The 72089-nt window shown below is 42.6% G+C and overlaps 1 long non-coding RNA gene across 4 annotated transcripts; it reads right to left on the bottom strand.

Annotated features, from left to right (window-relative positions):
- Positions 1 to 37783: 37783 nt before the first annotated feature.
- On the bottom strand, positions 37784 to 60310 carry LOC131415015 (uncharacterized). 4 transcript variants are annotated; one of them, XR_009222297.1, is made up of 8 exons: positions 58951 to 60310; positions 56380 to 56691; positions 56205 to 56289; positions 54990 to 55058; positions 50083 to 50173; positions 47675 to 47743; positions 42678 to 42770; positions 37784 to 40749 (listed from the first exon to the last, which is right to left on the bottom strand). It is a non-coding gene; the product is annotated as an uncharacterized LOC131415015 (long non-coding RNA). The 4 variants fall into 4 exon arrangements; XR_009222298.1 differs by having other exon boundaries at positions 59928 to 60310; XR_009222296.1 differs by lacking the exon at positions 58951 to 60310 and having other exon boundaries at positions 56380 to 57472.
- Between the last annotated feature and the right edge of the window lie 11779 nt (positions 60311 to 72089).

The raw sequence follows: 72089 nt of genomic DNA, 5'->3' as shown, positions 1-72089 counted from the left end.
AGGGCACAGTCTTCTCTCTGTAGACTTCTCCCTGTGGTTTTTGCTGCTTCTCTGGCCCACACCAACGAGCTGTTGGTCTCCTCTTCTACGTGATGGGATCCAAACGCTGGGCTCTCCTGGGGCACATGTGTGGATTCTTTAAAGGGCTCCATGAGGACCTGTGTCCTGAGTGGTTGCCTGACATGAGATTTAATCTGCCTGGACTTCTTCCACCCTGCCTCAGTGTCTCCACAGAACATGACCTTCCCCCAGAGGATGGCACTTTTGTGGGAGTACCATCAAGAAGGCGCAAGTACTGCTACCCTCTATGATGTCCCCTCAACTCATGTGACCAAAAGTGGTGTATTTATCATGCCACATGGTGGGAATGCCGGCTGCCTCTTTCTCTACACCCTGGCATCATTAGGCACTCTGCGAGTCCAAGCTCCCAATTTCCATAAGAGAGGACCACCAGACTCTGACTTAATTTAAATATGGAAGGGAAGGAGAATGATTCTGATAGATGCCCAGAAAACCTTTATCATTGATTGTCTTTGTTCTTCCTTCCTTGGCTTTCATGGTGGATATTGTGGAAGTGTGAAGAGAGAGAACATTCTATCTTTGTGAACTTGGCATTCTCCAAAAGACCCCCCACTGCCTGTTCTCCCCTTAGCTTGACTGGGGTGGGGGACAGTTAGAGAAACGACCTATTCTCAGCATTGGTGCCTCTCAATACGCCTCCCTGGGAGGTAGCTGGTCACAACTGCTATGACATCATAGCATGTGGGGACTTAACATCTTTCGTCCTCAGCTTTAGGCTTTAGCCACAATTCTGATACAATAGGAAAAATAAAATAGAACATGTGTGTGGCAGACCACCCATCAATTTACTCCTAAGTATGTATACTAGAGAAGTTCTTACAGATGTGCATGAAGAGACAGCTACAATAATATTTTTAGCAGTATTGTTTATAATAGTGAAAAATTGAAAACAATCTAAGTTTCACAAAAATGGAACGGGTAAATAAAATGTAGAAGCTGGTTGGGTATTCATCCAGGTGTGCACAGGTACACTTACGTATGCACAGGTGCCCAGAGGTGCTGTTGTTTATCATGAGCACTCATGTGTGTTGGTTGGGGGCCACAGCCATGCCAGTTGTTAAATATTTTGAATATCATTCCCTGATCATTTGATTGAATATAATCACTGCAGTGAAAATGAATGAACCAGGTGAGTATGGGGCAGCAGGGATAGATCTCAAATGTGGGCTCAAAGGAAAAAGTGCACTAAGAAAAAGGATACCTTTTATATACAATTTTAAAAGCATACACAAGAATGCTATTTATTGTACATATATATATGGTATAAAATATGGATAGGAAAGGAACACCAAATTCATGATAGTGGTAGCCTATGGGGAGGGAGGGAAACTGGCTTGGGGAAGAGTAGAGAGATGGCAGTTATATTCTATTTCTTACCTTAAAAAAGATCTGGACACCGAAAGTAAGAGCAACAAAAGAAAAATAGGTAAAGTAGGCTTCATCAAAATTAAAAGCTCTTGTACTTTAAAGAACATTATCAAGAAAGTGGAGGGGCCAGCCCAGTGGCACAAGCAGTTAAGTGTGTGCCACACTTAACTGCCTCGGGTTCGCAGGTTTGGATCCCGGGCACGCACCGATGCACTGCTTGTCAAGCCATGCTGTGGCAGCATCCCAAATAAAGTAGAGGAAGATGGGCATAGATGTTAGCTCAGGGCCCATCTTCCTCAGCAAAAAAAAAAAAAAAAAAAAAAAAAAAAGGTGAAAAAAAAATCCATCTAGAGAATGAGAGAAAATACTTGGAAATCATATATCTGATAAAGGTTTAACATTCAGAATATATAAATAACTCCCACAACACAACAATAAAAAGACAAACAACCCAATTTTAAAAAGGCAAAGACCTTGAATAAACATTTCTCCAAAGAAGACATACAAATGGCCAATAAGCACATGAAAAGATGCTCAACATCATTAGTGATTAGGGAAAAGCAAATCAAGACCACAAGGAGATATTTCACTTCACACCTACTAGAAAGGCTATTTTAAATAAAAGGAAAATGACAAGTGTTGGTGACAATGTGGAGAAATTTGAACTCTCACACATTTCTGGTGGGAATGTAAAATGGTATATCTACTATTGAAAATGGTTTGGCAGTTCCTCAAAAAGCTAAACATGGAATTATGATATGACTCAGCAATTCCATTCCTAGTCATATACTCAAAAGAACTGAAAGCCGGGACTTGCATAGATACTGGCATGTCAATGTTTGTTAACAGTGTTAGTCACAACAGCAAAAGTTGGAAACACTCTAAGTGTCCATCAACAGATGAATGGATTAAAAAAATGTGGTATATACATAAATGGAAATATTATTTAGCCATTAAAAGGAATGAAGTTCTGATACATGCTATAACATGGATGAAACTTGAAAACACTTTCCTAAGTGAAATAAGCCAGACATAAAAGAACAAATATTGTATGATTCCATTTGTATGAAATATCCAGAATAGGCAAATTCACAGAGACAGAAAGTAGATTAGAAGTGACTAGGGTCTGGAGACCGGGGAAATGAAAGTCATTGTTCAATGCTTACAGAGTTCCTTTTTGGGGCGATGGTGGTGATAATTGCACAACATTGTGAATGTAATTAATGCTACTGAATTGTACACTTAAAAATGGTTAAAATGGCAAATTTTGTGTTAAATATTTTACCACAATTTTTAAAAATTAATAATGTAATATACCCAAAACCATTGAATTGCACACTTTAAATGGGTGAATTATATGGTATGTGAATTACAGCTCAGTTAAACTTTTAAAGAAAGATCTGAAGAAAATATGGCAAAATGTTTACTAATCCTTGGAAACGGGTATAAGAAGCGTTTGTTTTAGTCTTCTGTGTACTCGTATAAATGTGCAACGCCTTTCTCTAAATCAAGACACAGAAGGCAAGAAGCAAGCAGGTGGAGACTGACATCGGAAAGCGGATGCAGATAGACATTCAGGAAGAGGGAAGTGAAACAAGCAGCATTTTCCCCTCGCCGCATTGGAAACGCGTGCGCGTCCTGAAGCAAACCATTCGCTTACCCGATAGTTATCTTAAAATGGCGAGAGAAGAAAATATTGACCAAGAAAGGATTTATTTCTCCTCAACTTTTCCCTTGAACTATAGAGGTGCTAAGCGGCGAGGGTCTATTTTTCTGGAGCTCCTTATCTGACAGGGTTTGCTATGGAGGGAGTGGAAGTCATTCTCAGCTGGTGGGAGAGGGGGAAGCGGATCAGAAGCACCTGGAGAGTGTTGGCACGTTCACAAGTTCACTCACCCCCCAGGATTCCGAGGTACCCCACAAATGCTCTTCCTGGGAACTCCAACATCCCCACTCCCACCTCTGCCCCACTGGGTGTCCCCGACCCAGAGCAGCGCTTCAGTGGTCCTCAGCTCAGAACAAAGGCTGGTCCACAGACTGCTGGAGAAGAGGTCAGAACTGCCCGCCCTCCTGAGGGAAATATTGGGTGTGTAGCAAAAAAATGGTGCTACAGGAGGAGCTGTCTGGAAAGAGATACTGTCTGGTCAAATGTGCGGTTGGCAGAGAGTCCATGGTGCATGTAAGGATGAGCTGGGTTTGGGGACTAGAGATTAAAAGTTCTGTACCTCCAGGGTTCTGGTAGGACCTTCAGGAAACTCCTTTTGTGGAACCTGAGATTCTCCAAGCAAGTGCCACTCTGTTCTAAGACTTTCTTTTTTGGTAACTTGCCTAAAGCCACTGAAACTTACGGACCTGAAATATATAACTTGCTGATACAACCTGATTATAAAACACAAGTTTGAAGCTAGTTGCCATGTCTGAAAAGTTAGTTTATGATTAGCTCTTTCTATAAGCTTTTGAAGGACTGGGATTTATTTTGGCCTAAGAATCCTGGGTCCCTCTGAGCCTCGCTGGTGGGAAAAGAAGAACCTGGTTTTCTTGGAGGTCATGAAGCTACCAAAAGAGCTCCCCCTACTGCCCTCCTACACCATCAGCAGGCCTGTCCCCTGCCCAGGTGGAGACGAAGCACATCTCCAAGAGTCATTTGGTGCCAGGGTGTCCTCTTCTGTCTCCACTGGCACTGAGAACCCTGGGGGTCTGGGTTCCTTGTACCATGTATGATCCACTCATTTAGAGGAAAAACAACTGCCTGTAGCAGGAACTCCTGGAGCAAGAAACTTGGTCTTCTTTGTCAAGATCAAATGTTCTGAATGTAATCAAACTTCACAACGTGAATGATAATACCAAAAAGGTCCACATTAAGTTTATTATTTTATGTACAGCTGCTTTCAAATAAACTAATATCGTGCATAGGAGCAGAAGCCTTAACTGGACATTAAATGTTTATATATGCCTTAGGAAACGAGAACTAAATCTTTAGGGAGAGGCAGTACATACTGAAAACAGAATATCTGACATCTGAAAGTAAAAGTAGCTTTCCCTGGATCTGCTATTTGTCCTAGGAACTCAATGTGTATCGGGGTTAATGACAGTAACAAACATCTTTATAGGCCTCATCAAAGATGGAAAATTCAATTAGCCTAGCTGGCATATTTCAAATATTTAACTGATTTATGCATAACTTCACATCACTTTGCTGACATCAGGGACACCCTATGATAGGCCAGGAATCGCCTGCAGTCTATGGGGTCTTTGTTATTTCAAGTACTGAAAACAGCTCAGTGTGTTACAGCATGGTCTCCCACTTAGGGACACGAGGCTGTAACATTTATTCCTGTAGAGCCTAGACTGAAGGAGAAGAAATCAAGTTTGCAGAGTCATGTGCACAGTGATCTCGCAAGTGTTGGGAAAAGCATCTGGGCCCTGGCTTCAGGCCTGGGTTTGAATCCACCCCCACCACTTACTAACAAGATGATTGTGGGCAAGTTTCTTGTATGAAATAGAGGCAATATCATAGTACCCACGTGTATTCATTTCCTAGGGCTGCTGTAAGAAAGTACCACAAACTGGGTAGCTTGAAACAACGGAAACTCATTCTCTCACCATTCAGGAAGCCAAGAGTCCAAAATCAAAGTGTTGGCAGAGGTGGTGCCTTCTGGATGCTCTGAGGGATACTCTGCTCCATGCCATTCTTCCCAGCTTCGGTGGGTGCTGGGAATCTTTGGCGTTCCTTGGCTTGTAGCTATATCACCCTACTCTGCCTCTGTCATCACAGGACCTTCTTCCCTGTGTGTATCTTTGGTTTCTCCATATGCAACCTCCCTCTCCCTTTTCTCATGAGGACACCAGTCATTGGATTCGGGGCCCAGCCTAATCCAGTGTGGCTTCACCTTTACTTGAGCACGTCTGCAAAGATTCCATTTCCAAACAAGGTCATACTCACAGCCATGGAGGGGTTAGCACCTGAATACATCTCTCAGGAGGCACACAATTCAACCCACTACACCATGCCATGGACTTGTAATTAGTGTTTTATTTGATGATTTAGGGAAGCATTGAACACAGTGCCTGGCTCATAGCAGGTTCAATAAACACTACTTCCTTCCCCTGATAATGTGAATTTTTAAAAATGTGCTTCTTTGATCTGTTCAGTAATCAGCATAACCATCAGATTGTGTTTCCAAATCATGAGCATAAAACTATTATTTGATTGGAAATCTATGGATTTCCAAAGTATTTTTTCATCCTATTTAGGGATGTAATGGAAACACTACACTAAGATTTAAAGAAATATCTGAGACTCAGCTATTCCTTCTAGTGGAAGTGAAATTGCTTTCAACCTGAAAAAGCAATGTGCTACAAATGTTTATCACACAACCGTCTCTGTTGTGGGAACAAATCTGGCCTTTCATGTCTGCCTACTTATGGGTAAATATTGAATGGCAGTTAGTCAATGAGACCAATGGTGCCTTAATAATAGTCACAAAAACCTATGGAGGAGAAATCACAGAAAAAGTAAGTTTTTAAATGTTTATAAAGGGTTAAGAGATATAGCAGAAGTATAAAAATGTAATAATCACACTTGATATTGGAAAAACATAGGCATCTTTTCTTAAAATTTCAATTGGATTAATTCAAAACCTTACCCAGAATAAGAACAGAGCAATATGCCAGATTCTTTGGCTAAATCCTTCATTGTCAAAATCTTGAATTATTGCAAAGACCTCAACATTTCAGAATAATGATGATATAGAGCAGTAACTTTCTATCATTGCACAAAACGTACAGAGCTATAAATCTTAATATAATATAACATAGAGTTCTAGAAATGCTTAAAAGTTCTTTTAAATACCAACTCAGCTAGTTGGTAAAAGGTAGCATCTGCAATTTACAGGTAGAAAAACTACAGTGAGCAACCTCACTCTAATCACGCAGAGGGCAGAGTGGATTTCCTTAGCTAATTACAACAACCGAGTGGGTCTACAACCACGTCTGTAATGTTTATTTTTAATGAAATATACCAAAAGTTTGCAAACATCTTGTCTGCCTTGTAAGTGTTTCCCCCAGGACTATTTAAAGATCAAAAAAGAAAATTGCAAACATACAATCTGGAAAAAAAAAAGCAAGCAAATAAACAACAAAAAAAGTGCTCTGTCTTACAGTAGGCAAACCACCAGCTAATATACTCTTACTCTGCACTCTCCAACTTGTTCCTTCCTTCATAGGTCCAGTTATTCAAGTCATACCACGAAATTGTGGGCCTGGAAGAGTTCACCTGCCCCTTCCCCCTTTTTCCAGGCTCATGAGCTACCTCCATTTAACACAATCATTTACAAAGTTTCCAAACTACCCAGGCCCTTTGCTTTCTGATCCTCAGCTGTTCCCCAGCTGTCCAGCGCCAGGTAGGCACAGGATCAATGCTATCTATCAATCCTGATGATCTCTGACTCTCTCTGTTTGTCTCTTTCTCTTGCTGGGAATACCACTTCAGGATACAGCTCATCCAGGGGAAATTTATTCAGCCTCTCTCCTTGCCTTGCTCTTGACACAGACCAGCTAAAATCAATTTAAGAATAATGGTAAGTTTACCAAGAATTCTAAGACAATGGCTTTCTGAGAGCCGACCTGTTGAAAAATCCTGGAACATAGGAAATATAGCCAATGCAAGAAGTTTGTCCGTGTCATGGTTTACCCCGATGCTCCCATCCTCGTCTTTAAGGATTGAATGCAATGGCAGAAAGGAAGTTCTGCAGGAAAAGGCCCATGTGGGCTTTTTCAAGGTGCTGATCTGTGATTCTGCCTGGTACATACTCCTCTGGGATTTCAGTTCATAAAGACAACATCAACAACAACAAAACAAAAGAACATACCATATCCACTACCACAAAAAAATGTGAGACGCACAGAAGCGTCACCTGACTTTGTACGTGCAGGAAAAAAGAGCCTCTTTTAGACAAGAGTGGAAATCCCAAACACCAGTGCAGCTTTGTCTAGCATCAGATGCTTGGTAACTGGTTGGGAGGGGGCTGCGCTTGATCAGCTGTCCCAGCTGTGACTGGAAACTGCCCTCCTTTGCATGTATGGCCCAGAACACTTCCAGCAGATACAGCCTTTCGGGTACAGTAACCTCAAACCCGAGCTGAAAGCAAGGTCATGACAAAGCTGAACCCTGAGATACTGGAGAACCGATGAGGATTAAGAACAGTATCAGATGACACTGAAGTCAAACTCCTGGCCAGAGAGAGTTGGTGTGAAGGAGTCAGTTTTAGGACTCTGGCCAAGGGCTTGGGGACACAGGGGATGGAAGGGCACTCCATAACTCCCTTGGTGGGAGTGCCCTCTTGTCCTGTCCCACTCCACGTGTTGAAAGGGAATGAGGTGATATTTGAAAATGGAGTAGACATGGGAAGGGGAATGATGCTGGGGATGTGAACCGCCGAGGCTTCCATCTCCATCTGCATGGTAAGGAGGGTGCACATAGCATTTAAGATTCTATTCCCCACTGAGAATGGTGGCAGAGAGAGACAAGCATTAGGAAACCAAAGAATTCTCTCAGTATATTCCTTTACAGAAGCCCTGCGGGCCAAGAATCCAGCAGCCCAGTGGGTGGGATTGTGCTCATGCGTATTTCACACCCAAATGCTTGACAGATGGAGAAGATGCTACCCTCCACTGTTGATAGACCATGTGTGTTGAGTTTTTGCCACAGATGGGGCAAGGAACCCTGATTATCCATTTGTACTCTCAATCCCAGTTCTTGATTCTGGTGCCTTCATTTTTAAAAAACGTCTGGTTGGCATAAATGCTAATGAAATAGATTGAAACAAATTGGTTTAATATTTACATTCAAACTATTCCTTTGAACTAGTTAAAGTATTCCAGCTAACTAAACTTATCAAACATGTAGGTTTATAAATGTCTTTGTGTCTGTGATATTTTCTAACACCAACCAGCTAATATCTGTGTTGAATTAATACAGTTTACTAATGTCTAGCCCTCCTTTACCAAGCTTAACTGTTCATTATTCCAAGGCAATTATTTATGGCTTGAAAGTGGGTTTGCTGAGCCTGGGCCCTCAGTGTTATGTGTTAGGATTTGTAAGAGGCAAATACACTTGCATAAAGGCAAATTAATTATTTAGGGAGGAAAGGCTTAATCAAGGCAGTGGGCCACTACGGTAATCAAACTTCAGGAAAGAAAGCTAACAGCAGCACAATCCATGATTATTTATTGCTCTACTTCCTTTTCAAATATCAGAAGCAGATTTCTAGCCCTGAAAATATACATAGAAATGCATAATGCTCATATAGCTGACAGGACCTGCTACTTGCCCTGTGCTGTGTCCTCTTCCATTATTAGAGCCGAAGGATTCAGAGAAACAGATCACTCACAGCATTTTGGAGCAAATAATCCACTTGGTCATTCCTCAAGGCTCCAAAAAATAGACCTTTGAACAATGACAGCTGGAAAATCCTGAGGCATCAGACATAGCTAATAGAGGATTCTTCCCCTGTTTTCAGGAGTCTTTGAAAACCAAAAGGCATAGTCCGCAGCCCAACATGTGACAAGGCATTTATTTTCATCTATTTGCTGTAAGCCGCTGAAATATCAAATTAGATCAAATATTTTAAAATAGGTTAAAATCGATCCTTTCCTTGCATTTTGGTTTCTGCTCAAACAGTCCTCCGACTGGGGCCTCCGCAGCATGAATATATATTTCATCATAAGAGGGAAAGAAAAGCCCCTAATGGTGATAATTACTGTCACCAAACTAGAAAGCTAATTGTCAGAGGAGCTCCGTCCTCTCTGTGCGGGAAATGCGTCCACTCTGAGGAAGGGCTGGGAGGAGCACCAGAGTCTTTGGGCAGAACCCTTTTTTCCTTTCAATTCTTTCAGGATGTTTAAAATCATCTCATCTATAGACACAGACTAATCAGATTAAAACACAGGGAGAATGTTCTCAAACAAAGGCTTTATTAGGTATTTTTGTTTTGTTTTGTCCCTGCCAACCCTCTTTGAGGAATGGAAAATGTGGAAACCCACAGGACACACAGGCCCCATGATGGCCGGTGTGTATTTATTCTATTTATTTGTATGACTCCAATCCAAGGGTAAGCAGTACCTTTCTTAAGGAAACTCCAGGCCCTTGACTGCCTTTCTCTCTTCATCAATCCTCAGAGAAGCAGAGGAAAGACAGCTCTCGGCACCCTCCTTCTGCGGCTGGAGAAGTTGAGGTTTGGGAAGGTTAAGTGACTTGCCCAAGGTTATTTAGCAAATTAGGAGAGGACACCTGGGAATAGAGCTCCGGTTCTCAGGCTCTGGGGCTACAGCCAGGAAACCCCAGCCACAAAGAGGCCCTTTTGTGCTTGATTTTGTTGACATACCTATTTGTGTAGAGAATAAGTAAATGTTTTAGCTCTTCTGCTCTGTCTTTATGCCACACCAACACACACACACACACACCCCACTATTAGCCTTGGGAGAAAGGACGGCCCTGATTAGAACTTGCAAATAAACTTACTGATTTGCTGCAATGGTCTCAATGTATTCTATTGTTAGAACAATTCTATTGTTTTGACCCTGTTGCTTGGCGGTGTCACTCCTTCCCGTCCTCACTCGGAGTACTGGGCTCATATACCTCACTGTGGCCATATTTAAAGAGTTGGTACAAGAACAACCACTCCATTGATATGAGCTTTCTTAAAAAAAAAAAAACTTTAAAGAAGATTTATTGCTGTCAGCATGGGGGAGAATAGAGGTGGTGTGTAATTCGTGGAGAAGAATGAACGTCCTACAAATCAAGGCGCTTTTGGGGGCTGCCTCGGATTAGCACTCAGGCATGGGACTTGAGGAGGCGATGCCTTGGGACTTAGCAGCAAGCTTCAAGGTAGGGGAAAGAAAGAAACCACATCTTAAGGAACACATTTTTCTACTCAGTCACAGGGCTAGGAATAGAATAACGACATGCTGGAAGTTTTAAAAGGTGAACTCTCCGGAGACACGGCCTACGGGGAGGAGTGAGCTGTCCTGAGGAAAGAGGGAGAGGCATACCAAAGTCTGGGAGGGAAGAAAAGAATACCACCTTCAGGACGCGCCGTGCCTTCTCGCCTGTGAAGCTGCAGGTTTGTAAGTACAACAGATGCCCTGGTAAAATGCCTGGACCTCAGGGACCTAGATTTCTTATTTTTGAATTGCAAGTCCTCCATCTAGTGGTCACTTCCTGAAACAACAAGCTCATGGTGTTACTGATGTCATCCTTCGGATGCAAATTTAGCTCAAGACTTTTTTTTTCAATGACTAATGCCTGCATCAATCATAGCAAGCTATTGAGAATTTAACTTCCGGCAGGCACAGTTGGCAGTGGCTTCCAAGAACTAAAAGTACCTGTATATTGGCAATTAAAATCATAGCATTTTTCCACCGTTGAGATCCACTTCCCTGATTCACTATTATCTAAAATTTAATTATCTTGACATTGTTTCTGGGGTGAAAAAGATAGTCCCTCAGAAAATTTACCAAAATTAATGCTTAAATTCAACATGTATTTTACTGTGAAAATGAGGGCGAGTCAGGCACTCCTCTAGCATCTGGTGACCAAATGAAATGTGCACGCAGCTCTTCAGCACAACGTCTTAGGAAGGCCTTGCTATGCACGAGAGGGAGGAGTCTGCTGACCTCGAAGGACACACAGGGACCTGGGGTGGCCGCACGGTGGACTGCAATGGTCTCAAAGGGTGAGAATACCCTACTGATTGTATTTGAGAGAAAATTCTCAATGATAACAAAGATGTATTAGATAACTTTGGAATCAGGTCCAGAATCCATGTTTGTTTAGTCCTACCAGGTCTCTAACACCTCTGAATCTTGCCAATTGTCCTTTATAATCGAAGAGAACAGGCTTCCAGCTTGTTTTCATCGTCCAGGCAACACTATCTAGTTAGAATTCCATATAATTATATTTCATGTTGTCTTTAGTTATAATTTTCTTTTTTTTTTTATAATTTTATTTATTTATTTTTTCCCCCAAAGCCCCAGTAGATAGCTGTATGTCATAGCTGCACATCCTTCCAGTTGCTGTATGTGGGACGCGGCCCCAGCATGGCTGGAGAAGCAGTGCATCAATGCGCTCCAGGACCGAACCCGGGCCGCCAGCAGCAGAGCGCGCGCACACAACCGCTAAGCCACAGGGCCGGCCGTTTTTTTTTTTTTATTTTAATAATTTTATTTATTTATTTATTTTCCCCCAAAGCCCCAGTAGATAGTTGTATGTCATAGCTGCGCATCCTTCTAGTTGCTGTACGTGGGACCCGGCCTCAGCATGGCCAGAGAAGCGGTGCATCGGTGCGCGCCTGGGATCCAACCGGGCCGCCAGCAGCGGAGCTCGCACACTTAACCACTAAGCCACGGGGCTGGCCCTATAATTTTCTACCAATGACAAGTGATACTGCTGTTTCATTAGGTAACGATATACAGTTTTCCTTCAAAATAAATTTATTTAAATAAAAATGTGGTCAATTTGAAGAAAACGTACGGAATAAATAATAGTACAGGAGGTATAGGGAGATAGGAAAAATCACAAAAGTGGACACGGATGCAGGTTGATTGGAACACAACGTGAGGACTGACGGTGTTCTGAGAACACTGGGCCTGTTGTCTCGTCTGGATCTGCCACCTGCCCTCTGTAGTTACCTGGATGTTACTGCATCTCTTTGACTTCCATTTTCCTCCCCTGTAGAGTGAAGGTTTGGGTTTAGATGAGCTCAAAAACACCAATCAAACTAGAGCTGCTGAGAGCAATTTTTAAAGTGGAATTATTCTTTGCCTGAATTCAGAAGATGGGTAGGCAGATAGAGAAGGAAACAGAACATCCTAAGAAAACCTTCACGAAGGAATGAGGGAGACACGCAGAAGAGCGGAGAGTACAGCGCGGTGGTGAATTACTTCTGACATCTGAGCTGTACTTAACCACAAGCCCCAAATTACAGCTATGTTCTCCAAAATCCTAGCTCGTGCACACTAAGGACAAATTGGATCAAAGAACTATCAAAATATATCATTTCTTATTATAGGGTATCAGGAAAAGAGCAATATCCTGCCCCTTCCAGCCGTGCGAGGGACCGTCCAGTGGAAATATCACGCACCTTCCAGCCCCCTTCAGACGGGCTTTCCGTGGTGCAGAGGGAGGCATGCTGGAAAGTGCTGGCTCTGGGGGGATCAGTTGGGTCCGAGCGCAGGGGCTTGAGGCCTGCACAGCAGAGAAGCAGCATGTGTGAGCAGGGCAGCGTCCAGTGTGGGTTCACAAGGGCTTCTGGGGCCTGAGACGGGGCTCCTTCTTGTCCCTTCACTGAGCTGCCAGTGGGCCGGGTCATCTTACTGGTCTGTGTCCACCGTCTTATCCAGTCCTGACACCAGCCCTGCAATGCAGGTATGCTAACAGAAGCAGAAACTGGGGCTCAGAACCAGTAAGTTCTTTGCCAGAGGTCACCTGGCTTCTAAGTGGCAACACCAAGTCTAAGTTCAGGTCTCTCTGTGATCCTGGGAATGCTGATTCCACCGCCAGCTGGGACAGGAGGCCTGGGCTCCACGCTGGGAAGCCATGCCTCCCCGTCCTCTCCACAGCAGACACAGGCACCGGGGCCCAGAGAGGTGGCCTTTCACGTCTCTGGGGGAACTACTGGTGAAGTCACTGAGTCCTGATTCAGCCCAATGGTCCTTTCATCAGCCCACGTCTCTAGTATTCCTGCTGTGACGCCCAGAGGTACAAACTCTAACCTTCTGTTTTCTTCTTCGTGACCCACCTCTGCCCGTTCACTCCCATTAGAAGGGTGGCAGTCCTGCCTAGGCTTGAGGAGCTGGAGCCACTCAATTATGTGCTGTCCTGGGTCACAGATGGACACACGGGGGACTGCCCCACAGCCCCTTCTGCCCCGTCTCTCTCGGGAACCTCCTCTGTTGACCTAGACCTGAGCTATGGAATATACAAACAAGCCACCAGGTGAGAACAGCCAAGGGCAAGACAGCACGATGAGCAACTGGATTCTTGCGCCCTCTGAAATGACGCCCTGCAGACTGAGTGGGTACTGTGCATAAGGCACTGCGCTGGCAGGATGGGGCAGAAAAGGATGAATAGCACACTCCTGCTGCTCTCAAGACCTACTAGGGAAGAAGCGAAATGGATACAACCTCCTATGATACAAGGTGGAGTAAGGTGTCATGTCACTGCTTTGCATCTTAGTCTTTTTCTTCTTGGTAAAATGGGGATAATAACACCACCTGCCTTGTAGGGTGGTTTTGAGGGTCAAACAGAAACTGCCACACACCTAACACACGACCTGGTACGTAATGATAAACATTATGCACCAACATCCTTCTCCTCACCATCATTTGGAAAATGAAAGTGTTAGACTCTGGGTGACATCTGGGGTGAGCTTTGATGGCTGGATTGGGCAAGCAGAGATTCATGGGGAGAGCAGGATGGCATTCCAGGTGAGGGAGCCAATCTGAAAAAAAAAGAAGGGAGCTGAGAAAGCTCAAAAGAGAAAGGGTCAGTTCAGGGAACTCTAAGAAATATGGCAGGGCAGGAGGGCAGGTCTGTGGAGGGAGTGTCAGCCCCTGGGTGGCAAGCCTGCGATTCTGAGCCAAAGAGTTTGATTGAACTGGTGAGCAGTGGAGACCCCCCTACTGATGCCTTCTGATGGGGGAAGATGAAGCTGGCCCTTGTGTAAGGAGGACAGAGAGGGGAAATCCAGTAAAAGGAGACTAGTCAGTTGGCAGTTATGACATTCAAATGACAGGTAAGCACCTGGATCTGGTGTGTCCTGAGCAAGGTGAGTGGGGAATACAGGCACCGTTCCTCTCTGTTCTTTCTTCTCTGAACTGTGGCTTCCACTGAAATGGAGCAATGGGAGTCTCCAGCATCAGAGGCTGGATTCACATGCCCATGGACCAAGGCTCCGTACAGGAGAAATTCTATGAAAACCCAAATCCATTCCCTCTAAGATTGTGGCTCCTAGTTCTTCCTACAGGCAGAGTTTGGAAGAAGGTTTGTAGAGCACCATTGACCTTTCCAAATGCAATGAGGATTGCCGTATAAACTGGGTCCTAGTCTGGGGGGCAGCCGGTCTCAGGAGACCCCCCTCTTCTCTCCTTTTACCAGGCTTGTGATGGGTGGGTGCAGCCTGAGACATGGCTGGTTGGACAGGCAGCCCTCCAACCCCATCAGGAGGAGATGGAGAGGGGCTTCAGGAGAGGCCAGTCCCAGAGCTGTCTTCCCTCCCAGTTGCCCAACCATCCTCTCCTCTGGACAGTCTACAGGTCTCTCCCTAACCCCAGTATGGCTATGAGATAGGGGATGAGTCTTTTGACAGGATCTGTTATGATGCTTACAGTGCTTGGGTAGATGCTCAATGATTCTAATTTGACTCAGGAATGGAGTCGGGGAGGAAACACCTAAAGCCAAAATATCCACCTTCACGTCATTTTCACTGGACAGAGTGTCAGTCCCCCTTTTAGAATGTTGGGATTCTAGGTCTAAAAAATGACAGTCAGTGATTACCTTAACTCCCTCCTCCCCTGGTTTCTGTCCAATAGGATCAAATAAGAGAAATGCAACACCACCTGGTGTAGCCACAGAGGTACCACTGGATGCAGAGCTGCGAGTAACGTGGTGTGCGCCCCTCCTCAAGCCATTTTGCCTCCCTAGTTCTCGCCTCCTCATCTGCATGATGATGGGGTCAGGAGGCCCTTTCAGTCTAAAATTCGATTCCTGTCTGAGAAAAAACAAGTGCCAGAATAGTGATAGAGTCCATTTTAGTTTTATTCCCAATCCTTTTCCCTCACTGACATCTTGGGAGAACAGACTTGGGACTGGGGGAAAGAAAATCATGAATCAAGAGACCGGGGTCGCTGGGAGCCAGGAGCTGCCCCTCAGCCCATCTGGGCTGCCACCTGCAGGCTTCTCCATGCGGAGCGGGAGAGGCTAACTCCCCCAGGGGCAGCTATTGGTCAGATGTCCTTTCTCTCTGCTTGGTCCCCAAACCACAGCAAAAATAAACCCTATGACTCTTTGGAAAATTGTTTTCAAGGACAATTATCACCATCATCAACATCTTTATTAAATAGACCATTTTTTTCAAATCTCTGTCTCATTAGACTCATATGAATACGTGGAGGGTGGTGCCAGGAGCTCTTTCTGGAGGCTGAGAACAGAGGCACCTGAGGCCCCGCACCCTTAGCTGGCCCCCTCTGAAGTGGTAGGAACCAGGTCTCAGTCTTAGAATCCTTAGGGAATTGCAGTGGACGCTTGGCCTGAGGGATGCTTTCTCAGAACACAGCATATTCCTGGACGTACATTTACGTACTGCCTGCCCTACACCTCAGCAGAGAAAACAAAGCATTGAGATGCGACGCTGGGCAGCCAGCTAGGCCCACTCACTAGCAAAGGAACTCATTCCTGCCTTTTAACGAGGGGGATTCAAATCCAGGCCTCATCAAAACAGCCACAGTCCTTCCACAGCCCACACAGTGCCCACCGAGGACCCGCTGCCCCGCCTGAGCCCACCGGGAAGCTGGCAGGGTGAACGGCATGCAGTCCTTCCCGCTGACTTGGCAGCAGCCCCTCGGTTTCCCGGCCACACTGTACTGGACACGCGGCCCGTGCTCTGAGCCCCCAGCAGGCCTAAGTGATGGACAGGGAAAGGCTTCTCAGGTGCCCTGCTGCTCCTTGCAGCACCGGAGTGGAAGAAGTACGAGCCCATGGGCTGGGACAGGCAGACGGGAGCCATGCAGCCTATCTGTGAGCAGCCTGGGCCCAGACAGTGCTGGAGGCTCCTGTTCCTCACGCTTCTTTGGGCTCTTGATCAGCTTCTGCAAATAAGCCTGTTTTCTGAGTATCAGATCTGAGAGGGTGCCAGGAAGATTAGGAGAGCTTCCTTTCCTTTTCCTTTCCCCCTCAAGGACGCCTTATGGAACAGAAAGCTGTCATCAGCCTTACCTGGATTACCCTCAAGAAGAAAGACATCTGGTACTATTTCCTCCTTCAGGATAAATATTTTACCTGACTTGCCAAAGCCAAAATCTTTGGCCCCTTAATCCCATGACTTTGAGCCAGCGTCTGTCCTTCGTGCAAACCTGATACTGGATTTAAAGTTCAGCACGGCTTCTTCTGTGGTGAGTTCACGGAGGTCTCAGCCAGGCGAGGGAGAGAGGCACAGGGGGACTCACTCCAATCCCCTAGGAGATGGCGCTGTCTCTACTCTCCAGAGAGTGATCACTATTGTTTTTACATTTGGAGACTTAATCAGACGCTCCGGCATCTTTCTTCTATTGCTCGTCCCCTTGTCATCCTTTACTGAGACTGCCATTGCATTAGATAATTACATTCACCCTCCCGGGCTCCCCCTTCACAAACCTTCTTGGAAGGCTGAGCTCATGACTCATCCTTCTCTGATATAAAGTGACTCTCTGAATTCATCAGTACCTGACACGGCTGCCCCTGTCCCCATTAGCCACAGCATCATTGACTGGTTGGTTCATTTCAGGATTTGGTTTAGGGTCATAGGAATGGTTGCAAAATTTTTTTCACATCAGGCTCTTTGAGCCCATCAGTTTATCCAGGATCCAGGAATAACCCTCAATATTAAGTACAGTCAGTCCTTGCAAATTCCTAGGTGAAGAGGAATGGCCTAGGAATGAGCCATGAACATGGCCACTGCTCCTCCAAACCACCATTCCTACCTCCTTTTCATAGGGTCAGGCGGCTGTATGTGCAGAGGCTGCTGTGAGTCTGTTGCCCCCTCTTTCCTTTCTGGAAATGTCTGTCCCTCCACTCTTAGCAGGAACAGCCACTGCCAGAGGGGTCCTCATCACTGTCTCAACTCTCTCTCCTTGTCTCTTCCCATGGAAAGCCACAGAATTCTGAAGATTACAGGTGAGAGCCCCAGGGCCTACACCAATGATGTCCTTCTTGTCATCAGCAGAACCTGGACATCAGGTCTGTGCTGTCCCCAGCCCTTCTCATTCCACAGATGCTGAGTCTGGAGTTCCCAGCATTCTCACCCATGTCCCCACTTTCCAAACCTTCACACCCTGGGGCCTCCAGCCCTACCTGTAGGAGCCTTTACCAGGTGAGGCCCCACTACCTCAGCTCTTCCCTGCAAGAATCCCTGGATGAGCCTGCCTTGTGGGATGAGACAGTCTTATTTTTACAGGGCAGATGTAAGGAACAAGTGGGCCTGCACTCAGGTCTCTCACAGAAGCAATGTTTTCAAAAGAATGTGTGGTGTTCATTAATATGAGGAATATAGTTCAGCTATATTATGGTATCTGTGGAATGGTCTAAACTGCAATCCATTAGTGGGCTGAAAGCAGTCTGTAATCCAATTGTGCACATGGGCCCAACATTCCTCCTGACTGAGCCAAGCCCCTGCCTTAGACTTGGTGCAAACAACCACTGGCTGTGTAGGGTTGTGGCGTCAGACATGCCCTCATTACCCGCAGCCGGGCTACAGCAGAGAAGATGCTGGGACTTGGGACCAGAAGTCCGGGTTCCACTGCTGGTTGGTCCACCTTGGACACTGCTGTCCTCTGGGAGACTCTGTTGTCCTCAAGTTCAGAAAGAGAATGGCTGTGAAAATCATTGGAAAGAACCCCATCATAGTAGGTATTCAAGAAGTGTTAGTTGAATATGAATTCTGAAAATAATAATAAGTGATGCTGTGAGCTCCAAAGGTTATTTATAGGCTGCACAACTCTGCAATTACTCTCTTTCCATTTCCAAAGACCGATATCTTTCCCTATTCAAAGCCTCACTCTTTGTGCCTTTAGACATTCCTAGCTCCTGCTCACATAACTGAGGAATGTTCCTGCTGCCTTAAGTCTTACACCCTAGACACTAGTGCACTGGAGACCAGAGTGGCTCTCCCCACACCCACCCCTCACTCAGGGGGGAGGCATAGAGAGTGTTGCCACAATTAGCAAACACAAATACAGGTCATCTAGTTCAATCTGAACTTCAGATGAACAACAAATAATTGCATGGGACATTCTTATAATTAAAAATGACTCATTGTTCACCTGAAATTCAGTCTTAACCCGATGCCATGTATTCCATGGTTCCCCTAGGCACACAGTGTGTCCACATCATGTAGGTGATGGGCCAGACGTTCTCAGGACAAAGACAGTGAGTGCCATGGCAGCCACTGAATGAAAAACTCTCCCCGACCCTGAGCAGATTTAGGGTTTGTCACAGATGTCTGGGGGCCTGGCTCATATCTCCTCTCTTATGCGTTCCTGGTCAGGACACGCCGGCCGCCAAGGGCTCCTCTTGGCCCGTGGCTCCTGTCAGGCAGGGAGTTGGTCCCCCCAGGAACAGCCCTCAGCCCGTGACGGGGTGGGGTAGGTGGAGGGTCAATACATCAGCTCTCTCATCCCGGGGTGGAGGAGGTGATGAGTCAGAGCCAGTGCGTTCTCCTCCACTCTGCCCCGGGTTCCGAGTGGGACCGAGCCCAAGCGCCCCCAGCGGTAACCGCGAACAACGCTCCTTTACGGGCTTCTCTCTCTTCTGCCTCGCTTTCCCACGCTCCTACCAGGGCCTCCTGGGCCACCTCCCAAATGAACTCTCTGCACTCAGATCTGTGACCCGGGGTCGGCTTCCGTGGGGCCCCTACCTAGAACAGAGCTGAATGTCCTTTCTCTCACTACAGTGTCTCCAGCCACCTCAGCCCCACAAACCACCAAAGGTTAAACATGGGGCACTTCCCAGAAGATGTGGAACCAGGAACCCAGGGACAAGGTCAGGAGTTTGCTGAGAGCTGAAAAGACCCAGAAGCAGAAAGAGAAAGCCCTTTGGAGCTGGGAGACCCTCCAGGGGGAAGTGGTCAGCATTACTTCCTATCACCAGTCCACAGACCAGGAGCCCTGACTGGAAGAGCCAAGGCCCTGTGATCATGGCGGAGGATGGAGGTCCACTTCCTGTCCCGTCCTTCTGGAAGGTAACCCTGCAGCCATTCACAGGCTATCACTGGCAAGTTGTCAGTGCTGACCTCCCTGCCCGGCCTTCCTGGCTCTCTGGATGCTGACCTCTGAGCAGCTGGATCCCAGGGTCTGTGGGGTTTCACCTGGCGTTAAGACACTGGGGAGGTAAGGGCTTTGAAGCCAGAGCAATCTGGTCTTAAATCCTGCTCTGCCTCTACCTACCTGTGTGATCCTGGATAGTCTGAGCCTCGGTTTCCTCATCTGTGAAGGGAGAGCGGTGATGCCTCCCAGGCTGTTGAGTGCGTTACGGGCCATCACGTGGGTTAGGGCCTGGCACTGTGTGTGGCAGTTACAGAGCACTCCACCAACGCCAATTCCCCTCCCCACTTGTAATGTGCCAGTAAAACCAAGGGACAAGGATGGGCCCCTGGCACAGTGCTGTCTGTGGGCTAGTAGCTTTCACAGCCCTGGCTCTCACTCAGGCTGTAAGTCGGGAGAGATCTTGTTAATTGATTCAGCAGCCTTGACCTGCTAAGCCCTTCCTCCCACTTTGCCTTTGTCTTGGTTATCAAGAAGGTTTTGCAAAGACTGCCATCAGCAAGGCCGTCCAGCCTTATTCTTGAGTGGATCACACCAGTAATTTGCTGTGATGGATAGCGTGCCTCCAACTGCCTGTGTAATTGTGGTGAGCAGGTAGGGCGGCGGAGCCACTGTGCTGAGGAAACTCAGATTTGCAGGGAACACGGTGCTGCCTCAGCCACAGTCATTCCAAAATTAGACCTTTCCTCTACTCCATCATTACACGGGTAAGCAGTCAGAACACTTCCTGAATGCGAACCACAGATCAGGAGTGATTTATAGAAACAGCCACATGTGTGGATGGTGGCAGAGGGAGGGAGGGAGCCTTGGGTTGGCCCCGACCTCTCCACCACTCTGTACATCTCTGCTCTGACCAGCACCGACCACCACGGCCACAGCTCCAGCAGAACGACAGCTGTCCCTCTATTGCAGGGACAGGGAAGGGCCACAGTCTACTGGGAAAAGGAAATGGGAAGTTCTCTCAGTTCACAGACTTGCCAGACCATAAGGCCCCCTGGTTGTGCATGTTAGCAATTCAGACACCCTAGATCCTGCCGTAAAGGGGCTGATTCAGAGGATCTAGCTTGGAGCCTGGGCACCTGCACTTTAACAGGTTCCTTTGGTCAACGGTTCTCATGGCATGCTGCATATTAGAGTCACCGGGGAGCTCGAAAGTATCTCGATGCCCAGGCCCCATCCCAGACCAAAGAGATCAGAATCACTGGGTGTGGGGGCCGGGCAACAGGGCTTCATAAAGAGCTCCAGGTGACGCCAAGCTGCAGTCAAGTTTGAGACCCAATGCCAGATAGTTTGTAAATCAGGCAAGTCTGGGAAATGCAGGTTCAAGGACAAAAGCCTAATTAGGAGAACCAAGTGCTTTATTTATTTATCATTAGCAAACTGGAATGCGGGGCCCCTGGAGGTTTAAGCAGATAAAATCGTGTTTTGGGGGCTGTTTTCAAGCAGTTCTTCTGAAACCTGCCTGATCATCAGAATCACCTCATGTATGTATTTTTCTAAGTTTCCCAGACCTCAACTTACACTCACTGAACCATATCTACATATTTTTTAAGGTCCCATGGGTCATTTGGAGACTCCTCAGGATCTGGGAACCAGTGATTTCAGAGAATTTATAAAGGTTGAGTCAAGTGATTTATAATTACGTAGGAGGCATGAAGGTTTGTGCTCTGCTACAAGGAGATTTAATGGTGACTGAGTATTTCTAGAGATATTTTTATGTTTCTAAGTTTTTGTTTAAAAAAGATGTTTGGTTGACGAGTGGAAATTATGATATAGATGTCATGCTCTAAATTCCCAGTCTGGGGTTCCCTTAACTCTGGAGGCCTCAAACAGAAGATGTGGTAAGATAACTCAATTCTTCAAGTTCATTTCCCCTTCTTGACGCCACTTCTAGCCAAAGCAAGACAAGGTTCACATCTTCCTTCCCTTCCCAATCACAACAGCGGAAAAAAAAAAAAAAAATCACCAAACCAGAAGTTCTGTGAGGTCGGAAACCATGCCCTGGGTACTGTTGCAGGCTGGCTGTTTCCAGTGGGGGCTCCCCCTGGTGACAGTACGTGGGATAATTTCTGATTAGAAAAAAATCAGGGGCCAGGAGGGCTTTGCACTGCTTCCTGCAGTGGTCCTTGTGTGCCAGGCCTGAGTTTATCTCAATCTCGGCTTCCCGGAGCCACGCAAGTCGCCCGAGTTTTATTTCCAATCCAGGCAACAGCAGATTCAATGGCTACACAAATGGGAAAATGCAGGAGGCTTGGAAACAGACGGTCGGCTGTGCTGGCTCAGTGACTTGCCAGGTGCTGGATCATGTTGCCATATGAATGAAAATCCCACCGCGGCTGGGTTTTTATTTCTCCAACCAACTGATGACAGCGGCTCCCTGGTCCCCCTGGCAGTCTGGCCCGGGGCAGTTACCTGCTATTTTTCGCCCTCTTCAAGGCTCAGCTCCTTGCCTCTCTGGATTTTCCTGGTTCCTTTCTCTGAAAGGGAGTGTCATTCTAGACTAATTTCCTGATGGTGTAAATGATTTAGCAGGGCTGATGAATATCAATAGAGCTGCAGATGGGTTTAAGGCTCTAATGAATGCTACAGTCACCAGTGCCAAATATTTTTGCAACTTGCATTTAGGGTGAAAACAAGCTTGAATAGTACCCACAAAGGTTACTTCTTTAACTATGCATTATAAATTTTAAAGTCAGTAGTCCAGTGTCAGCAAATTATGGCACAGATCAGAAACTGTGTACATGGTGGTGTGCCGAATGCACAGGAACCAGAGAGCCCTGGGTTTGAATCCCAGCTCTGCCACTAACAAGCTGTGTGAATTTTAATTGGTTATATAATTTCTCAAAGCTTGATTGTAAAAGGCAGATAATAATACTTGCCTTTGGGCATTTTTAAAATAATGAGCATTCATAATTCAACAAATAAGTATTATGTACTTACTACGTGGAAAGGGCAGCACTGGGTGCTGGGGATTCAGAGGATTCTGGAAACTCATAGGTGAAGGAAACAACTGGATCAATGGTATGCCAGGACGGGACAGAGAGAGCCCACTGGGCTTAGGCAATAGGGGGTGTGTTGTCTGTAGAAGATTTAAAAGCAATAATAAAACTGACTAAAAGTTGATTTGCTTTTTGTCATCAATATGTACCAACAATTCTTAACAATGTCAGTGATAAAATACTCTTTCCCCCAAAAAATCTCTTATTGGTCTAAGTTCTAGAGAACTATGATAGTTACTAGTGGGCTTTAATAATATGTATGTAAGCTTCATAGTATCTCATTTTTTAAATTATTCATCCTCTAATAAGCATTGTATTAATTGAAGTTAATCGAGGAACTCCCAGTTATACAATGGGCCTCCCTCCCCTCCGAGAACAAGTTTGCAGCCACTGGAAATCTTTGGAGCAGTTGGCTCCAGTGCAGGTACCTCCAGCCCTGGTGGTACCACCTCTTCCTGCATTTAAACAGTAGGTTAAAACAAACAAGAGTCCCACATCAGACTAAAAAGCTTCTGCAAGGCAAAAGAAACCAGGAACAAAATGAAAAGATAACCCACCAAGTGGGAGAAAATATTTGCAAATCATATGTCTGACAAGGGGTTAATCTCCAAAATATATAAAGAACTCATACAACTCAACAACAACACTACAAACAACCTGATCAAAAAATGGGCAGAGGATATGAACAGACATTTTTCCAAAGAAGATATACAGATGGCCAATAGGCACATGAAAAGATGTTCAACATCACTAATCATTAGGGAAACTCAAATCAAAACTACAATGAGATATCACCTCAAACCCATCAGAATGGCTATAATTTACAAGACAAAAAATAACAAATACTGGAGAGGATGTGGAGAAAAGGGAACCCTCACACGCTGTTGGTGCGAATGCAAACTGGTGCAGCCACTATGGAAAACAGTATGGAGATTTCTCAAAAAATTAAAAATAGAAATACCATACAACCCAGCTATCCCACTACTGGGTATTTATCAACAATTGAAATCAACAATTCAAAGAGACTTATGCAACCCTATGTTCATTGCAGCATTATTCACAATAGCCAAGATATGAAAGCAATACAAGTGCCCATTGACTGATGAATGGATAAAGATGTGGTATATATATATAATGCAATACTACTCAGCCATAAAAAAGAAAAAATTGTCCCATTTGCAACAACATGTATGGACCTTGAGGGTATTATGTTAAGTGAAATAAGCCAGACAGAAAGACAAACACCACATGATTTCACTCATGTGGAAGATAAACACATGGACGAAGAGAACAGATTAGTGGTTACCAGAGAGGAAGGGAGTTGGGGGGTGGGCACAGGGGCACATATATATGGTGACTGACAAATAATAATGTACACCTGAAATTTCACAATGTTATAAACTATTATGACCTCAATAAAATAACTAAAAATAAATAAATAAAAAATAAACAAGACTCCCTCGCTCAGTGATTGTAAAAACAAAGAAACAAAGATCTCGAATTACATCTTGAATTCTGTCATTTCTATGCAACCAGCTTGGAGGTTTTGTATTTCAAATTTAAAACAAGTTTGAAACTGAATTCCAGGGTATAATAGTTTTGTTTGGCAAGTGCACATTTTAGTTCATACATGAAATGTTTTATTGAATTTGAATATCTTTAAAGTTGCAATTTGCTCTTCTTTTTAAATTGTTAATTACTTGTTTTAAAACTAAAGAATGAATTGAGAAAATAATGATTATTACTGATTACTATGTGGTAATTACTGAAAATAATTTTATCACATAGAGGCGGGAATGTTAAAAAATGATCCACTCTAGGCTGGCCCAGTGGCGTAGTGGTTAAGTTCACGTGCTCCGCTTCAGTGGCCTGGGGTTCGTGGGTTTAGATCCCAGGTACGGACCTACATGCCGTTCATCAAGTCATGCTGTGGCAGCGGCCCACATACAAAATAGAGGTAGATTGGTACAGATGTTAGCTCAGCAACAATCTTCCTCAAGCAAAAAAAAAGGAAGATTGGCAACAGATGTTAGCTCAGGGCCAATCTGCCTCACCAAAAAAAAAAAAAAAAATGATCCACTCTAGATATTAAAAATTCAAGTTCAGTCACTGCAGTGGATTACACAGTGTGTTTTTTTAAACTGTGATTGTCATATAGAAGAACTGTCTATGGTCTTTCTGAAAATCTGATCTTGTGGCTTTAAAAAATAATAGTAACTGCTCTTACTGGGCCCTTCATGTTGTCGAAATAACTTTCTAGGCTCAAGATGGAGCCAATCCTGCTGGGGCTACCACATCAGCAAAACAAAGCTTACGTAACTTGCATGTTCCTGTAGATGCTCTGCTTGGCCAGAGCCGCAGTACATCCAGTCAGCCAACCCCCAACACCAAGCCAGCTCTGGGCTCTCTGCTTCCTTCCTTGTTCCTTCTCAGTCCAAACAAGGTCGACATATGGCTCCAACCAATTAGATATTTTCTATTTTTTCCTTTCTTGTTCTTTATTCTTTATCCCATAAAAGCTTCCTGCCTTCTGCCCCATTTTGCGGTTCTTGGAATGGAGACTGGCCCGCTTCATGAAGTGTTACAGTTTGTTTTATCACCTGAATTGTCTTCTTTAATAATTTTTAACAGTATACATCAGGCATGGAGTTGGCATCTTACAAACATTATTTAGTACTCTCAACAGTTCAACGACGTGGGTATTATTACCCCGATTTAAACGATGAACAAGCCGAGGATGGGAGAACTTTGCTGCAGGTCACACAGAGAGTGAGTGGCAGAGCTGGAGACAACATGGGATTACCTGGTTCTACAGCTTGTTCTTTTAATCACCGCGCCATCAAAAAAGGGATGCTGATGCTGACATTTCAATTCCTGACTAGATTATAGGAGACGCTAAAGGCCAGCGAGATTCTAGACTCGGCTTGTCTAAACAACCACACTATTAGATAAGACACTGACGCTCGCAAATCCAATCTGTCTCAGAGCTGAAATGCAGCAGAGGAATCACGGAGAACTTCTTCATCCACGGGGAATGAAGCAGAGGCCCCGAGGAACTGTTGCACCAACCATCACACAGCCGCTACTGCATCAAGAAACCAGGTCTCTATCCGCCGATACCGTGATGCCTCCGGGCCTAAATTCCACACAATAAACTGCTTTTCCCTTTCCAATTCTCCACTATCTTTATTTCCATGGGTTTGGGCTTGGAAAGGGGAGGTTCTGGTTGTGTGAAGCTTAAGCCTGGAAGCAGCGGGCTGCCAAGGTCCCTGATAAAAAGGAGAATTGCGCGGATCAGAGTTCACGCAGGTACCCCAGCCGGGATGATTCTGGAAATCCACTATCCTCCTTGGGCTACAATACTCAGCTTCCAGACACAGCTTAACATTGACTGTGCTAACCTGCCTACACCTGGGTAAAGGCTCCCTTTCACTGTTCCCTGAGAGGGGTGCATGCAGGACCATGCTCTTCCTCCTCCTCTTGAGCCATTCTGTCCCAAAAGGCCTTATGACTTTATTATAGCTCAGTTCATCTGCCTGCCTTTAGAGAATCTGCATTATTTGCCCACAAGTCTGTTTCCCCACGTAGAAAATGTGAGCCCTAGCTTACTCCTTCTAAAATTTTAACGCATGTGACTATTGCTAAATGCAGGTTCCTGGGCTTCACCCCCGATGTTGTGATTCAGTAGGTCTGGGTGGGGACCTTGAATCTGCATTTTCAATGAAGGCTTGTTGCAGGTGCTCTACAGACCCCACTTCGAGGTGCTCAGAAGCAATGACATATGTTCTTCAATTCTTCCCAGTTCCTTGTGAATGACAGCCCTGGCTAAGTGTCTGCTGGGGGAAAATTAAGGCCACCTCTATCCTTCTACTGCAAATATACTATTTGGAAATTTTCACGACTCCTTCAGGCTAGGCTTATTTTAATGATCACTGGCATTGATTCTTAATGCCATCTTTCTCAGATATTGTTGTCAGTTTTTTTTTTTAAGGATCCAAAAGTTGTGTGTTAAAGGAGATGTTGCTTAATCAGCAATCTGGCTTAGAAAATCATCAGCAACATTTCATAAACATTTTACATTAACTGTTAAGAAATAGATTGAAAGGTAGACTAAGAACAAATAATCCATTTGTATGTACTTATAACAACAACAAAAAATACAGCTTAAAAGAAAACACTGGATTTCTCTTTCCCGATAATATAGAGGCCTTTTATTATTTGCAATGTCAAAAAAGAATTGACTAGAAAGGAAATCCAACAGTCATTTTTGCAATAATGAGACCTCCCAAGTGTAATATAGGTAGCAGAAACTGGAATCTGATAGAGTCTGGGAAATCTAGGACATCTTCTTAAAATATAAAATAAAATCTCAAGGTTCTTCTGCCAGCTTTTGTGACAGTCGTTATTTTTACAATTACACCAAAGTTTTAAAATATGAGCAAAACAATAGGAAGCATATGTTTCTTCAACATCTGTCAACAGTTTGTGAGACAAAATAAATAAATAAATAACAGAGGACTTGGTGATTTGCTCTACTAGTCACTCCAGGGCATCAGACAAGGTATTTACCAATTACTATAGCATCTCCTGGCATTAGTGGACTACTGGAGGGTTTTCCCAATATTTGTGAGAAATTCCTCCTGGAAATCCATTTGTCATATGTGACTTCGTGATCAAATTGTACAACCCAAAACTGAACCACTTGGAAGTCTGGTGAGCAAAAGTAAATTTAACTATTTTTATAAAAATTTCATCTAAAATCCAGGCAAACCATTCTAAAGCAAACATCTGTGTAGTTCTAACTTCAAAATAAAAATAATTAAAAGTTAAAAACACTCAAAAGCCTTCCTTTTCATGCTCTTCCACCACGCCCTGTCTAAAGCTCTGTGAACTTCCCACTAAGTTCCTGGAAGGTGCTGCTGTCCCCTGAGACGTCAGAGACACGTTTGCTGGTCACCTGTGAGGCTCTGTCTCAATTTATTCCGCCCAAGTGAGGAGTCAGATTAGGACCAATCACATACTTTGAAAAGAAAAACTCTATATCCCAAGGTAAAAGAGCAATGGCAATATAACATTTTAATTTCCCTTGATGTTAAAGAATATTCTGAAGAGATGCTGGTTTAAAAATAGAGTAATTAGTGAGTATCCAAACTTAAGCAGATTTACATTTTTCAGAATGAACCACAGTGGGAACAAAAGTGGAAGAAAAATCAACTTCAGGCCATAATCTCTGTGGCCCTCACTTTCTCCAGATCAGATCTACAGAGTAGGGTAAATAGCTTTCTCCATAAGAAGTGTTGGCTAATTTAATTGTTTTCCAAAAGTAATGTAGATGTGAAGATCTCTGTCACCCACGTTTTCAGGAAAAAAGAAAATGGAACAGGGAACATTATCTTGTGTTTACGTTTCAAGATGACTTGTTACTCAATTTACTTGAATTTACAGACAAAACAGACCTTTGGAAATTCACTCATCTAAATCAATGAATTGTTCCTATCCTACATGACCCCAAATTAAGTGATTCCTAAAGACCGTACCTTTACTCAGGCTTTAAAATTGAGCCCCAAATGGATGTGGAGCATTCTCTGGGTCTCGCGGGATGTTTCCCTTTTCCTTTAAGCTGTTTCACCCAATCTTGCTCTTCTCTGGTGTCTGGAGATGACAGAGCGGTGCTGGGGGCATGCTTAAACACACCTGGATGCTCTACCTGTCTGAAAAGTTCCTGACCCGGCTGGTGGGAATCATAGCAGGCTGAGGGCCCGGGGGTTCGTCTCAGGCCTTCCACTTGATGTGTATGACTTTGTGTAAGTCATTTAACTTCCTGGGGCCTCAACGTCCTCATCTATAAAATAGAAGAGATTGGATCATCCCTTTTAGCTCTAGCTTTCTAGATTGTGTGACATATCACTGGCAAAGTCCCTCCACTAGTCAAGAGAAAGATACAAGCCTCCAAATAACAGGAGCCTCTATGGTTTACAATGATAATAGCTAACTTTCACTGAGGATCCACAATGTGCCAAGCAAAATGCTAACTACTTTACACCCACCACACTACTAAATAGGAAAATAGGAAGTTCTTTGTTATACCTGCACATTTCAGTGTCGAATGCTCTAGAAGCTGTAATTGCTTTTACATACACTGCTTGACTCAGCCAGTATAGAAATCACACTTGTGTTATGGTCATAGAGCATTGATACATCAACCTAACAAGACTGCAAGTGTCAAGGATCAAAGTAAATCTTTGGAGTGACTGATAAGGAAAATATCCTTTTAGATATATTCATTGTAACATGGTATAAACACATGTAATACCCAGATATGCTAATTTCACTTATCTGAATAAATATGAGACATATAAAGGGCACAGGGTCCCCAGGAGTGACAAACTAACCTTCTTCCTGGTGATGGAGTCTTTAAATAACTGAGGTTAGAACATCCTGAGAAAGGGAACACTGATAATAAAATATTACCCAATGTTTACATTTCAGTTTCAGTGAATACTTGTTTCCATCCCAGAACAGAATACCAACTTGCAAAGTCTTGCCAATATTCCATGGAAAATCTGATGACCTAAATTTGCTAAAGTCCAAAAGATGTCACCCTTTTGTGACCTTTTTGGCATCTGTACTTCTATCCACTTAAAATGTGTACTTGAGGCAACCAGCACATAGCTGGATGAGACCAGATAACTTTGTACATTTAAGGTATTTACGGTAGCCAACATGTTGTAATGGAAACTTTTTGATCCTTATAAAGTAAACTGAATAACAAGTTATAATGAATTATAAACACATATGATAATTATCAACCAAAATTTTTTCACCATGAGTAAAAATATGTGTTGTAGATACAGTATGTTAAAAATTTTGAAAGTTCCATACCAAATTGTAATTTACACTAACAAACAAAACAAAACAAAAACAACAGATTGTGGAGCTCAACTTCCTTGTCATCAAAGAATGTGAAATTCTATACTCAGAGAAGGCATTTGAAACCATCAGTGTTAATTTAGTTTCAAAACTTTATTAAGCAAAATGCAATGCCCACGTAGTACAGGAGTGTGCATGTACCTCCCCCAACACACATTAAACTTAACCACCTAGTTTCAAAACTGTAGTACAATGAAAAGGAAAAAGCTTCGAGTTACTGTTATTCTTTCCATAACTTTTAAACATTTGAAAATATAAAGAAGAAATTTTAAACTTGTCAATTCAGATTGAGGCATGAAAGTCTCAGGGGCAATGATGGAGTAATGAAAGGAAAGATCTTAAGGCAGAATTGGGTCTTTTTATAATGACCCAATATAGCTGTGTCCCCACCTACTTCAGCCCCTGGCAGACATGTGACCTTGCAGAGATATGCTACAAAACGAATGAGTCGGTAGGGTGTTTTTTGGCTCCTTTCCTCCAGGCCCCACCCACATAACTCATTGACAATCCATACACTAAACCCACATCAACTGCTCATAGGAAAACACCCATTTGCAAATATGCAAGTGTGTCCTACCAGATGGAGGGATTGAGCCCACCTACTCAAAGATGGGCAGACACAGAGCAAGCTTTCCATAGAATTCTTGTACCAATAAAGTGTGGGGTTTGGAGACGTGGGAAGGGCTCTTGCTCCGAGGACAGCCATGGCTAATGTGGGCATGCCACCCACTTTAATGCCTATGTACTAAAACAACGTTTTTCTAGCAGTACTTTAAAAAATACACAGTGAAAGTCTACCCAGAATCCTGGGAGAATCCATTCATTCATTAATTTTTTTGTTTCAACAACTATTTATTGACTGCCTACCATTCTCCTAGTAGAATGTCCTGGGGATACCATAAATAGACCAAGTTTCTGCCCTCATGAAACTTACATGATAATGGGGGAGACAAAGGTATTATGAGACATAACCAATGCATTCATGTAAGTGAATTTTACCAAATTAATTTCTTCTTGGTAGTAGCACCTTGGGTACCACGACAGAACTGGGCACTTGACCTGGGAGACTGAATATATCCGTATCCTAATTTCTAGGCTTTTCTCTGGTGTCTCTATTTCCTCTTCAACAGTATCACTCTAAAGTTGTACATCTGCCACTAAGACATGTTAGAAAGATATTTAAACTTCTGTGGCAAAATAATAGTGCCAAGTATTAATCAATGTTTTCTTCCCTTGGTATTTCCTTCCTTCACTAGTAGAGAAAAGTGCAAATTCATATTGCACTTTAAAAGAACTTCTGTTAGACTCTTGGAGTTTTAAAACAGGCTTATAGGGAGAAAGCTAAGTAAAGGGCTTGATGCTTCTTAACTAAATGAAGGCAAGGCTTTTATATAAGAGTAAGTAGCAGAATGAAGTTAGAGAGGCCACAGAGCTGGTGTGTGCATCACAACTTCAGGTGAGTGAACTTGATTCCCAGCAATAAACATTCTATCAAATTCAATTTCCTTTCACAAACTTATAGTGAGTAAATGCAATTTCCCATTTCAAGCAAGCATGTCTCTGAGATTAAGGATATAGTCCACAGAACATAACAATAAAGTTTAGAGTCAGTATTTCTCCAAGGGAATTCTTGCAAACTAGTCAGAGGATGATTTAATGATAACAAGATACAGAATAAATATAAACATGGGGGAGAAAAAGACCTTCACCCCAACCTTTCTGTTTATATTCTTAGTGTGTTTAAAGTGAGCATCTTATAGTTTCCAGCTATTATACATTAAGATGTTCTGGCGAACTCAGTGCTTTGTCTTCACCAAGCTCCGTGCCAACATTCTTCAAAGTTCTGCATTAAACCGATCACTGAAGCTTTGCTCACAATGTCAGCCAAGCCTGAATCAAACAAATTTCCGAGAAGACCTAACTTTCTATTTCCATTAGTCCTTAGTATCACCCTGATGCTTTCAGCTGGGGGCTTATTGCCTCGGGGACCAAGTGATGGTGTCTAAAGAGGAAAACAAGGCATTTTCTCTGATTTGTTCAAAAGTCCAATCCTCTAAGGAAAACTGAAAGGATTTTTGTGCAGAAACAATATAACAGATTTGTGAGAATGCTTGATTATGTAAGTGCACGCCTGCTGCCCCAGAGATCTGAGAAGATTCCCTACAGCAGAGGGAGGAGCAGCAAGGAGTAGATGCTGGGGGCCTTGAGGGAAGGGGCCTGCAACTGAAAACACAGTGGAATGACGGAAGCTGATTCCTCTTTCCTGGGCAGAATGTGGGTAGTGGCAAGATCCTGGGCAGAAATGGCTGCCTCTTGTATCAACATGAATTTGCCAGAGGCAGCCACATGGTTGACCCCTGCCCAGTGCTGGGTGGAAGCAGCTGTCTCATCTTCCTGTGCCTGGAGATGCATGGAAATGGTGGAGACCTAAAGCCTTGCGGTGGGGTATGAGGCATGACACACAGCAAGGACCAGACGGAATCGAGGACATTTCAGGGATGCCAGCAGGAACAGGTGACAGCTCGGATCAGATGGACCACCTCCCTGCCGCCCCATCCCCCTCGTGCCTCGCTATCACTTAAATTCCCAGTTCTCTTTAATAGACTAAAACTAAGATTTTGCCCCCTACGGAATAGGAAGGAGCTTGAAATAGAAATTAAGTTATAGAAAAGTAAAGTTCCATTTCTTGCACACCTAAGTTTATGGACAATGTTCCTAGCTGCTTTGTTTTTGTAAAGAATTTGGTTTTTCAGCTTAATTGAGGTTAGTTGGGTTGGTTCTGGGCAGGAGCTTGTTCAGGCAAACAGTTTCTGTCTTTCGTTCAGGTGGTTTTGTTTTGTTTGTTTGGTTTGAGGGAGTCAGCAGGAAGGGAAGGGGATCTCTTCAAATTAGAGTGGAAAGCATAAGTGGTTGATTTGAAGTCACTAGTTTGAATCTTGGATTGGCAAAGACTTTTTCTAGATAAGCTAAGAAAGTCTGATAAAACTAGAAGCACCAGGATTAAAATTCCTTGGTATCACATTTAACCTTCCTCTCAAAGCTGGTATAAAAGTTTGAAAAGCTGAATGTAATCAGTGATTTTTCAACCCTGGCTATACGTCAAAGCATCCACAGAACTTTTTATAAATAGATATACCCAGGCTTATCCCTGACCCATTGAATTGAATCTCTCCTGGTGGGACCTTGTTCTTAACAGCCTTTTCTGGGCAATCATTTTTTGAACGTCACAAGGCCCTGGAACAGCTAGTATTGAGGAGGTCTGAGAAATCTCTTCTAACGCAACAGCCTACGAGCTTTATCAAAAACCGCGGAAATGACTATTACTGCATTTATTCAAAAATACTAAGCACCAATGATTTGATAGGTTCTCTAGGAGTTACTATACACAGATAAATAGCCTTTTAAGACTTGCATGCAAGATGAAATGCTGTTTCAGCTTCAACACCTCAATAAGAGGCATCACATAAACCCAAAGATGAACTACAGCCTAGTGCCTCCCTCTTGAGTTGAGCTGGGACTTTCATCAGAAGCCCAGAGCTAAGCAGGCGTCCTCGATCCCGTCACTCATGCTGTCCATTCCCTGTTCAACTAGAAGAAGCAAACCCTGTCAAGACACCCGACAAGTCTCTTGTTTCTCGTGGGGAGGGGTGGTGGTAAGGGATGGAAGCTTGACAAGGCAGCGATGCTTCCTCACTCTTACATAGCGGTGAGTCCTGACTCGCCCGACTCCCGAGCAGTGTCGTCAGCCACCTGGGAGCCGGTCATGCTCACGACACGGATGACCACAAGGGACTTCGGCAGGTACCAAGCAGCCTTCTCTCACGGCTCCATACATGATAACATCTCCAGAATGCTGCTTTGATCATGTCACTGCTCCAAAGCCTTCAGTGAGTCCTCTGCCCACAGATGGCTTGCAGGCCCTGAGGACCTGACCTGCCTCTTCTAGCCTATTCTTCTCCTACTGCCCCAGAATAACTCTCCTCCAGCCAGACAGCCTTATTCTTCCACCTCAAATCCTTACCCACCTCTAAGCCTTGCTCTTCAATCTGCCTGCAACTTCCTTTCCCTTATTGTGGACCACTGATCACCTACCCAGCCCACGCCAAGTGCTCCCTCCTCCACGAAGCCTTCTGTAACGGTCCGCTACAGCAGCCGTAACAGAGCGCCACAGACTGTGGGGCTTGAACAATGGATAATTATTTTCTTACAGTTCTGGAGGTCATAAGTCCAAGAGCAAGGTGTCAGCAGAGCTGGTTCCTTCTAAGGCTGTGAGGGGAGGATCTGTGCCAGGCCTTTCTCCTTGGCTGGTAGATGGCTGTTTTCTCCCTGTGTCTTCACATCGTCCTCCCTCTGCCATGGCTGTGTCCAAATTTCCTCTTCTTATAAGACCAGTCATAGTGGATTAGGGCCCACCCTAAAGACCTCGTTTTAATTTAATTACCTCTTTATAGACCCTATCTCCAAATGCAGTTACATTCTAAGGTACTAGAGGTTAGGACTTCAACATATGAACTTTTGGGGGACACAGTTCAGCCCATAACAGCTGCCTTCAGGTTGCTCATCTCAGCCAGAAGCGATCTCTCCTCCATGCTGATGTCTCCACTGCACATAACACTTAGCAGCAACTGGACTTCTATTTTTGTTCCCCAACTAGGACTGTCACATTGCACTCTACACGGTAAGAATTTATTTGAGGAGAAGCTGCTAAACGACTCCCACTCACAAATTCTGAAGATGAGTGGTCCCTCACACCCTCCGTAAGCCTCCCTCCTCCTTGCCCCCAACGCTGGGGGCCAACAGAGAGCAGGCCCTTCCCTACTCTGACTAGGGGAGTTGTAAGTTCACCAAGAATCAGTATTTTTTGTTTGTTTGTTTTTTTCTGGGGAAGATTCACCCTGAGCTAACAACTGTGCCAATCTTCCTCTATTTTGTATGTGGGTCACCCCCATAGCATGGCTACTGACGAGTGGTGTAGGTCTGCGCCCAAGAACCGAACCCAGGCCACCAAAGCGAAGCACACTGAACTTAACCACTAGGCCCCGTGGCCGGTCCCAAGAATCAATTGTTTTTGATCCCACACCTGTGTATAACCCATTAAATAGTTAAATATTAAATAGTTAATATTTAATTTAACTAAATATTATGTGAAGCAATGAAATATGAGTGCAAAAGGAAGGACGATTTATATGGCAGTGAAGATGGCTGCTTTGGCAAGTCTTGCCAGAAGTGAGCTCCTAAAGGACTGTAGATGATGTGTGAGGGAGACAACAGTGAAACTCAGGGAAAAGATGCAATCACAACCTGGAGGCCTCTGCTCTCAGGTCACTCTACAAGTGTCTTTAAGTTCTTGTTGTCCTCTAATGAAGCCATAACTTTAAGAAACCAAAAACTGAGATTTGTAGATGATGCATTATAAATGTGGTTTGTGAAAGACAACAGCAAAATCAGGCCCAGATTCAAAGAAAAGAGTTTTGTCCTCCTATATCAGACGATTCCTGAATGGATACACAATTTTAAGTTAAAAGAAAATGTTTATGGTATGTATGTATTAGTTTTAAAAAAATGACTCTTCATTTTATTTACCTTTTCCAATCAATGATCCAATGACCCAGCCCTCTTGCATAAGCTAAGAGGGACCCCCCCCACCCCGAATTAGCTGCCTTGTCAATGAAAGATTGTACTGAGGGGTGGTTTTCAAAAACAAAGAAGGCACAAGAGCCGCCTGTAGGATTTACTAAGCTCTGGGCAGCAGCTGACAGACCTAAGGCTTGAGGAATAATAGTTTCTTTCCAGACAAAGAGCTCAGGGCAACTGCCTCAGAGACACATTGTCTGGAGAGTGGCTGTAATAGTCATCACAGCCCCATCAACTCACAGGCCTGGCGAGGAACGTCTGCACTGGGGTCCCCTCCCAGCCACACCCACACCCACGCCCACACCCACAGGTCAGTCCTCTCTGCAGTGTCTGACCCAACCTTGACGGACGCCTGCTCACACCAGGCAATTCCACTTTGAGAATGCATCGCAATCTTTTCCAGAACCAGTTGACTCCATAGTTTATCAATATGTTACTCACAGCCCCCTAGGAAATGAAACATTTTACATTTACCCATAACAAAAGGGATGCCTGATCCCCACTCAACCCCTGTCTGCTTTAAGACACCAAGGGGCCCCACAGAACACACCTGAGTGTTTTTGTTATTCTGTACATTAAAAAATAAGAACCATGGCTGACAACTGAATAAAGTCAGAAACAGAGATAGTAATTCCTGCAGATTTTCAGATCAACTAAAATGTAACCAGTTGCAGAAGATCTCGATGGGAAACACATATTTTGTGTTGGATGGACCAATGGACCTGGCTGGGGCAGAATGCTATAGAATCAACATACTGCAGGGAGGAAAAGGCATGAACTCATCCCTGCACTCAAAGATCATCAACAAAACATAAGTTCCTCACCACATGGTGGACAGAGGCTTTGGGATTCCTCTTCATTAATCAGCAATGGCTCCCCTTCCAGCACCACCAACCTGGGCTGCTGTGCTCTCTGCCTGCACTACAGAATGAAGTGTGCAGTCACCTGGTATGTTTTTCTTAAGGAAAAAGTTAAAAGGATTATTAACTCTGACACTACTTACAGAATTACAGTGCAAATCATCAGCTATTTCCCCCTCATATTAAATCCGAGATACAGGAAATTAACCTGCCTCCCACAGATCTCTCGCCCCATTACTTATCTATAAGCCTATTTCCTTTCATTCTTCTCCAAGTTCTTTCTCACTCCTGTTTCCCTTTCTTGATATTTGCCTCCCTCGTCTCCTTCCCTGGCTTGCCTGCTTTTCTTTATGTCCTACACCCAGAGGAATTAAAAAGAACCCACAAGTAAAACTCTTGAGTTGACTAGAGAAGAGACCAAGAATTCTAAAGCTGGAAAGGCTATTAAAGATGTAATTTGATCCCTTCCATTTTTGACAAGCAAACTGAGGTGCAAAGAGACGAAAGCTGATTAGGCCTGAATTCTCTGGCTCTAGGCGTTGGTGGTTGCAGCTCTCCAGATGGTACTAGTACAGGGACTTGCTAAAGCAAAGACCACACTGTGCGCTTTGAATTTGCCGAAAGCCTTCCCTCCAAAGAACAGCAAGTCTGAGATGTCATGTGTGAGACGGCTCTGTCAACTGGAAAATGGTTTAGAAACACTGTTTATCAACAGTATACTGCAATTACACCTCCTGCAATTCATTTCTCCTCACAGCTGAAGTCACATCTAGGCACAGCGAGGGCTTGTGTGGAGACTTCATTTAATAAGATCTCTGTTGTGTGTCCTCACTGGAAGGAGTTGGATGAACGCGTCCATAGAATGCGTACTTCTTAAATTCTCACATTCAAAATAGCCCCACAACACTCAGGAAAGCAATAAGAAGACGGAGAGTACCACATGCCAGGACTATGTGTTATTCTTGTCAACACCCTGAATTGTGTGCAAATCCATTCTCTTTTGAGAATTCTTGTTTAAACAAGAATAAAATTCATCTTTTGAATACTCTGAACATTTCCCCTCCTCTATTTATTTATTTATTTGTTTTTGCTTCATATTTGGCCAAATCACCTCCTGCCTCTGTCTCTGAATTTCTCATCGAAGAAATAGTCTTCCTTTGGCCCAGAAATTTCTAGAATTAAGTTCGTGGTAGTGAAGTGTTTTCTAAACATAAAATTCTATATTACGGTACAAATGAAAGATACTACAGAGAGCTCCTCAATCTTTTTTAACTGGTAATCACTCCCAAGGGATACTGTATTCATTGTCTTTATTTCTTTTAAATAAAGGATAAGTTTTGCTATTAAGAAAGGGAGTGAAGTTGTACTAATTTCTCTCTCTCTCATCCAGGGTCAGATGGACAATGAGGAGGAGGCTCTATGCCACTGGCACCCAATATCAGTTCCGATCAATCGAGACGACTCACTGAGAGGAATAAGTGAGTGTAGAGAGAATCCCAGTCACTCTTTCAAGCTGGCCGGACTCAATTCAGCCCCTCCAGGGCCTGAAATCGCTCTGCCATTGCTTAGCAGAGCCACAGCATCCAGGAATGACACGGACACAGCAGGGGCTATAGAGATTCCACCACTGCAAGGGCACGCTGCCAGAGAGCGGAGGCCAAGGGAGGCACTAAACGCAGAGATCTGACCTGAAGACAAGAGAGGAATGGGGTGAACATCCTTAATCCCACTCACTGAATCAGGAATCAAAGAAGAAAGCTGGGGAAAAAACGAATCCAAATCTCATTCCTCTCAGTTTAAAAGAGTTTTAAAAGAGTTTTCTAAGAGTAGAAACTGCTGCCAAGGGTGTAGGAGTCAGGCTAGCTGTGGTCTGGGACTGGCCTGACAAAGGCTGACTTCTACCCAGATGTCCAATAAAAACACTTAGCAAGTATCATTTCCATAAGGCTTTGTCTACTCGAAACACAAGCCAATTGTTTGGGTCCAATTTATGAAGCAAGGTCTTATGAAGGTTATGAGGTGAGGAGGCCTGATGACAACTAAATTGCCTTAAATGGAGCTCAAAATACCACCTTAAACATTCGCCTCTCCCAAGAAATGCTTCATCATAAATCAAGTGGCTCCAAATGTATTAAAAATGACAAATAGAGCAAGCACTTACCTCTCATTTTTTTCTTTTAATTCACCAATGCATCAAAGATTTCTGAAGGATATTATTCCATACAAAAAAGATGAAATGCATCAGGAATGCAAGATTCCAGGGATAAAAGAGGAGATTAAAAATCAAATGGTGGACCAGACTTCATGCTGAAAATTACTCTGAAAATAGACACACTCATTTTGAAACAAGGAGATGAGGACTGTCTGCTCTGAACTTGTAAGGAGTGGTGAATCTCACAGTAATTGGACACATGTTTCTCATCTTAGAAGAACTTATGAATCCATTTTAATGCATTCAAGTTCATGGGTACTATTTGTCCACAAGTAAGCTTTCTCCTCCCTTCCCTACCATGCACGATTTAATTGGGTTTTGATTCAACGGGGAAAAAAAGCCTTCCAAAACTCACTAATGTTTCCTGAATTGCCACTAGGCTAGCTTTAAGAGTTTGAAAGCATATGCTAAATGAAACTTTCTGTGTAAGTGTCCTTAATGTTCTAGTACTTTTGGATAACAAGTGATTTTTCATGTGTCCCTTCCTTTATTGGTAGCAATTAGTTCTCAGCAATAAGAATTATTAAGTGCCTAACCTGAGATGCAAATTTGTCCTGACTGAGAATAGATTAGAAAGTGGATCAGACAGGACAGTCCAGCCTGGTAGATCATAACACACCTCCTTGAAAGGTATGGATTTGGAGCACTCGGAGGGCTCGGTGTGGAGCAAGGAAGGAGGAGCAAACTCTCTGGAAACAACTCTTATTTGTTCTCTCTTCCTGTTCATTACAGGTACCTAGAAAATGCAACCAATTCTAAAGGCAGTGAACCCTGATTTTTTTTTTTCACAGTCTTTTTCAGTCTACTTGGAAACATCTGTTTTTAATTGCATTCGGATTTGAAAACTAATTTTGGGTCAGATTGGGTTCAGGCTCCAATCAAGTTGGAACAGAGAGATTATTGCTTCTCCACGCATCCCAAAATTCCAGGAGGCTTGAGGCCAAGGATAGCACACTTTCTGAATGCATGCACGGGGCACATACATTTAGAAATGAAAAAGGAATTGCCTAATTCTTCTCTCAAGGAAACTTCTTTAAGGCCAATGACTTGGGGTTTTAGGTTACAGCTTTTAGACTCAAGATTCGATTTTGGGAAAGGTCAGTTGGAGGACAATACCCTCCCGTGCATTCCAATATACGGAGCAGGAGACTAAGCATCCATACTATCAAATCAAAATAAAAACAGCATTTTGCGTTGTTCACTGGAGATCATAAATCCACCCTTCTTTGAAAGAAACTGAAACAAATACACTGTTGCCTAACCACAATTTCCCTGCTACAGCCTCGCAATGGCATGGAGCTCTTCTCTGCCCTCCATCTTCTAGAAAGGTGAAGAAATGAGAATGATGTAAGGATCCCCTTTGTACGGGTTCTGGGACTGCCTTCCACACTCCAGGACCTGCTGAGGACAGGCGCTCAGGAGTTGGTCCCAACCTTGTCACCCACTCACAGTATATTCCTAGGCTGTCTGCCTCAAAGCATCCAATTTTAAATGAGGCTCTTATTTTTCTGCTTCACAAAAACCTTTTGGGAGTACTCAGAGATCTATGGCAAAGTATGATTTTTAAATCAGAAAGAGCTGTGAAAGTGCAAGAAGTTATTTTGATTTTGCTTAATGGCCGAGTCCAAAAAATAAAAGTAAAATTCCTGCCAAGAACTCTTAAGTAATTATCTGATAGTGTGACAACTCAGAACACAAGCCTTAGATCCTTCACTGTGCAATTCCAAATGACAACCGGCGCCAATTTTATCAAGCTCATCAACAAGAAGCACCCCTATGTTTTTTGAAACTCAAAGTACCAGTGAGGAAAAGAACACAGAAAGATAATATTTCACTTGCCTACATAACTATTATAAATTTAATAAGCTAAATACTGAGAACAGAGTGCCCTCCTGTGTTCCTCGTGTTCAAAGGATGTAGGTTTAAGCACTATTGTTAATTTTCATTAAACTTGTTAGCCAATTATTTCATGTTTTATCTGCCATAAACTATTGATTCATAAGATTCACGTTTATTGACACAAGGCAGAGTCCAGTTGTCATTTTAATAAATATTTTAAGTGTTCTCTGTAGAGATTTTCAGAAACCGTGCGGCTCTTTTTCTTAAAACCTGCTGTTATAACCTAACTAGAATTTAACATCTAAGATGTATCAATTTCAGTGCTTAATACTGGCTTAAATTTTTTTATCTGATGAACCAAAGATAACCAAGGAACCTGTGTTTGAATTTGATCCCCTGTTAAAATGCTCATAACCTAGGAGACTTTGGAAAAGAGAAAGCTTTCTTTATAAGTGTATCTCAAACATAATAATGAAATGGCTACACCATTAGCTATTTACACTTCTTAGAAGAGGCGATATAAAGTACACATTTATCCCCAAATGGCACTCTGATGGCAAACGATACGAAAAAGTGAAGAACTAAGATGCCAAAGCTTCCAATAAGCCAAGGAAGATGACGCACAGAGCAGCTGCTCCAGGGATGCTTGGCAGCTGGAGCCTTCAAAACCACACTAAATCTGCACACACGCAGTTCCCGTCATGGCCAACGCAGACAGCAAAAATGAAGTCCCTTCAGTAGATCTTCTTTGGAACTAACAAGAGAGGCAAGAATGACATTAGTTGTTCTTTTCTTTTCATTACACAATACATAGCTTCACAAATCACCAAAGTTTTAAATTGTATTTCTTTAGCATTTATGACATCTTCTGATTATAAAAATAATATATACTCATCGTGGAACTGTTGGAAGATATAGAAACCATGAAGACTAAAATATCACCCATAATCTCAATACTCAGAGATAATATTCTGGTTTATTCCTTTCTGTCTTTTTACGTGAGGTACATGACTATATATACAGTAGATATAATACTTTATCCTGCCCTTTTCTCCACTATTATATATTGTAAGAATTTCTTCATGTCATTAAAAATTCTTTATCAACATTTTTAAATTGCTTCAGAATATTCTACTGTATTGGGCATTTAGGTTGTCCCCAAATTGTGACAAATTTCTTAGTACATACATCTTTATTTTTCTGGTAATAGCCTTAGAATAGATATCTAGATGTGAAATTCACACTTTCAAGGCTCTGGATACAAACTGCTAGAGTCTTCCAGAAAGGCTGTAGCAATTTGCATATCTACTCGGCACCCATCGTATGAGTGTGCAAATGAGGCCTGCCCTTATCTGCTTTGATTTCTACAATTTCTTTATATTTGCTAATTTCATAGACTAAAAAGGTCGATTTTTTTTAGTCTGTTAGTTTTGCATTTATTCAGTTCCTAGAGAGGTTAAATTATTTTTCATGTATGTTCTAATTATTTCTATTTCTTCTCTTTAATAATCTGTTTTTGAGTCCCATGTAAATTTTTCTACTTGACTTTTTTCTTCCCAGTTTATGGAAATTCTTATTAACATTCTTGTTATTCACCATATGTAATTCCTAATGTGTCCTTTATGTTTTGGTTTCATATCTATATTTGATGTCCAGACATGTCAAATATTTACAGTTAGTTCTATAAATCTTTCCCCTTCTCATGCATTTCCTTCAAGATTAGAAAATACTGAGATTTAAATATTTAAAATATCTTCTATGTGTGACATTGGTGTCAGTTAATGCCCTTTTAAGTGCTATTTAGCACCCATCACTCAGCTCCAATATGGCGTTGGGTTAGTAAATGCTTCTCTACTAGGAATGCTTATCTACTGCTGCCTCCTGGGCTCACCTCTGAGGCAACTCTCAGGGAAGGACCATCATAATCTCCCCCAAAGAAAGTGTTGTTTCCATGAAGCTTCTTTATTCAGAGTCTGCAATGTGCTTCCTTGTTGCTGATTACTGGTTTATTTATTCCTCTTGATAGATGTATCTATATATGCACACACACATATTTTACCTTTCCCAATACTTCATTTCAAAATATTGACGAATATGTAAGAATATTTGGACCATGTGGAAATTCAAATGCATTACTTAGAGAAAAATATTATTTTACTCTCATTAAGCATTCAGAAACTTAGAGGTTTCAACTTTCAGGACCTGACAGAATGAGAGAATATACAACTAGAAACTCAAATAAACCATGTATGGTTAAAAAATCAGGAAGAGAAAGTGCACATCTTCAAACTGGATCCTTTCTAGGGTGCCACAATGAAGTACACTAGCTGCAAAGTGCAAGGGAATGGTGACTTTTTCATAAGTTGAAACAACCACAATATCCATATCCATATCCAAAATGCTTTGTATAATTTATTGTGACTTCATTATATTGGTGTTAATATGCAAGCCCAGCAAAACACATTTAGACTACAATTCTGGCTGATCTATATTCTGCTAAGTTGAAAGGAGCGTAACAAACAACAAAAAAAATCTGAGCAAGGATCAATTTGGCACTGTGACTTTCACGTTGTTCGTCCCAAATGCACTCCTCAGAATTTCAAGGCATCTTCCAAAGGTGGAGAAAAGAGTTAAGAAGCATGTTTGATTGATCAGAGCACACAGAACAAATAATGTACTTACATTTCCTATAGTTGAGGATGGAGATCCCAAGTAGAAGATACAAGATATATGGCCACAAACAAAGCCTGATATTTCAATCATGGCACGAGTATGCTAAAAGCAGTAACACAGAAAGAACGATAGCATTAAGGGGCAATCTGAACATAAATGAGGATCTCAATATTTTAAGGGAAGCTGGGAGTCATTAGAGGAAACTGGGATGGAAGTATTTTTTTCTCTGTGTCCTTGTTATTTTGGACCAATGAATACTAAACACCTCTTTCTAGGATGGGTAGTATTTCCTAATCAGGTAGCAAAATCACTTATCTACCCACTCAGATATGCTAAGTTGTTTTGAATAATGGCAATTTAAAATTTTTTTCTGAATAACTTCAACATAAGTTTATTTGGGTGGTTTCCATCTCGATTTGTGGTTCAGCCCCACAGAACCCCTTCTCTCATCAATATACGATCCTCTGCCCGTAGGAGGGGGCCACGCGGGCAGCCCACCAGCAGGATGGGTCTCCTCACGTTGGGTCTGGCCCTCCTACCCCCAGCCTCTGTCCAGGGAAGGGAGAAGGTGTTCTCTGGATTTTCACATATCTGGATCTTACCAAGCCCTGACCAATTCTGGTATACTAATGTTCGCTACCTGTGCAATCCCAAAGCTTGAAGTTTCTGAGATCTATTTCAAAAAGTTAGTAAAAATTTTTTTTTGAATTTTTTTCTTGGGAGAACATGGAGGGGGTGGGAATTGCTTCCCAGCAGATTCTCATTTCTTTTTTGAAATAAAATATTTCCTAGACTAACTCTGCATATCTACAAATTCTTTGTGGATGTTATAAGATCAACAACAATGAAAAACTCTGAAAAAATATTTCTAAAGAAACCCAAAAAATGGATCTAAAAGAAAGCGTTTATGGCTCTCAAATGAGATTATCTTTTTTACTTCTGTTGAAGTCCCACATCGATTCTTCCTCAATAGCAGACTGGGTGTTGCCACTGACAGCACAGTGAACACAGCTTCCCCCATCACCCATGTGTGCTGCAGGCTTCACTCCCCAGCGCTTAAAAACAGACCAACAAGGCGTGGAGAACAAGTGCCACAAACTAGGGAAGGGAATTACCGCAGCGAAATAGCACTTACCTGGTATTTAATCTCCAGAATACTTGTGTTTCTGGAATGGCTCCACAATAAAGGTATCCAGAAAAAAAAAATACATCCTTTCCTTAGGAGTATCACTAAGTGCATCTGAGAAGAGGTTAGGCTGATAGACTGTGGTGACTCGCTGGGTCAATTAAAGGACCGGAAAGTGCTGTTTTAACTGCCCAGTGATACATTTATAAGCTCAGTGCCTCCATACTAGCGCTGCAGGCCTTGGGAGGGGACAGCAGACAAGGAAGACGAACACTGCAAAGAGGAAGTAGGGAGAGAGTGCAGAATAGGACAGAGGAGATTACAAGTGGTGTTAGGGGCAGCAGAAGCCAACAGAAATTAAAAGCAGTACAGCGAGGGTGACCCAGGCCTCTGAGAGGAGGAGAGGCAGCAAAGAGCCCTGCAATTGAGACAGATAAAAAGCAAAGTGATGAACAGAAACCCAGGCCCCACTGGAACATGTCAAACAGCACTTCTTTGATGGGAAAAGAGAAGTCGTTTAATCTCCAATTTTAACAAACACCTATATTTCTAGGCCGCAGGAAAGCAAAACCAAATAATTCATGCTGTTGCTCCAAGATGCTATAAATTAAGTCATTACATCCTAAGGACACATCTCCTCTATCTGCATCAGGATCACTCAAATTAAGTCAGCAGTGCCAGCCAAAGTACGCTTTGGAAAGCTCTCCAAGGAAAAACCAAAAAGCGGCTGGTCCATAAACCGTGAAACATACAGAATAGAACTGCTCCTCCTCCACGGGCACTGGCTGGCTACGCTCCCACCCCACCAGGTAATGATAACAGCATGAGAACTTCCAGTAGTGGTGATCAAATTGAATACTCTGGTTTAGGGACGAGGAAATGCCAGGATGTAGAATCTTCGCAAATGTGAAAGGCAAAGCCAAGACACAAAAAGAAACATACAAAAACCTATGTTTAAATAGAAAACTTGGTCCCTTGTAAATCAGATTGTCGTCCACCCTAAGTCCTTTGTATTCTATTTTTAATTTTTTAGTTATGTTGCATCTGTATTAGGGTCAGGAGCCGGAGACACCAGGCACACAGACATCTGACTGTAAGATTCTGGGTAAATCATTCCCACTTGTTTAACATCAAACTGATGAAGCATTAAAAACGTTTGTGGAGTTATAACTGCAAAGGTAGAACGCATGGTTTTTTCCATATTACAGCCACATGTGAAGACAACAGACTTCCATAAAAAATTACCTTCAAACGCATTGTGTATTTGAGGGATTTGCTTTCTCCCATAACACTCCAGGTGAGGGAGACTATCGAGCACATGTTTCTCTGAAAAACTTAATTTTCTTCTGAACCCTGCATTGACCCTAAGTTTAACATCACTCCATATTCAGTCTATTTTGCCCACACAAGACATTGCAGCTAAGCAAAACTCTGTTCCGGAAACCTCATAAATTGTATGAGCTGCTTTATTTAGGCCTGAGGGAGTAAACTGAAGAGAGCTGGCCTGTCATACTGTTTTAGACAGTTGGCCACAGAAATTCAGGGTTAGGTCTAGAATGATTGAACTAGTTATGGTGGTGACTATATATATATATGTATATATACACACACACACCTCATTATTTTAGTGATTTTTTTAACCAAGTAGTCCCTTTACTTTAGTTCTTGATGCCATGCTTTATTTAATATATTTAAAGTGGGTTTGGTGTTGGCAGAAAGGGACGACAGGGGAGAAAACTGGCTGGGTGCCCTGTAAGCACCACGTGCATTCCAGGGGACGTCCACGTATTTTATAATCCATCCCATCCAGCACTGTCACTGAGGCCTGCTAGATGCTGGCTGCTGGGGCCTCAATCCTGAACAGACAGAGGCAGACCCTCTTCTTGTGAAGGTTTTGACTCATGTGGCACCATCTAAACCGTGAATCCATCAGATGAAGGCCTGGCGTCACCACGTGCTGATTTTGAAATCTAATGCCTCTACTTACTAGCGTGTGAGCTTGGTCCAGTCCACTGACACTCAGCTTTCTCGTCTGTAAAACGGAGGTTGGTGTGAGGAATAAGTGAGAGCAAGAGCACATGTGAAAGGGCCAGCATGGTGCCTGGCACACAGCTGGGAGGTGTTCCCACCCTCCTCACAACATCCCCAGGGGGATCTAGAGCTGATTCTGTAGATCTGAGCAGCTGTCCTCACCCTGTAACATTTACAGCTACCAGGAGGCCACGTGGAAATGTGCCCCATCAGTCTGCAGGAGAGAGATGGGGCCACTTTCATTGATATGCAGCTAAAGACAATTTTCATTTTTGTGCTGGCTCATAAATAAACAAATGAAGAAACAAATTAAACAGTCATTTAAAGAAACAGTATTCAAAGCAAAAGTAGAAATGGTATTCAGTAATCAACAAATATGTTAAGGCCTATTCTGTGCCAGCCTCTGGAGACAGAAGCAGCACCTGTCCTATCGAGTAGTGTGAAGGCTGTGGTCACAACAGCGCCAAGGAACAGTCACACTCGGGAACTGCCGGCAGGCACTACTTTGGGGAGGATGTGCTTCTCGAGTGGCCAGGAGAGAAAAAGTGGTACTATTTACCACCTACAGAAATCTCTCTAAGAGATTTGACTTTTCTTGCCAACCTCTCTTACCTAGAGAAACCAAAGTTTTTCTGATTTATCATTTCTGTTTATTTTTCAATCACACAGACCAACTAAAATAAAAGGTAATAACGTGGTATCTAAATGTGCCACATCCAAAAATTCTCAAAGGACTCACTGGGATGATTAAGGAAATGTTATGTCTTATCAATGATATGCCTTATCTCATTGAAAATAACCCTAAAATGTTCTATTGGTTGTTAAATGAGAAAATGTCAATTACAAATAGAAACATTAGAATGAACTGTTCCCGATCTTACATTTTTCCTTCTGATTCTTTAACTTGTAGTATGTGAATTGTGAGAGCATGGTTATATCCATGTTCACATAGAAGATAGCTGTGAAAATCTGGAGAGGTACATAAGGATGGACATCCCTGAATGTAAATCCAAAGCCACCATCATCCAACATCCGTAATATGGTGTATGAACAGCACAAAGTCATTTACATGATTAAACACAAGATATTTTAAAGGCTTGCAAATCTTCACTTTAATTATTTTTCCATTTGAATACTGTCGCAGAGATGTTTGCCTGTAGCCAGCAACTCTATTTTTAATGATTCCTCTCATTGTGGACCATCCATCGGCAGCACGGGGTCATTCTTCAGCCTCAGTGTAGAAGACAATAAGATAGCCCCTCACAGCTACATATCACATTCAGCTGCCTTGACGCAAGAAAATATTAAAACTGGATGAAGACAAGAAATTAAAACTAGACGTGGATTAAAACAGAAAGAAGATCTGAGAACAGATTGGCCTCTATTCTGCTCTAAACAAGCTACAACATTAAGAGGGCTGTCAAATAAAATACAGGATTCTCATGTGAGATCTAAGGCATGCTTATACTAAAAAGTTAGTCACTGCTTATCCGAAAGTCACATTTAACTGGGTGTCCTCTGTTTCCATTTGCCAAATCTGGCAAGCCTATACATGAAGCCCTCCATGCACAGATAACACAGAACCTTCACTCTTTGAAGATAAATCCTGAGAAGGTGTGGTGAGTCAGGTAGCAACCTCTGAAACCTGTCAGGCCTCCACTGACCCAGCACAGCAGAAAGCCCACAGAAAGTGCTCCCTCCACCTGTCCAGTTCTGTAGGCCATGGAGAGCTGGCTGCAAAGTGACAAGTGACAAATAGACACTGGGAGCACAGAACTCAATGAGGCAAGTCAGCACCAATTACAAACAAAACTGGTGAAGGACAGCAATGAAACACCCAGAAGCTCACCCCAGTGAAGGTTCCAGGACTGTTCTCTAACCTTCTTCATCTACAGTAGGCAGCAAACAGATTCAGGATCTAAAAGAAACACAGTGGCAATCCTAAAACATTAATTTGCCTCTTCTCTCTGCTTTTCTTTGACCATTTGTATGGAAATTCATATACGTGTTCTCAGTACATGCTATGTTTTCTTGGCCTCATAATGGGGGAAGATAGTAAGTCAGGTAATTATAGAGACTAGACCTATCACTAAAACATAAATAAGACCACAGGTTCAAATTTATACCAGTGGTTAGATTTTAAACCAGCATGTTTTTTAAACAAAATCACTTCTAATCGAATTGCCCATGTGTTCTAGTATACATAGTGAAATAAGTGTGAAAATCTACTTGACTCTTGTGTGGAATAGTAAAAAAAGTTTGGGCTCTAGGGTCTGAAAAACCTGAAGCCATGACTTGTCACCTGTGGGAAATCAGACAATTACTTAGCCTCTCAGACTCTCAGTTTCTATAAAGTGAGCTTCAGTGATGATCACAAGCGAGTGGTAGAACTGGCCATCAACCTCAGTCTCCCAACTCCTAGCATGCCTTTCAGTACCACATCTCAGGTAGTTACCTGAGAGTGAATATTCCCGGCACTCAGATCTGGGACCATGAACCTCAATGCTGAGTCATTCCTCCAGGAAGTGGTGGTGAATAGTACACTAATGTGATCTTCAAAATGCATTTCCTCCTGTTTCAGATTTCCAATGCCTCGAGGATCGACTAGATTCTGTCCCTTTCTACAATATTTTATAAACAGATGACTTTTCTAGATATGTATAACATTTTACAGTTTCCCTTGAGGCAGCTCTCCACTGTTTGAGATTAGTTCTATAGTAGATATGGTTGGTGCCTGACTTCTAACTGTAAATAAACTCAGCAAAGACAGACAACTTTGCTCTGCAGAACTAAACTTCTTGGACTCTTTGGAAAAGCATCCCCTTGTCGACTAGGAGAGAACATCATAATACAATATCTAACCACAGATGATTTAAATTTTCCTCTCATCAAACAACATATTCAAAGGGAATTCAACATAGAATAGCGAAGAGATAAAGCACATATGATTTAGTGTCAGTTTTTTTTACTAAATATAAAACATTTGTATATCTTAATCAAGAAAAAAGCATTCAGTGCAATATATCAACAACCTTGCTGTAATATTCCAAAATGTTTTATAATGATGATCTCTAGTACATTCAAAATATAAAACACAAGGAGAACATCTGTCCAACGGCAAGCCCAATATAGTTGAAAAATATTTAACATTTAAAATAAGAATATTTAAATATTTTAAAATATATAAGAATATTATGGCCAAGAGTATTAAATTATGGACTTGAAATCCAAGATATTATTATTATTTTTTTTTTTTGGTGAGGAAGATTCGCCCTGAGCTAACATCCATTGCCAATTCTCTTTTTTTGCTTGAGGAAGATTCACCCTGAGCTAACATCTGTGCCAGTATTCCTTCATTTTGTATGTGGGATGCCTCCACAGCATGACTGATGAGTAGGTCCATACCCGAGATCTGAACCCACGAACCCGGCCGCCAAAGCAGAGTGCCTGGAACTTTAACTGCTTGGCCACAGGGCCAGCCCCTCAAGATCCCTAACTTATGGTAGAGTAGAAAACAGAAAACAGACAATGGAAACCAGTCCTATAAACATGTTCCAGTATTCCCAGGAACTGGACACACATTCCTGTAGGAGATGTCAAATCCATGATGTCCCATTTATTGAAGCCTTCTTATCCTCTACTGAAGAGATGGTGGTAGCAAGCAAATCTACCTGCAGTTCCATCATTAAAGCTTAGATAATCAATGGTGCCATTTTCCAAGAAAATACAATTTAATTTCAGAATAAAGTCTTTCCTCTTTAAAGAATGTCTTGATTCAGACTGAAGTTTGCCTAAAAATTGTTTCCAAGTCTGTAAAACTTAAATATAAAAATTAAATACTATGGGGGGGCCGGCCCAGTGGCACAGCAGTTAAGTGCGCGCACTCCGCCTCAGCGGCCCGGGGTTCGCATGCTTGGATCCCGGGCGCGCACCGACGCACCTGCTCGTTAAGCCATGCTGTGGCAGTGTCCCATATAAAGTAAAGGAAGATGGGCACAGATGTTAGCCCAGGGCCAATCTTCCTCAGCAAAAAGAGGAGGATTGGCATTGGACGTTAGCTCAGGACTGATCGTCCTCAAAAAAAAAAAAAAAAAACTGAATACTATGTAAAAAAATGTTTTCTTACAAAACATTGTTGAAAGAAATTAAAGATTTAAATAAATAGAAAGACATTCCATTTTCATAGATTGGAAGACCTAATATTGTTGAAATGGCAATACCACCCAAAGAAATCTACAGATTCAATGCAATCCTTACCTAAATTCTAACTGCCTTTTTTTCAGAAATGGAAAAGTTGATGCTCAAATTCATATGGAATTGCAAAGGACCCCAAATAGTCAAAACAATCCTGAAAAATAAGAACAATGTTGGAGGAATCACATTTCCCTGATTTCAAAACTTATGGACAAAGTCACAGTAATCGACACAATGTGGTACTGGCAAAAGAACAGATATATAGATTAATGGAATAGAATTGAAAGTCATAAATAAGCCCATACATTTATGGGCAACTGATTTTTGACAAGGGTGCTAAGATCATTCAATGGTGAAAGAATAGTCGTTTCAACAAACGGTGCTGGGACAACTGGAAATGCACATGCAGAAGATGAAGATGGACCCTTACCTCACACCATATACAAAATTTAACTCAAAATGGATCAATGATCTACATAGAAGAGCTAAAACTGTAAAACTCTTATAAGGAAACATAAGGTTAAATCTTCATGACCTTGGATTTGGCAATGGATTTGTAGATGACACCAAAAACATGAGCAACAACAACAAAAATAGATGAATTGGACTTCATCAAAATTAAAAAACCTTTATGCATAAAAGGACACTATAAAGAAAGTGAAAAGACAACCCATAGAATGAGAGAAAATATTTGCAAATCATATACTACCTGATAAGGATCTAGTATTCAGAAGATATTAAGAACTCTTACAACTCAACAAGAAAACCCAATTTAAAAATGAGCAAATGACTTGAATAGACATTTATCCAAAGAAGATATAGTCAACAAGCACATGAAAAGACACTCAACACCATTAGTCATTAGGGAACTGCAAATCAAAACCACAATTAGATACCATTTCACACCCACTAGGATGGCGATAATAAACAAAAAAGGAAAATAACAAGTGTTGGCAAGGATATGGAAAAATGAGAACACTTGCATATTGCTGGGGAGAAGGTAAAATGGTCCAGTTGCTTTCTAAAACAGCTCGGCATTTCCTCAAAAAGGTAAACGTGGAATTACCATATGACCCAGAAATTCCACTTCTAAGTACAGACCTCAAATAATTGAAAACATGTGTTCAAACAAATACATACACATGCATATTCATAGTAGCACTATTCACAAGAGCCAAAAGGTGGAAACAACCTAACTGTCCATCAGCAGATGAATGGATAAAGGCACTGTGGTATTTGCATACAATGGAATATTATTCAGCCATAAAAAGGAATAAAGTACTGATACATGCTACAGCATGCATGATACTGGAAAACATTACGCTAAGTGAAAGAAGCCAGACACAAAAGGCCACATATTGTATGATTTCATTTATATGAAATATCCAGAATAGGTAAATCCATTGAGATGGAAAGCAGATTGGTGGTTGCCAGGGGCCAGGACGAGGGGGAAATGTTTAATGGGTATGAGGATTTCTTTTGGAGTGATGAAAATGTTTTGGAACTAGATACAAGTGATGGTTTCCCAACATTGTGAATGTACCGGAAGCCACTGAGTTTTACACTCTAAAATGGTTGATTTTATGTTACGTGAATTTCACCTCAATAAATAAACTGCTTTGTTGAGGTATAATATCCATGCAATAAAATGCACCCAATTTAAGTGGATATGTCCATGAATTTTGACATATATACACAGCCATATAACTACCACCTCAATCAAGATATAGAACATTTCTGTCACCCAAAAAGTTCCCCCTGTGCCCCATTCCAGTGATACCACCACCCTGCATGCCCAGCCCAGGCAACTACTAATGTTTTCTCACACCATAGATTAGTATTCCTATTTTAGAATTTATTACAAATACAATGTGTCTTTACTTTTTTGGGGCTAGCTTCTTTTGCTCAGTATATTTCTGAGATTTGCCCATTTTATTAGTATATCAGTAATTCATTCTATTTTAATCCTGAGTAGATTCCATTGTATGACTAAGCCACAAATTTTTATGCAGCCAGCCATTGATGGACATTTGGGATGTTTTCAATTTTTGGCAATTTTGAATAAAACTCCTATAAACATTTGTGTACAACTCTTCGTATGGGAATAATTTCATTTCCTACCAGTGGAATTGCTGGGTCACAAGGTAAATGTGTGTGTTTTTTTTTTTTTTTTTTAAAAAAGCCAAACCTTTTCCTGAGTGCTTGAAACATCTTACACTCCCCTCAGCAATGTATGAGAATCAGTTGCTCCACGTCCTCACCATGGCCTGGTATGGTCAGTCTTTTTAATTTCAGACATTCTCTAAGGCAGGTTTACCCCTAGTCTCAAGCATGGCCTTTCTGGGATCTGTACTGAGTGTTCCTGGTGTTCAACAAGATCCCCCTGCCCTGCCCAGTCAGAGCTCAAGCATCTGCCTGCCCCATGTGAGCTCCAGCAGTTTTTCAGTTAATAGCTCCCAGGTAGTTCTTCTCTCCCTGGCAGCACTTTCTGTCTGGCCTCATGGAGTCTTGCCCTACTTTGGATTAATATTCTAACCAAGACTCAGGCGGACCGATATGCAGATTTCTGGAGCTGTTTCTCTACATAGCTTCCTCCTCTCTGGAACTCTAAACCATGATCACCGTTCCTCACTTCCATAGTTTTTTATTTGTGTCTCTTTAAGAGGCTTAACCACAGTCCATTCTTTATTAAATTTAGTTTGTAATTCATTTATGTGTACAATTTATCTTTGTATCCCTCACTGGGCTTAGCACAGAGTTTCACACATAGTAGAAGCTTAGATCATGTATCTGCAGTTACACTCAACTTCTTAAAGTTGTGTGGTTTGCAGGCAGAACTGAGCAGCGTTTTCTAAGCACCACATCATCCTGCACACCCCTCTCCCTCCCTGGGCCCAAAGTAGGTAAAGTACTCATACTGAGTGCTCCCACAGCACCCTGCCTCCCAGCCAGACCGCAAGCTCCGCGGACTATGTCACTCTTGCTCACCACTCTACGCCTGGCACCATGCACCCTGCCTAGAACATGACAGGCACTCAGTACGTGTTGATTTTATAATGAATTGTTCCTTTGGCATGTGCCTCATTCTCTTTTGTTATTGGATATTAGCAAAGAGTGACTGGCTGTCCCATTCGCAGTGACTAATTTCAAGACAAGATAGTGATTGGTTTTTCCAAGTCATCCTGACTCCTTCTGTAATATAAACTTCCATGGATGACATACTGCTGGAAGCAGCTACATAAGCAAACTAGAGATTGCTGTATTAGTTAGAATAAAGGCTTGACTGCTATATCAAAGACCTAATAATTGCTAAAACAAGTGAAAGTTTATTTCTCTCTCCTGTCACATTCTGAGCATAAACAGATATGTTAAAACCAGTGTGAGGACCCTGGCTTCTCTAACGTTTTATAGAGTTAAGTGTACAAGTCTTTTACCCCCTTGGTTAAAATTATTCCTAGGTATTTTATTCCTTGGATGCTATTGTAAATGGAATTGTTTTCTTAATTTCCTTTTTGGATAGTACATTGCTGGTGTATAAAAAACACAACCGATTTTTTTGTGTTAATCTTGTGCCCTGCAACTTTGCTCTAGTAGTTTTTTTGAGTGGATTCTTTGGGATTTTCTATACATAAGACTACGTCATCTGCAAACAGAGATACTTTTACTTCTTCCTTTCCAATTTGGATGTCTTTTATCTCATTTTCTTGCCTAATTGCACTGGCTGGAGCTTCCAGCACAATGCTGAACAGCAATTGTGAAAGCAGCTATTCACCACTGAGTATGATGTTAGCTGTGGGTTCTTCATAAACGCTCTTTATCATGTTGAGGAAGTTCCCTTCTATTCCTAGTTTTCAGGGTGTTTTTATCATGAAAGCGTGTTAGATTTTGTCAAATATGTTTTCTGTGTCAGTTGAGATGATAGTGTGATTTTTTCCCTTCATTCTGTCAATGTGGTGTATTGCAGTGATTGATTTTCTTATATTGACCCATTCTTGCATTCCTGGGGTAAATCTCACTTGGCCATGGTGTATAATCCTTTTAATATGCTGTTGGATTCAGTTTGCTAGTGTTTTATTGGTGATTTGTGCATCTATATTCATAAGGGCTACTGTCTGCAGTTTTCTTGTCTTGTGGAGTCTTTATCTGGTCTTGGTTTTAAGGTAATACTGTCCTTATGGAATGAATTTGGAAGTGTTCTCTCCTCTTCAATTTTTTGGAAGGGTTTGAGTAGGATTGATGTTAATTCTTTTTTAAGTGTTTGGTAGAATATACCAGTGAAGCCATTTGGTCCTAGACTTTTCTTTGTTGGGAGGTTTGATTACTGAGTCAATCTCTTGTTATAGATCTGTTCAGATTTTTATTTCTTTTGAGTCAGTTTTGGTTATTTGTGTATTTCTGGGAATTTATCCATTTCATCTAGGCCATCTAATTTGTTGGCCTTCAGATGTTTACAGTATTCTCTTTTAATCCATTTTATTTTCTCTAAGGTTGAAAGTAACAACCTACTTAATTTCTGATTTAGTTATTTGCATCTTCTCTTTTTTCTTGGTCAGTCTAGCTAAAGGCTGTCAATTTTGTTGATCTTTTCCAAGAACCAAGTTTTGCTTCATTGATTCTCTCTGTTGTTTTTCTATTCTCTAATAGAATAGACTATTTTTGTAATGGTATGAAGGATATAGAGGACAGAGAAATCAATTCTAATTAAGGACTCTTGAGAAGGTTTTTGAAGGGTTAGAATAGAATTTGGCCATTAAATTCCTAAAAAGCAAAGTTTTATTTCACATCTCTCTCCCAAATTTAGAAAAAGGCCTGGAAACAACTGGCCACTTTTGAAGATCTGCTGGTTTAGGGAAGGTGATGCATTTGGAGACCCTTGTGTGTTTGATTTTTTATTTAGTAGCATTTGGGGTAGTGGTTAGCTTCTAAAATGCTAATACTGAGAAAAAAATCACACAAGCAAATCAGCTTACCTCTCTGTTCACCACTTCTTCCAACTTCCAGATCCCCCACGGCAGGGAGCACGATTGCTGGTTTGGAATCTGAAACGATACAGACGCCTATCTTATTTATTAAAGTGCTACATGCTTAGGTCCTGAGGAATGTGTTTTGAAAATGAGTGTGATCAAATGAAAGGGTATCCAAAAGAGAGCTTAAAGGTAGAGCCTACTCACATTCCAGACTCAGGGAGGAAAAACAATTCATGTCTAAGTGTCTTGGAAGCTTGTCTTAGAATTTGAAGATTGAAACCTCTTCTTTTTGACCGTTCCCAAACATGCCACTTCTTTTAACACATATATTAAAGAAAAGAATAGAGTAGAGCAAGGAGGAAAAATAGATTTTCTAGAAGTTTTAGCCCAAGTTTCATCATTGTATCTCTCATGAAATTCACTCTCCCACAAACAAAATGCAGCAAGAAGCTATTAATCACCTTAACAGACGTTATCAACTTTATTGGTATGAAAATTCAGCCCCTATCTATAAAATCCCATAGGATTTTGTTTGAAGTTAATAATCAAAAGCTGTATTTTTCTTTTTGAAATCACATTTAGCTTTGAGATACACATACATACACACATTTCACTCTCCATTTTCAACTTCTCAGTAATCTTTTACTGTAAAAACAAAACTATTAGAAAACATGAGTCTTCAGTTTAATTTCCTATAAACTCCCCTGAATTGTTCTCTAAACAATGTAAAAGGAGAAAGGTCACACATCTCACACAACTCACACACCAGTATCAGTCCATCACAGCCAGTAAATTTGAGGCTGAGGCAAATAACACCTAATACGTCATCAGTAGGCTCTTACTAACGTTCCAAATGTGTGGATCTAACACCATTCTATTGTGCTCAGAAATAAATTTGAGATGTAAATTATGCATCAAAGAATATTCTTGTATTTAGGTCAGTCCAGCTTTCTGACTGACGAGCACTCCCTTACAAAATAAGCAGCCACCAGGCAGGGTGGCCTAACAGATGTTGTTGTTGTTGTGGACACTTTATGTCATCTTTTAAAACTTGCTGGCAGTTAAAGTGTAAACTTTAAAGATCCCCACGGCACTCCCTCCACAGGGACGTGGAGCTGTGACATCAGTATTTCCCAGAGATTCTAAATCTCGGCAGGCTGCAATCATTACACGAATGATCAAAGCTATGCAAACATCAAAAAAGTAAACGCTACTCACTGGAAATTCTGGACTGATCCTCTCACTTGCTGAAAGAACTCGCTTTCACAATTTCCTCAGACCACACGAGAACAGCGAACTGTGTCTATTGAACGGAAGACACCAATTAAGACAAGTTAGAAGTATCAGATAAAGAATTTCTGTAGCAAAAAATATTTCATACCTTATTCCTCACCTGAGCTATGCTGATCAAATACTTTCCAGCACACAATGTCCTCTTTTCTCTCAGTCTCAAATTCATAATAGCGTGCAGGTTGGAGAGCTGGTGGTGTCTGACCGCCACATACAAATTGCCAAGCACACAGCTGTCTGTGCCAGACAATGCAGGACAGGCACCTAAGGTTTCTCTCCAGCAGTCAGTGATGCCATGTCTAGGGCCACAGTCTAGCATAAGCGAGTCATCCGGATTCCACTTTTCCTCACTCCAAGGTGTCCCGACACACGCCTCATCAGCACTGCACGAAGCTCCGGGCTAGCGATTCCAGTTCTTGAGAGGGATATAACGATACAACCTGTGCCTGAGAGAGTCATCAGACGGCCTGTTGCTACAGGGTCTTATCTCAAGTTATACAAGTGGAGCGGCTGCCCCACAGCCCAGCCTGGGTAGGACAGGTGCTCAGGGACCAGGATTTGGGGCAAGGTGCCCCCGACAAACTAAAAGATCTATTTTGAGGACACAATAACAGAGAACTGTGCTCAAATGTCACCTGGAGCTGATAATTTTTGGCCTCTAGTTGTAAATATTTTTTAATTTATTGCCAACATTTAAAGACAAAGAGATTTCACATAAAAACAGAGAATTTGGGCTTCTCTTGGAAATGAGGGCATTTGGCGACTGAAGCAGCTTTCTTCACGACAGTGGCGGGGAGCTGGGCAGCAGCTTCAGCTTCCAAGGCAGGACAAGCGCCCCACGGGCCCGCTGGCATTTGAGTTTTCACAGGGTCACACATTCTGCAGCGTGAGTGCAGAGGAACCTGTGAGGGAGGCGTGACTTTCTGAATGGAGGCGTGGTTTTGTGTGCTCTTAGCAGAGCTGGTCCATTACGACTCTCCACTCTCCTATTCATCCTGTTTACTCAAACTTTTTTAAAAAAATCTTATCTCTGCTAGTTGCTTGAGGAGAATTGAACTTTTTTGAACTTCTGTTCCTCACTTCACTAAAGCCATTTGCTAAATGACTGTAGGCACCTTTTCTGCTTTGCTAATTTCTCTCTTTTCTCTAGAAGCTTTTAGACTGCTACCTCTGAGACATCCATGGCTAGGTTCACCCACATTCCCAACTCCGCTCTCCCCTCTCTCTCTGATCTGCCATGCAAAACCGACATGGCTCAGCAGAATCAATGGGGGTCATGGTGCTACTTTTAATAAGTCACCAAATGATATTCAGCTGCTTAAATGTCATAAGGAAATTATTTCTGCAAAAGAGGCATATGATAAAGAAATAAGGTTTAGAGGGTAGAGCCTGGATTTGGGGATAAAAATTAGACTGGTTTAAATCCAGGCTCTGCCATTTTACGTCTATGTGATTTTATTAAGTTTAACTCCTGAGCATCGATCCCTATATTTATAAAGTGAAGAGTAATATGAAAACATATGTAAAGCAGTGAGCACTGTGCCTGACACACAGTGGGACTCAATAGGCTGGGTCCTCCCCTAGTGCCATGTCCTATAGACAACAGGAGTCAAGTCTTAGAAGTCCCACCATGCTTGATGACATGGAGTATCTGGGACTCTGTAAAAGGAATGCTGAGAACTACATTAATTTCCATATGAATACAAGTCAACAGAAGGAAAAAACAAAAACCGTCAGCCTGGTGAACTCAGGAGTGAAATTCAATTTAAAAGAAACATTCCCAAATGAAAAATTCGTCCTTATTCCTTGACCTCTCCTCTAATTAATCCTCTATCCCGTGTCTAGAGCATCTGCCAAGGCGCTGGTTGGCCAAGCCCATCTCTCAAGCCCCCACCACCTGTGCCTTGCTATATAATGTAGTCTAGTTCCTTGACACTGACTTGTGGTCTGCAGACGAACAGCAGCAGCAGCAGCAGCTGGGAGCTGGTTAGAAATGCAGACTCTCAGGCTCCAGCCCAGAACTACAGAATCAGAAACTGCACTTTAACGAGATCCCCAGATGACTCCTACACACACTGAAGTGTGAGAAGCACTGCTGTAGTTCACACCCTGTGTCAGTGGGCACTTTCTTGTTTATCTCTGTTCAGGCTGTTTCTTGAGCACCTGTTACGTGTCAGGCACTTCTAGATACTTTGTATCTATATTCTCCAATTTTCACAAAAGTAGGAATTGTTAGTACTAATTTGTAAATGCTCCAGCTGAGGCTGGGAGAGTTTGAGTGTCTTTCCTAAGTGGTCCAGAAGGGATCACGACGTCTCTCAAGCAGGCTTTATTCATCATTTCCAGAGCTTGGGGTCCCAAACTGGTTTAGGAGGCAAAGCCCCAAAGTCATGGTAATGTCTCTGAAGAACACCATGAAAAATAAGGTATCTAATTTTATTGCATGAATGAGAAGTACCTTTGCTAGCAGGAAATAGGACTAAATTAGATGTTTGCAATATAAAAATCATAAGCTGGAGCATGAAAGAAAAGCCAGCTGTCACACCATGCAGGCAGTGGCTTCTGAACATTGTCATCTGTTCCTTGATTACTCACTCTGCCTTCTGCCCACACTCACAAGCCAACACGTGTGACAGCCACCAGAGCCTTAGGAAACATGTAAGGAAATACTTACAGGCAAGACCATTTTGTTAACTGAATTTTCCCCGTGGTTTGGAAGAGACACCCCTGGCCTATTTTGGCAGGCAGATGTCACTGGGTGTAGCTCCTAGTATTCTGAGGGAGGGAAGTTTGAGAAGTATTAGCCTAGAAACTGCTTGGGCAGTTTATGATGCAGAGAACCAGCCATGTAGCCTCTTTGGTGCTGGAAAGCCTTCCTGCCTAAATAACTCAACACAGAGTCACACACTTTTTGTATACCTCCATCCCCTGAAGGCACCCACAGCCCTCCATATCCTGCTAATGGCCGCCAGGTGAGACAGCCCCTCCCTCAACACCTACAGTTGTTAAGTACTCACAGGCCAGGAAAGAGACCTAACTCCACATCCCCTCCTCTTTCTCCGCCTTCCACCTTTCCCGTGTGAGGGCTTATTCGATAACATAACCACCTAACTTGACAAGGCTGTTAGCATTTATCAAGTGCTAAATGCCAGGCCCTGCAGGAGATACTTCCAGAAGCTATCTTCTCCAGTTCCTGCAGAAACAGGAGAACAGTCAGGCTTGGAGGAGTGAAGTGACTTGCCCAAGGTCACAGAGCCAGTAAGCAGGGGGCAGGGTACGCTCAAATTTCAATTCCTGCAAGCCCTACTAGGCGACACCGTTGCCCAGAGGTGAGACACAGGACCTAGACTCCCCGGGGAAAGCAGCCTTTCTTCCCCCCTCGCCAAGTGATCGACATAGGCGATAGGGCTCCAGGAGTCCTACCAGGCTCAAGACTCCATGTCTCCACACCAGACTTCTCATAGTTTGGTCCCCCTGGACCCGCATCTGGGCCTGGGAATCTGAATTTTCCACAAGCCGCCACCCCGGTCTTCTCAGACGCTCACGAGCGAGATTCAGAGTGGACTGGGGGTCATTCTGCACAAAGCTGGTCTTGGGCCTCCCATCAGAGTACCCAAATTACCCGCGCAAACCCAGGGGCAGGTTACCAACCTCAAAGAAACGTGCCGCGTCGGGGCCCAACCTCAGACACGGAGAGGAACTGAAAAGAGGCCCAGCCGCGCGCAGCAGCCTCCTCCCGAGGGCCCGAGCCAGGGCGAGCCGTCCACGCGCACGCGGGGCGGGAACCACACGCCCTCTCCTCGGGGCCGCCCCAGGAAGGCACGCCCCCACCCAGCAAGGTCAGGGGTTACAGGCACCACCCTCCTGGGGTCCCGCCACTCGCGACACCGCCCCCTTCCCAGGTAAAGTTTAGATTTCAGGACTCGGATGTCCAGGGTCCTCTTCCAGACTCCTGGTGTGCGCCCCATTTTCTTCCAAGCCCATAGTAGTGGGCAGAAATCTAGGCAATGGCTGCCGTCGCCCGGAGCAGGATTTAAGGTTTGGTCCAGCCTCATTTACTCCCGGCACCCGCCCGGAAATCCTGGTGACCGCTGCGCAGCTCCGCCCGAGTCCCGGACGCAGCCGCTGCTCCGCCCGCCCCGCACCTGGACCGCGCGGCCGCCGGCTCCACCGCGCCCCCGCGCTCCGGGCTGGATGCTCCTAGGCCCACCGACCCAAGCGGCCGCGGAGAGGTCGAGCAGGGGCACGGGATGGTGCCACGCGGGGACCAGACAGTGACCCCTGCAGGCCGCGGCGGCGGAAGCGCTCCCCCCTGCGCCGCCCCGCGTGCCGGCGCACGCCGCGCTCACACCGCGCACAGACACAGGCACTCGCCGGCGAGGGCACACGCTTGTACAGCCGCGTGTCCGCCGAACTCACACAGTCATGACGCTCAAACACAGTCACACCTGATTCACACATTCCCACGAACACGGTAGCGCACACTCACACCCACATCCACATTCACACACAAACACATTGGAAACACAAATGCGCTCACACTTACCCTTGCACACCTACACACTTTTTACTACATACGGTTAAAAGCTACGCTTTCAGTGGTAGGCTGAAGAATCCCCCCACGCACACAAATGTCCAGGCACTAATCCCTGGAACCTGTGAATGTTGCCTTATATGACAAAAACGGATTTTGTAGATGTGATTAAATTAAGGGTCTTGAGTGAGATGGGGAGATTATCCTGGATTATCATGTTAGCCCTAAATGCAGTGGCATATATCCTTATAAGAGGGAAGCAGAGGGAGATTCGACCTAGAAGAGAAGGCAGTGTGAGCAGGAGGCACAGTTGGAGTTACGTGGCCAGATCCAAGGAAAGCCGCAGCTGCCCAACCCTGGCGGAGGCCAGGAAGCAGCGGAGCCCAGGAGGGAGGGCTGCCCTGCCAACACCTCGACTCCAGCCAGGGAACCTGATTTCTGACTTCCGACCGGGAGAGCTATGAGAGAATAAATTTCTGTCGTTTTAAACCACCAAGTGGTAATTTGTTACAGCAGCCACTGGAAACTAATATTTTCTTATTCACACTTTTTACACACAGTTCTGCACGCTGGAGTCTTTGGGGACGAAATTAGGATCGTGCCATTTATAATAGTTTTTTCACGTTAGCAAAGGTACTGAACCTTAGCAGTCTTAGCTTCCTCATCCTGAAAACCGAGACAGTAATGGCTACTGAGAGGACAGATTATCCTGAGAACTCGCTCATACACTCATTCATGCTCTCCTTCCCAATCAGTAAGTCACCTCCTACCTTGTGCTAGACACTGCTCCAGGGGTGGGTTAAATGAGAGGCCTGTAGGCAGGTGCAGAACATAACAAAAGCCCCTAGAACTCCGCCTGTCTGGCACACAGATGTTGTAGTCATCATCCTCATCATCAGAGTCCAGACGCCTCATCCCACTTGAGCGAGAGTTCACACCAGCACTTTGTGGAGAGAGAAACCAAAAGGAACAGTGACGAAAAAGCTGAGAGGCTTCTTAACTTCAGAACACAGTAACTGTTCTCTCCACCCTCCTTAAACTGCAGTCACTTGCCACCTTTCCCTCCAGCCATGCTATACATGCCTCCACTCAAGACTGAGCATCCAGAGTGGAGTCTGTGGTTGACTCCTTGCCTCTCTGCTGAATGAGGTTCACTTTCATCCCTCACCATAACCCTAGCCTGTATCCACATAGAGCCAATCTCTCCCAGGTAGACTCTCTCTCCTCTCTGCCCCCTATTCCACTTCAGATGGTCATTCCTTCTCTTGAGCTATTTTCATAACCTAACTTCCCCTAACCCAGCTCGTAAGTGGCAGGACAGAACTCGGCAGAAACCTTCCAAACCTGGAATCCATGCTCCATCTTAAACACTCTACTAGCTTGTTCTCGGCACACACGTCTTTTCTCCACCCTGACATGTGAGCCTCCCATAGAAGGGACAGCATTCGTCTATTGTCACACAGGGACACCACTGGCTTTTTGAATGGGGCAATTCTTCATAGTGTCAAGCTATCTCAGGCATCATAGAACATCTAGCAACTCTAGCATGATCATTAAATTAGAGTAGTGTGCCACTGTTCATGACAATCAAAACCAACCACAAACAGAGGTGGGGGATGTGAGGCTACACAGATGGGGCAGTCCTCATTAAGTTTTACTTTTCAGCTGAATTTGGCATCCACATTTTCCTCCCATTGCACTTAATAGTGCCTGATTTAGCAATAGGTATCCACAATTACAAACAAGGCAAATACCCAGGAATATGCAGTAATTTTTAAGATACAGATTGTTTTCAAGGAGTACAATGCACTCTACCACTGTGATCTCAGACAGTGAGATGCAGTGTCTCTCTGTGCATCAGGTTCATCAACTGCAAAATGGAGATAATAAGGATACTCAAGGACAGAAGATTCTTGTCCCCCTTCCATAGTGTAGAATTGTTCTGTGAAGTGGCTTCCTGGCCAGGAACTACATTTCCTTGGCCACCATTGCATCTAGGTGGGGCTATGTGGTTAGTTCGATGAAAGTTGAGCAGAAGTGGTCTGTGTTACTTTCTGTTAAAGTGGTTTGGAAGTACGTGCAGCTTCTGTACCTGTTTCCTCACTTGCCAGCTAGATGTCAGTGTCCAGAACATCCTAGGAAGCCACACACTGGAAATGAAAGAGCAACAAGGTTGAAAGAGCCTGGGCCCCCTGGATCTCCATTGAGAGAACTGCCGGTTAACCAGAAATACTCATTCTGGACTCGGATGGATAAAGAAGCTTCTATTGTGTTTGAGCCATTATACATTTTGGAGTTTGTTAGAGCAGGTACCAATGCCTTAAGTACTACAAATATTTACCTTTTGTGATAAATTAAAACGTATAGCACTAGGAAAGCCCGTGGTACATAGTAAATATTCAACAAATGCTAGCTATAGTTTTTGTAATTATTAACATTGTCTCCCTATATTATTTAGTGGGGCCAAAGGCATCAAAGTCTCCTCTATTGTTTGGAGAAAATTAAGTGTGTAGGATGATTTTGGATGCCCTGGTTTACCTGGAACTGAGGGGTTTCCCAAGACACAGAACTTTCATTGTGAAAATGGGCTGAGCTGGCCACTTTATGTAGGCCCGGTGATCAGTTTCCACCCTACCTTCCCTTCATGAGTTTATGGGTGGGAAGGACGTATTTTCTGTTGAGACTATAAGGTGTCGTACCCTGGCTTGGTAAAGGCGGCTGGTTTCACTTGAATGAAAATACTCATTTTTCTGTCATTACAGCCATTGTGCCACCAGCGGAAGGGTCATGAGTAGACAATAGAAAGGACCACTTTCTTGGCCAGGACCAGGGTCCATGGACATTGCTAAGTGGCTGACTGAGATGTGGAGGCTGGTATTCGACACAGACCTGGGGCTCTGGCTGGGAGCTCAGGAGGCTGCACCTGCCCGCCCTCTGGATCTGCAGCATTAGTAACTTCGGATTGGTATAAACTTGGAGAATACACGGAATAGAATATGATCAGGAATCCATACTTCATAGGCCCAACTTTATTTGCCTCTCCTATTGTATTTCCTTTTATTTTTGCTTACATTTCATACTTTGTCAGTTCCTTTTGTGAATTTCAGCTGATTTTGCTGCACTAAAACAGAAAAGGGGTTTTGTCTACACTTGAGCTAGCCCCTTAAATTAGTGGAGCATTCTCTGGCCAGAAGATGATGGTAATCTACACAAGGAAACTCCGCGGGCAAGGGGAAACACCATGGGAAAGGTCGGGATGCTTTACCCACCACCTCCTCCCATCTTCCAGGGCTGAGCCTTGGTGGGCGTGCATTTTGCTTTAATAAGGGTAGCAATCTCTTATCCCCTGCTGCTTAAGAGTACGGACTGTGGAACCAGATTGCATGGATTCTGTCTTAGTCAGCTCAGGCTGCCATAACATACCACAGACTGGTGGCTTAAACAACAGAAATTTACTTCTCACAGTTCTGGAGCCTGGAAGTCCAAGGTCAAGTTTCTGACAGCGTTTGGCTTCTGGTGAGAGCTCACTTCCTTGCTTGCAGATGCTCCCTTCCCACTATGGCTTCACATGGTCTTTCCTCTGTGGTGTGTGCGGAGAGAAAGACTGAGAGAAAAGGGGTCAGGGGTGGGGTACGAGGCGGGGACAGAGAGACAGTGAGAAAGAGAAGACTGTCTTGAGTCTCTTCTTATAAGAGCACTAATCCCATCACAGCGGCCCCACCCTCATGACCTCATCTAAACCTAATCACCTGCCAAAGACTCCACCTCCTAATACCATCACATTGGGGGTTAGGGCTTCAACATATGGATTTGGGGGCTACACAGACATTCAGCCCATAGCAAGTTCAATTCTGGTTCTGCCACTAATAAGCTAAGTGACCTTGGATGAGTTACTTAACTTCTCTCTACCTCATTTTCCTCATCTATAAAATGGAAATAATTTTAAAAACTACCTCGTAAAGTTATTGTGAGGATTAAATGATTTACTAGATGTAAAGTGCTTAGAAAAGTGTTTGTTGTTATTAACATTATTATTTCCCAAAAGAAGTACTTTATACTTCCAACACAGCCTATTTTATTCATCTTGCAAGCATCCTTTATTCATGGCTACCTCCATTTCTTTGCTCATTTCAGTCGTGTCCCCTGGAATGCCCTCTGTTCTTCTCTTGTAACCATTATTCTAGTGTCTCCTCAAGTTCTACTTCTTCTGTGTCACAGTCTCTGAGCATGACCTTCCTCTTCTTGGAACTTCTATAGCTCTTATGGTTAGTATCATATTTTGGTAGTTATCTTATTTGGTACTATCATTCATTGTTTAATTGTTTGATGTATATAGGTTTATTCACTCAAAAATTGCTATTGAGCACCCTTTATATGCCAGACCCTAGGGAAACAATGGTGAGTAAGGCATGATCCTTGCCCCTAAGTTCCTTATAGCAGTAGAGAATTCCGTGTCTTAGATGCCTCCTGTGTCTTCCATGTTGATCAGCCCAGAGACAGGCATAAGGTGAACTTTTAAATATTTGCCTGCAATAGTATACCCAGGGATGTAGTTGGAAAACAGAGCCACCGCCACACAAACCCGATTTGCACAGTGCTTACCTGCTATTGTACCTCAATGCTCACTCTTAAGCACTAAGATAACCCCAAGTAGAAACCTCATCACTACAGTTGCACAATGAATTTAAAAGTGGCAGTTTCCCAGCAGGTCAAAGGACTCCTGGTCATTCTGGATGTCCGGTGAAATCGTCTGTTTCCTTGCCCAGAAGAATGTCTCCCCATTTTTCTCTTCTCTGAAAAGAAATTCAGGGAGTTAAATCACAAAGGAGAGAAAAGACAAGAAGGAGAGTGGATTTAGGAAATCACTTAGTGGTTGCCTTAGGACTCGCACATAGAATATACAAGATGAAAGAAAGCGAAGACACAATCACTTTTAATAGTCTCTTGGAAAAACTCCATCCCCAAATGTCCTTCACCCTTGTTGCTATTTGTTGAAGGTTTGCAAAGCTGACTAAGAGTGTTTTATGCTAATTGGCTTTATCTGACATTCCTTTATCATTTGAAATTAATAGACAGCCTAGTAGATACAAGGTTAATGGAATATATTCTCCACCTCATATTTGCAACTTGGCATTTTCCCCAAAACACCACTTTCATCTGTATATAAGCGGTCATGTCTATAAAGTCTAAGAAAGGCATGGTGTCTAATTCCATCAACCCATTTGTGAAGCGTTCCAGAGGGAAATTGCTACACTGTCATTGTTGAAGCTGTTCTGCTCTTGGCATGCGCCTAAATGCCCAATGGATTTGACATCCTCTTAGCATGGTGGGGAGACAGCAGCCTGATAGGACAAACACTAAGCACAGCTGGCCCCGTAGCAAAGCCCCTTCTTCTTCAGCTCTTTGGAATGATGCCATCTAAGACAAGGAAAGCTTAAAATGGAGTAGAAACAAACTCTTCCCCAAGGTGCAGATGTGATAGAGGCTTCTCCTCCTTCTCCTCCCTCTTCTCTCTAGGAATACAGGCTGAGGTGACACTTGGAAAGGAAGTATGAAAATATTATAAGACTGGAAAGACTTCTGGCCAAAAGAAGGCTTCTCTGAATATCTATGAGGGGCAAGAGAAGAGGAGAGGACGTAGATAGGGTGACTGTTTGGGCCTTCAAGGAAAAGAGTCAAGAGAATCAACAGGTTTATTTCTGTTCGTCCAACTCAGGTCACTGAAGGGAAACGAAAATCAAGGGAGGCATATCGAATCTAGAGTCTGTAATGATAACTCCATATGTTTTATACTCCAAGATCTCCAAACGGCTCCATAAATAGTATTATGCCAGTATTTTAGGTATAAAGAATAAAATAAAATTACACATGTCCCATCTCCTCCCCCTCCATCACACACCAAAAGTAATCACTATCCTAAATTCTTTGTTTACCACTGCATGCTTTCCATTCCTTTGCTACATGCTAACTGCTTTGCATGTTTTTAAACCTTATTTACATCTGTATCAGATGGAACAAATATACGTAACAGGAAAAACCAAAAAGAAAGCAGCTTAAACAGAATATAAGTTTGTTCCCCCATCACATAAAAGAAATCTAGAGGTAGCCCATCAGGGCCAATATAGTGGTACCTACGAATCTGTTTCATCCTAGCTCATGGCTTCCATTTTCAACGTCACTTTGTAGTCTAAAGTTAGCTGCTGGAGTTTCAGCCTTGTGTTCACATTGCTGGCTAGAAGAAGGGAAGAAGGCAGAAGGGCTAAAAAAGGGTTATTAGCAGCTAAACACACTCCTTTAAGAAGTTCCTGGAAGTCCTAGTCATTGCTTCCACTTACAGCTCATTGGCCAGAACCAAATCACAAGACCACACCAAGCTGCAAGGTCTTCTTTATTCTGAGAAGCAATTGCCAAGTAATATTGGTCTTTTATTACAAATAAGGAAGTAGAGAAAGGCTTAAGCAACTGTAGTCTCTTCAAATATTCATGGTCTATACATGCTTGTTTTTGCTTAACTGCACTTGTGAGATTCATCCACATTGAAAGTTATAGCTCTTGTTCATTAATTTTCTCTGCTGTATACTATTTCATTTTGTGAATATTCTACAATTTATCTACCCGGTCTTCTGTTTATGTTTTTTTTTTTTCCTTCTCTTTTTGGGATGTTGAAAAGAAGGGTTTACAGAAATGATGCTGTGAACATTCTTGTATGTCTCCTGGCTCATACATATGAGTATTTCTCTAGGGCTCTTGATGGGGAGTGGAATTACTGGGTCATGGGTATGTACCTCTTCAACTTTACAAGATATTACTGAATTTTCCTCAAAGGTGACAGCACCATTTTATGCTCTACCAGCAGTCAATGGGGTCCCTCTCACTCCACTTCCTCAACAACACTTGGTATTTTGAGAGTTTTTAGATTTTTGCCTTTGATGAGTGAAAAATAGCTTCCCATTGTGGCTTTCTTTTGCATTTTCTTGGTTATAGTGTAGGTGAGCATCTTTCTTGTGTTTATTGACCTTCTGTGTTTCATCTTCTGTAAACGGTCCATCGTTTTTGTCCATTTTTAAAAAATTGGGTTGTTTGCTTTGTTCTTTGTGATTCTTTATATTTCCTGGCTACTAATCATTTGCCAGTTGTACGTGTTGAAGATGTCTTTCTTCCGGCTGGGATTTGCCCTTTCTCTTACTTTATGTTATCTTTTGATTAGCAGAAGTTTTAATTGTAGTATAGTTGAATTTGTCAAACTTATTTATAGTTTATGTTTTTTATCTTAATAAATATTTTCTACCTCAAGTTCAAAATGTTTCTTTATTTTCTTCTAAAAATTAAAGAAAAAATTTTACATTTTAATCTTTAATCTACTTATAAATAAATTTTGTTTATGATGTGAGCAGAAGTTCCAATTTTCCTTTTTACCATTTGACTAATCATTAGTCCCAACACCACTTATTAAATAATTCTTATTTCTCTCATTGGTGTGCAATGCTAGATATGAAATATATTGTTTCCAGATATTGATAGGACTTTTTTTGGCTCTTTCATTTTTTTCACTAGTTCACTTGTCTATCATTTTGTCAATAAGACACTGTCTTAATTAGCACAGCTTTAATCATAAAGTTAGTGTGTAATCAGCGGAGTGATAGACAAGTGAACCAATGAAAGAGAATGAAGGAGCCAGGGATTTCCTGTGTTCTGTGTTCTTTTATGTTATGGTCAGTCAGGTGTAGCCACAAGAGGAGACACAGGAGAGACTCAGGAAAAAAAGTTTATTATACTCACAGGTCCTAGAGAGGGGGGCCACCAAAGCTCTCTCCTCTCTGGTACTCAGTCTGCACATTCCAGCCACCTTCATCTCTCTTGACTATCAGCTCCACCTCCTGAACTCAGAGAGTCCACTTGACTGCCCTGGAATTTGCATCTCTGCAACCTGGTGTGGAAACTCTCTCACAGCCATAATCTGGGGGCAGGCATCAGCCTTATTGCATTTGTTTCCCATATTTCAGGAATTACTGTCCTTCATTGCCTAAGGTCCAATGTCATGAAAACCATTTTTTCACACACTGTGTCCATTTTTCGGTTTTTCTGGTTTAGGATAAATCTGGTCCTTGTTACACCAGCCTGACTAGAAACAATAATCTAGTCAGTTCCCATTTTGTCTACATCCATGGAAACTCTAGTTAAGATTCTGATTGGAATGACATTGAAGTCATATAAATGACAATATTGTGATATTGAGTCTTCCTATTACTGATATGAAAGACGTACAAATAACTTTAAGACAAACATGGTATATCTCTCAACTTTTAAAGACTTATAAACAAAATTTTATAATTTTATCCATTAAACTCTTAACACATTTTTGTTTGATTTATTTTTAATGCTTTCTATCTATCCCTACTATTATAAAAGCTATCTTTTAAAAATTAATTTAAAAAATGTATTTCTACATCTTTTGTAGTGTTTTGGACTGTAGTTGACTTACACATGTTGATCTTAAATCTAGCAACCTTGCTAAACTCGCATATGCATTATAATGTCTTATCTAGAAATCCTTTTGGATTTTGTATGTAGATAATTATATCATCTGTGTACAATTACACTTTTTCCTTCTTTCCAATCATCATACCTTTTCTTTCTTTTCTTTCCTTCCCTCTTTCTTTCTTCCTTCCTTCCTTCCTTCCTTCCTTCCTTCCTTCCTTTCTTTCTCTCTCTCATTCTCTCTCTCTCTCTTTCTTTCTCTCTTTCTCTCTTTCCCTCTTTCCTTCCTTCCCTCCTTCCTTCCTTCCTTCCTTCCTTCCTTCCTTCCTTCCTTCCTTCCTTCCTTCCCTCCATCTGTCTTTCTCTGTCTCTCTGCACCAACCTAAATCTCCAATTCAGTTAGCAATACTGAGTACAGGGGTGGTAACAGGTCTTCATACCTTGTTCCTGATTTCAAAGAGAATTTTTCTAATATTTCGCCAGTTTGAAGTTTGCTATAGGTTTTCATAAGGTCCTGTATTGGCCTTTTTTTTCCCCTCAGCTCAAATATTTATTGAACATTTGCAGCATGAAAGGAACTGTGCTAGGTGCTATGAAGTAGACAAAAATATACAGGACATGATTCTTACTTCAAGAAACTGACAGGATTGGGCCGGCCCGGTGGCGCAAGCGGTTAAGTGCGCGCGCTCCGCTGCGGCGGCCCGGGGTTCGCTGGTTCGGATCCCGGGCGCGCACCGAAGTACTGCTTGGTAAGCCATGCTGTGGCGGCGTCCCATATAAAGTGGAGGAAGATAGGCACCGATGTTAGCCCAGGGCCGTCTTCCTCAGCAAAAAAAGAGGAGGATTGGCGGATGTTAGCTCAGGGCTGATCTCCTCACAAAAAAAAAAAAAAAAAAAAAAAAAAAAGAAACTGACAGGATCATCAGTGATATGAAATACATACAAATAACCTTAATATAGAGCAGATTGAAAAGTGACAAATGAAAGATAAAATCAAGAGTTTAGATGTAGCGTCATCCCTTGAAGGATGCAAGTCAATAAATAAATATCGAGTACCTACTATGTGCAAGGATGAGGGAAGGCTCTACAAAGAGATTATTTAAATCTTAGAAAAGTTTCTAAAAATTAAATGAATAAACTCTTAGGTTGGTAGTAAGGATAAGTTTATGTTCAGTACTTTGATTATTTAATGATTTAGCTCTTAAAACCCCAAGGCTTTAAGGAGAGGAAAAGACCAATTTTATCCCCATGATAGTGCCAAACTCTAAAATGTACAGTACAAAAAAAAGAACATTTTATATGTCAGCATTATGGAAAATACCATTTTGGGAAAGGAAGATCAGCTACAAAGATATATTTTAAACATAAATTTAAGAAATAGAGTGAAGATATAAGAGTTGTAGTGCTATCTTTAGAGAAATAGGGACAGAAATACTGTCCATAAATATCTTGCTTTTAGTGCCTTTAGAACTTGATTTTTTTTTATTTTGTAGTTCAATTCAATTCAGTAAGCTGCAAGGAAAAAAAATAAACTTTTAGAGCTTGATAAAAGCCATTATTCGGTATGTCTTTCTCATTGTAAGCAATTAAAGATAAAACACATTCTTCTGAATATTGTAAAAAAAAAAATATTCATTTTCCTAAATCATTTGTACCTGGCAATGTTACATATATTACCACACAGGAAAAAAAAAAAGTCTTCCAATGTTTTCCCATACAAAACATGTATCTATCTTATTATTAATTGTTTTGTGCATGTGAGGAAGATTAGCCCTGAGCTAACCTCTGTTGCCAATCCTCTTTTTGCTGAGGAAGGTTGGCCCTGGGCTAACATGTATACCCATCTTCCTCTACTTTATATGTGTGACGCTGCCACAGCATGGCTTGACGAGCGGTACGCAGGTCCGCACTGGGGATGCGAACCCACGAACCCTAGGCTGCCGAAGCAGAATGCACAAACTTAAGCACTATGCCACCGGGCTGGCCTCAATATTTTGTAGCTAAAATTTTGTCTGGCTCAGTTATGTGTGAAAAGTCAGAAAAAATGGAACCTACTTCTCTGGGGTAAAATAAAATAATACTAGAGAAAAAATAAAAGAATGATGGGACTGATCAACACTTTCCTGTGCCAGTGAGTTGAGGAAAGATGTCTGAGAAGTGCCCATTTGATTGGGCCAATAGGAAGTCACTGGTGAGCTTAGGGAGACCATTTTCAGTGAAGTGACAGCAGAGGTAAGCCCTTACTGTGAAAGATGAAGGGAAGGTGAGGGAGAGGAGGCAGTGAGTATAGACAACTCTTTCCAGCAGTGAGTCTGCTACTGTATCTCAAATTCCCTCAGGGGAGCTGGAGTCTCAAAATCACTGGCTCCCAAATCCCAATTGGTGATCCCATACAGATGTATTATAGAACTTCCACTGGTCCAAATCAAAGTGAGAAAAATATGGAATCTGTAGGAAGCTGTTCCTAAAACTACATTTATTCAGTTTAAAGAATTGGCTGTTCCTCTGAGATAATGGTCTTCTGAAGTATCCCCCATCACTTGGTGGAGGTGTGGTGGGAGTAGAGTTGGGAAGAGTGTGTGAAAACCAATGAAATCATGGAGAAAATATATAGAAATTTTTGGTTATGGCTTTTTCTTTTTTGTAAAAATATTCTAACAGTAAAATTTTAAAAGTTGGTAGTTTTTGTTTTCTCTCATTTTTGTTGTTGTTTTGTTTTTTGCTGGCCTAGGATTCCAAATGCCTTAGAATCACATTTCTTTACCTAGAAGAGAAATTGCCTTGGATAGATCATTACCACA

This window comes from Diceros bicornis, chromosome 15, assembly GCF_020826845.1.
Source record: "Diceros bicornis minor isolate mBicDic1 chromosome 15, mDicBic1.mat.cur, whole genome shotgun sequence".
NCBI classification, from domain to species: domain Eukaryota; kingdom Metazoa; phylum Chordata; class Mammalia; order Perissodactyla; family Rhinocerotidae; genus Diceros; species Diceros bicornis.
The sequence above is the reverse complement of the archived record's forward strand: the minus strand, read 5'-3'. Positions and strand labels throughout refer to the sequence as shown.